Source organism: Bufo bufo, chromosome 6, assembly GCF_905171765.1.
Source record: "Bufo bufo chromosome 6, aBufBuf1.1, whole genome shotgun sequence".
Lineage (NCBI taxonomy): Eukaryota > Metazoa > Chordata > Amphibia > Anura > Bufonidae > Bufo > Bufo bufo.
Window position 1 is genome coordinate 421,749,657 of NC_053394.1, and position 72,089 is coordinate 421,821,745.

The 72,089-nt window shown below is 46.6% G+C and overlaps 1 protein-coding gene across 3 annotated transcripts; it reads right to left on the reverse strand.

The window, feature by feature from the left end:
- Positions 1-7,788: 7,788 nt before the first annotated feature.
- MAP2K6 (mitogen-activated protein kinase kinase 6) lies at positions 7,789-48,209 on the reverse strand. Of its 3 annotated transcripts, none has more exons than XM_040437054.1 (13): positions 47,834-48,209; positions 35,878-35,919; positions 30,715-30,775; positions 28,997-29,045; positions 25,097-25,210; positions 20,683-20,802; positions 17,826-17,942; positions 17,374-17,425; positions 12,900-13,027; positions 12,524-12,601; positions 10,825-10,964; positions 8,939-8,984; positions 7,789-8,114 (listed from the first exon to the last, which is right to left on the reverse strand). In XM_040437054.1, exons 1-13 carry the CDS (start codon positions 47,856-47,858, stop codon positions 8,037-8,039), a joined length of 1,050 nt encoding a protein of 349 aa, XP_040292988.1. In that variant the 5' UTR covers positions 47,859-48,209; the 3' UTR covers positions 7,789-8,036. The 3 variants fall into 3 exon arrangements, with proteins under 3 accessions (XP_040292988.1, XP_040292987.1, XP_040292989.1); XM_040437053.1 differs by having other exon boundaries at positions 35,878-35,943; XM_040437055.1 differs by lacking the exon at positions 35,878-35,919.
- Positions 48,210-72,089: the final 23,880 nt, after the last annotated feature.

Here is a 72,089-nt window from a genome sequence, read left to right on the forward strand (position 1 = left end):
CCCCACAGCAGCAGCTTCCTCTATAGCTACACCCCTGACTTAGACTACCAGTGTATTTCTATGATCGGACATGTGAAGTTGGCCTTAGAATACCGATGCCTTCTGATCATCTGACGTGCAAAGTTAGTCTTTCGCTACCATTGTCTTCCGATTATCCGACATGTAAAGTTAGGCTTAGACCACTGATGTCTTGTGATGATATAATGTGATGTTAGCCTCAGACTACTGATATCTTCCAAAGATGTGACAAGTGAACTTAGCCTTAGACTACTAGTACCTACTGACCGGACAGATGAAGTTGGCCTTAAACTACTACTGTTTTCCGATGATCTGACGTGATGTGAGCCTCATATCACCGATACCTTCCAATGATCTGACAAGTGAACTTAGCCTTAGACTACCAGTGCCTTCCGATGATCTGACATGAGGTTAGCCTTAGACTACCAGTGCCATCCGATGATCTGACATGAGGTTAGCCTTAGACTACCAGTGCCATTTGATGATCTGACATGAGGTTAGCCTTAGACTATGACATGTGAAGTTGGCCTTACACTACTACTGTCTTCAGATTATCCGACATGATGTTAGTCTCAGAATAACGATACCTTCCAATGATTTGCCATGTGTATCTACCGGTGTCTCCCGATGATCTGACATGAATATAGCCTTAGACTACAGCGGCCTAGTGAAATCAGCATAAAAGGACAAAATTGCAATTGAGGAAATGTAAGTGGGAAAATTTTTTAGTATTTTTGAAGAACCCCTTAAAACAATATAAGAATTAGGTATTTCAGGTAGATTTTCTTTTTAGTGAATTCTTGGTAACGACAACCTGCACGCTTTACAGAAGACAGGTTAGCAGCGGTTTATTTGGCAAACCAGGAACAAAGATATCAAAAGCCAAACCATTGCCAAAAGATCCTGATAAACTGCAGACGTCTGACCAGAAAACCGAAATCCAGACTAGAAAAATAAATATTTACTCATTTAAAGAAGTCTTTGTAGTCATCAGCGAGAAATGTGCAAACACGTGTTTATTTTCTCTGGACAGAGTGGTCGCTGACATTTCTGGTTGCTCACTCTTGTAAAAAGGTAACAAACACATTTTTGAACAGAGCGGAAACTCCGAAAAGTGCCAGAAAAGGGGGCGCTCCACTTACTCACAGACGAGTCAGAACGGCTTCTATAAATACACAGAATGATTGGATCCCATCGTAAGTTACGCGTCCAGATGTATTATCAGTTTTCCGATAAAATCACTGATAAAACAGTAAGATGTTCCGGATAGTCCGGAAATGTGCAATAATCAAAAAAAATTGAACTTTTAGAGAGGACTTACAAAAGGACAACACAGCCACCATGACTCGTGGCTACAATCAGCACAGCAACAAGTACCCAGTATTCAATGTATACTAACTAGGCAGGAGGCCTATAAGGAGTACCTTTATTAAAAACTAAGTTTTATATTAAAAGTATTTAAAATAAAAAACAGTCTTATCACATTGGTAACATAAGGAAGAGGGGCAGAAAGGTTACCAGGAGGGTGATTTCAGGCAGAGCTGGATCACTGTCCCTATTGTGCCTCTACTTGGCCTGGAATGATCTCCCCATCAAGTTAGTTGGAGTATCCACCCCGATAGGGGCAATCCCTCTGGACAAGGAATGACCAACCTGTGGCCCTCCAGCTGTTGCAAAACTACAACTCCCAGCATGCCCGGACAGTCTGCAGCTATCAGCCTACAGCAGGGTATGGTGGGAGTTGTAGTTTTTCAACAGCTGGAGGGCCGTAGGTTCCCTGCTCTGGACCATCCCAAACCGCTCACTAGGATACCCTACATACACCCTATTGCAGATGGTACCAGCTCAGCATCAAGTGGTAGTACGTACAAGAGGGTTTCTAAAAAGAACATTCCAGGGGTATCCTAATGAATGCTTTGGGACAGTCCAGGACGGGGATATCAGTCCAGGCCAAGGAGCGGTGCACCCCCCCCCCCCCCCCCCCCATGCCAATTTCTTAACCTAACTCCTTCCCTTCAGCTCATGGCCCTTCGGCTGCCCCCCCCCCCCCCCCCTCTTGCCCCTACCTGGTGGTGCCTGAGGCAATCGCCTTACCTGGCCTCATTGGTGGTGCGCCCCTGGGCACAATAGGGACCATGATCCAGCTCTGCCCAGACCCACTCTGATAACCCTTTCCTCCCCTCTTTCTCAAATTACCAAGAGAAATGTGGTAAGACCGTTCTTCAGTTTGTGCACTGTATTTGATCTGTGAAACTATACCGATTTATGCCATCTTCTCTTTATTAATGAGTATTTATTTTATATACTTTATATTAGAACTTACGAAAGAAAAAACTAATTGAAGTCAGTGGCCACCAGGGATTGGACTGGCCATGGACACCACAGGGAAACTTCCCGGTGGGCCGATGCCCATGGTGCCACCTGGAACTCCTCATGGCCGCCAGCTAAGGTAAATAATGATCTGACGCCCTCTTCCGGACTTAAACTTAACTGTATTGTCATCATAAGGCAACTGGAGCAGGAGGACAGAACGTGGAAGCTGTCCCTGGCCACCACAGAGGGTCGTTTTTTGGGGAGATATTTTGTGTTGCACTAAGGTATTAGACTCTTCTGGGGTGGTATAATGTGCTGCACTATGGCATTCCTGACCCTGCCTTCAGTCAATTTGGGTCCCACTACAAAATAGGGACACTTTTAGTTTTTTCCAGGGCCATTTTAAGTTCCCAGTCTGCCCCTGGTGGCCACCAATAAAACGCTTGCTTTCAGAAAATCATCGGGCTGCCTTTGGAAACATTACTTTGGGTTATACTCCATATAACATTCACCTACTAAGAACTGATCTCAGGGACCTTGCAGGGCCCATTTATTTTCAATATTGCTTGGCTTCCAGCTTGCCAGACCACACTCATGTGATTTTTCCGACTTGACGTTGTCTCCCTCAAAGGTGGTACAGCAGCAGCGTGGCCACCATGACACACGAGATCTAAATGAGGCTCTCACGTGGTACCGACTACCCAAACCATCAGTCCAGGTGAGTCCTGGATTCCAAACAGCAACTCTGTGATATTTACAGCTCGAATTGTCTTCTCTAGTGCCGATCTATGACAGAAATTGTCCAACGAAGACATGGCTGTTGGCTTGCTGCTCATCTGTATGGTCTTCTTGGAAGAGTAAGAGTAGAGTAAAAGCACTGAGGCTTGCACATTGCTTCGACTGTTGCATTTCATTTTCAAATGCTCTGGAATAGGCTATGTCAAGTTTAGAAAAACAATTCCCATGCACCCTAGTAGAAAAATTAATCATCTCTTGACCAGAGTGGAGAGCAGTTACAAAAAAAAGCATCTCGCGCTCTGCTGGACCTGTCCTGTCCTGCATCACACAGACAACCCATTGATGTGAATGGACATTGTGTAGTACTTCATTTCACCTTTGGTGGCACTGCAGGGAAAGAGAACACTCATTGGAAAGAGACTTTTCAGATACAGCAGGGATTATCCAATGCAGAGAAGACTTTTTAGCTACTTTACGAGCACGGCTAGGTGGCAGTCACAAAATAGGCAATTCTGTATGATGGGCACTATGGCCAATTCTGTGTTGATATTACTTTGATGCCACCAATATTTGGCTAGGAGTACAATAATGGCACCAATGTACAACTATTCGACTGTAGTGTTCACATCAGAGCCGTCCTTAGGCCTCTTTCACACAAGCGTGATGGATTAGGTCCAGATGCGTTCAGTGAAATTCACAAGCAAGTTTGGTCTGCAATTGCGTTCAGTTTTTTTCCACGCGAGTGCAATGCGTTTTGAAAACCGAAGGATGAACAACATCTCCTAACGCAGAACTGATGCGTGAAAAAAAAAATATATAAACTCTCATGTACACAGACCCATTGAAATGAACGGGGCAGGATTCGGTGCAGGTGCTATGTGTTCACATAACGCATTGAACCTGCGCGGAAAACTCGCTTGTGTGAAAGGGGCCTTAGGCTAGGTCTACACAACGACATTTGTCGCGCGACTTATACATAGGGCACAACTACACTGCAACAATTTTTATAATGATAGTCTATGGTGTTGCACTGCAACATGCTACGGCTGCGACGTAACAGTCGCAGAAAAATCCATATCGAAAGTCGCTCGACAAATGTCATCGTGTAGACCTAGCCTTCGTGTTGAGCGTTCTGGGTATTTAGGAGGAGAAAGAAGTTGGTCTGGATATTACTCTGGTTCTCAAGAGGGAGAGATCTGGCCACCCCTGCTCCATAGTTGTGAATATAAATGCTTTACACATTAAAAGGGAACCTGTCACACTGAACAAGCAGCATGGTCTGTGGGCAGAGCAGGAGGAGCTGAGCAGACTGATATATAGTTGTATCGGAAACAATTCACGGTAACTTGTTTTCTTATTCATTTCTATCCTGCTCAATTTAGGCGTCAGTGACAGTCTTCTCTTAATGAGGCCTCTTGCACACGACCGTATGTATTTTGCGGTCCGCAAAAAATACGGATGACATCCGCGTGCATTCTGTATTTTGCGGAACGGAACAGCCGACCCCTAATAGAACAGTCCTATCCTTGTCCGTAATGCAGACAATAATAGGACATGTTCTAGCTCTTTGCGGAACGGAAACGGAATGCACCTTCCAGGTTTTTTTTTTTTGCAGACCCATTGAAATGAATGGTTCCGTATACAATCCGCAAAAAAAGCAAAACGGAATGGAAATACATTTGTGTGCAAGAGTACAGAAATAGCTGTTAAAAGGCTTTTCAGAGGCTTTACTAGTTTGGATAGGTCATCAGTATTGGATCATAGGTGACCGACGTCCAGGACCACCGCCAATAAGCTGTTTGAGAAGGCACCAGCAGTAGCACGGCAGCCTTCTCTCTGCTCACCAAGCGCAGCGCCGTACATTGTATAGTGGCCGTGCTTGGTATCGCAGCTCCGCCCCATTCACTTCTATGGGGCTGAGAAGTGCCTAGGCCAGGCATCCTCAAACTGCGGCCCGCCAGCTGTTGTAAAACTACAACTCCCACAATGCCCTGCTGTAGGCTGTTCGGGCATGCTGGGAGATGTAGTTTTGCATACGGCTGGTGGGCCACAGTTTGAAAGCTGGCCTAGGGAAAGCTAAGAGTGCAGCTGCAATACCAAGCACAGCCACTATACTATGTACGGCGCCGTGCCTGGCGAGCAGAGAGAAGGCCGCGGTGATACTGAAAGCGTCGGTGGCTTATTAAAACAGCTAAACGGTGGGGGTCCCCCTCCGATCAGATACTGGTCGGTCATCAGTTAAAAAAAAAAAAAATAATCCCTTTAATGGGTTACACTTGGCTATTTTAAAAGCTCCACTCAGACAGCAGCCACGAGATGGGGGACCTCGTCCTGAAGATATAAGTGGGACCTGCACCTATCAGACACACCATCATTGTTCAGATGGGAACCTTTTAAAGATTTGACTTTGGCAGAATCAGTCACCCACCTAATGGACATCGACTCTCCCCCTAATGGCAGATGTTACGGTAAAAAAAAAAAAAGGATTGAGCATGTCGGAATTCAACATGCCCAGTCCTTTGATCCCGCAGTAGTTTATTCCGTTCTTCCCACTGGCATGCTCCAGCGAGTTCTGTATCCCAGGAATCCAGGCACAAAAAAAATAAAAATGTAATCCTACAAGATCACCAAAAAATAATAAAAATCCACATACAAATTAAAAACAAAAGGCGCAAACACTGACTCGGTTTGACATTAAAAAATATAATTGATATGCAAGACATTTCATTGGATTGGAAATAAACGGTCATTATTTCCTGTTGTGTATATTGTGGGGGGGGGGGTTCTGACATGACACAACCCTGCAGTATTCACCATTAGAAGCCCCCGTAGAACATGGCCCAAACGAAACAAGCCCTTCAGTAATAGAAAACATTACTAGATGTCATGGATACCATGACCCCCGATTACCCCTTGCAATGCATTGTACAGCGCTCGAATGGAGAATGTTGGGGGGGTAGCCCAAAAAAATGACAATAGACAGAATATTGGAAATGGGTAGAGCAGAGGAAAAAAATACAATAATTGTAACCTTAAAAGTGTTTGTCTCACTTCAGCACATGGCAGTTCTCCTGTAGAGAAAGACAGGACACCTACTAATGTACTGCAAGCCGTCGCCTCTCCCGACATGTCTGCCGACTCCCCATGTAATGAAAATTCTGGAGCATTTATTCTTAGGACTCTGTGATGGGCCACTCCTCTATTATTCCTTCTAGAAGTTATGAAAAAATTGCCAGCAGTTTGCAATGAAGGTCCAGATAGGGGGCTGTCCCCGAGCAGTACTGATTGGATGGCTTCAGACTATGGAGGAACGCACCTCCAACTAGTAACGCCCAGCAGGACCTTCACTGTTGGCAATTCTTTCCTAACTTCTAGTAGGAATAATCAAGCAATGGAACAAGAACAGAGGCTCCACAATCGTTATTACAGGTGCTACAACAGACACGTCAGGAAAGGGGACGGGTCCTACATGTCAGCAAAGGCGATGGGTCCACTTTAATAAAAATAGATTGTGCCCAACAAGGGCAAATAACAAAAATTAAAATAAAAAACACACGTTTATTCGCTTTTATTAAGAACCATAGAATTAAAAAAAAAAAAAAAAAAAAAATTTGTTTTTTTTTTCAAAAACGGGATTACTATATAGTCTCACACGGCAGAAATCGGGTAAGCAGATTGGGTTTTTACAAACCCCGTTCAGTGGTGGTGATTTTCCCGAACTCGCCCCCTTCATGGCGGACCCCAATGCATTGCAAGCCCCTCTGGTCGGCAGGAGGGCTCTTTCGGTGACACATGGGCCACTTCTATCGATCCTGAGGAGTACGTTGTACACAGAGGGCACACTTGCCAACATTTGAATTGGGACGTTTAAGTCCTGCCCCCCCCTTGCCCTGAACCGGGACCACCCATTTTTGGCCAGGATTTACACAAAACTCTTCCCTATCCGTCGTCCGCATTCCTGGGATTGCCCCCAGCGAAATCGGAAACCGTTAGCATGTAGGAGAGGGTAATTGGTTAGGTCTTTAGTACCAGTCATATGCCCATACAAAAAAATAAACCTGCCCCAATACGATTCCACGGGACAGATTTTCCTCTGAAGTAGTATATATATATATTTATAGGCAAAAATTCATCTTTAAATTATATCCCAAGACTGTCCTCCATTAACTAGGTTTCTGATGACCTCAGACGGCCTTATTCTAGTGTATTTTTTAGTACCCGGCCCTTATGGAGACCACGTAGTCTTAGTCAGCAGTGACTCCTCTCGCCGCGGCTCGGCTGGCATAAAATCATCATCATGTCAATCTAACTACTTGGCTTTAAAACGAAACACATTAGATAAAAAAAAAAAAAAAAAAGTTATAATATATATAGGAGGAGGACGCTATTCACACAGTCACTCCAGAATCATCGCTTAAAAAATAAATGTGGGGGCGAAAAAAAAAAAATTAAATATTAAAACTTAAACAAAAAAAATGGAAAAAAAATAATAATATTTCACCCCTTCACCAGCAAAACCCTATAAATATTTGCCACCGTACTTTACCCAGATCACGCACTCTTCCTCTCAAAACACAGACTGAAATCAGAATATAGAACATAAATATTTTTCAAAAACTAAAAAAAAAAAAAAAAATCTAGTAGCACCTAAAACCAAAAACCTCGATTTCTATAAACCCATACGGCAGCAAATGGGCAAAAGAAAAAAAAATTTTTTTATATCCCACTCCGGTAAGACGCATCGGTGAAACTCCCGCACTACCAGTAGGGGGCAGTGGCAGCGCGGGGGTTAGACGTTTGCATGTAAAGGCCAACAGAAACAATATGGAGTCCAGTAATCCCAGTCCCGTGATGCGTTTCTATGGGTTATTTAAGCAGCCGCATTCAGCTGCCCCATGTCCTGTAGGAAGAGAAGTCCGTGCGTAGGATGAGAGGGGGGGGGGGAGAAGGGGGTCGCTCGCGTCCGATTAGTCTCCCAGAACCATTTTCACGAAGGACGCCACATCAGTGTTCATGGATGCGTGCAGAGTAAAGAACGGGTGTTGCTGCGGGGGGAAAAAAAAGGAAAATATTAAATACGTGTGGCAAGAAAAAAAACATATAATATAGTACATAAAACATCTATAAATCTGTGTTGTGCTGTTCCTCTGTTATCCCTCCTGGAGAAGTAAAGTATAAACTGACCATTTTCCTATAGCACTTTCCAATCAGTGCAGACATAAAGAGATCAATGGAACCTACTGATTTGTGTGAACAGGTCCCATGCAGATTTAGGCGTCTCCCTGGTAACAGACTACAGAATCGGCCTGAAATAGGGGACAGGTTGGAGGGACCGTCCTCTAACTATGAAGACACACTGTTCTGAATAGGAGCTGTAGACACATAATGCCCCCGACGTTTAGGTAGAGCATTAAGCGCCTGCGCAGCGTCCTTTCCATTCACTGCTATAGGACTTCTGAAGACACTGTGCATGTGCGACCTCCCCAACAATCACCATTAGGGGACTACCAAAAATAGGTGAGCCAATAGTGGGTTATTTTCAGAAGCCCCATAGCAGTGAATGGAGAAAGCTGCGCATGCGCTGCTTGCTCTCCATTCAAGGCAGGGCCCGATTCTTGAGATACGAGTGGATCCCAGGGGTGTGGCCCGTGCCTAGTAGACATTTATGGCATATCCTATTGGTGTGCCATACATTTTCACATGGGACAACGCCTTTAAGTGCAACGAGAACCCACAAGGGCAACAACTCCCATTCAGTTCAAACGGCACGACCATGCATCATCAGTCCTTTCAAGGAAAACAAGGAGCCCCATGTTCTTAAGACCAGGATCTGAAGGGAGTGGGCTAATGAGTTGACATCCACATTTACCATAAGCTCTGCGTAGGGTGGACGCTCTTCCGAATTCTTCTTCAAGCTGCAAACAGAACAAAATTTATATAAGGACTGGCATAGGAAAAAAAAAATAATCCTCCTCTCACATCTACAAACAGGGTTTTGTAATCTTTAAAATGTGCTCGGAAACAAGTGCAAAAGTCTTCACCCCCCCCCCCATGACAGGAGACATCAGCAGCTGGACAGCAACAGGGGTCAGCGTCAGAGCCACATCCGTCACAGCGCAGCCTCGTTACCCATCCTTCGTCAGGAGGTTTCCTGCGATTGCTTCCGGCCCAGTGATCTTAGGGAAACGTTCCAGACAGACAATAGCCAAGACAGGTTGCAACTGGTGAAACGGGAGCGCTCCCACTAATAAAAGCAAGGCCTATAGAATTCCTGAAATCTAAAGGGAAGCTGCCGGATACACTTTTCCTGCTCTTGCCCGGTGGTAAACACATCGCTCACATTTACGGTACCGCACTAGTAATATTACTATGTTTAGATAACTGGTCCCCTAGTCATGCCGACACCATGGCCAATGCTGCACCCACATCTCAGCCCCTCACCTATTAAGAGGTCTGCCATCTATATATTATTTAATTTATTTATTTTTATATATATTAAAAAAAAAAAAACGTAATAAAGCTCGGAAAGCCTTCCCCAGAGCTCCCCCTCTGCTATCAGGTTGGGATGTCAAACAACAAGTCCCTATCCCTCCGTCTCTGACTGGAGGATCTGGCAGAAGAAAGCAATCCATGGGTACAAGGCACTAGACATCACTGATGCTTTATTCATCAGCCGTAGATGGAGGAGCTCCGTTTTTTGCGTTCCGTATACGGTCTGTATGCGGAACTATTCATTTCAATGGTTCAAAACGGAATGTACTCCGTATGCATTCCGTTTCCGTATTTCCGTTGAAAGATAGAACGTGTCCTATTATTGCCCGCAAATCACGTTCCACGGCTCCATTCAAGTCAATGGGTCAGCAAAAAAAAAAAAAACAGAACACATACGGAAATGCATCCGTATGTCTTCCGTATCCGTTCCGTTTTTGCGGAACCATCTATTGAAAAGGTTATGCCCAGACCAATTTTTTCTATTTAATTACTGAATACTGTATATGCTATACAGAAAAACGGAACGGAAAAACGGAAACACAACGGAAACAAAAAAAACGGAACAGATCCGTGAAAAACGGACCGCAAAACACTGAAATAGCCAAACGGTAGTGTGAAAGAGGCCTCAATGGAAGTGCAAGCTCTGTCGTCAAGAGGACGCTAGCTTGCTGGGGCCCCCCCCCCCCCCAGACAGCAGCTCTGAAGCCACATTCAGTTTGGAACCACCATCTCTGTGGCGCAGCGATAGCAACCCCCGACCATATGACTGACAGCATACAGCCTGGGGGTCTCACTAGGATCCATCATGGTAGCTCAATGACCCATTTCGTGGCCCAGGCTGCGAGGGACATCCTCTATGAATATGACTCCTGAACATTTTAAAGGGGTCATGCACGATTAGAAAACATGGCTGCTTTCTTCCACAAACAGCACCACCATGGGCTGCGCGTGTGGCATCACAGCTCCACTAAAGGGAACAAGGCTGAGCTGCAATACCTAACACAACCTGTAAACAGGAGGGGCGCCGTTTCTGCGTTTTCTAATCTTGGACAACCCATATATCATCGAGATTGTCTAAAATGCTGCACATGACCACTAGAGGGCAACGCTACAAGCATAATTTATTTTGAAAGCATTTAGACCTCCTTTTTAAAGGGCAACCCCTGGCTTTGTGGAGGGCACCTATAATCGCCCCAGCTTCTACATCTTGGATCTACTCTACCTTCTTATAAGAAAAGAGCAACGACTCCTATCATCACTCACCACTTTGAGGTAAAGTCGACAAAATCCGCAGAAAACTTGCCCGCGGGCAACTGTGGAGATGGTTCCTCCACCACCTGTTTGAGCTGCTGGAAAGGAGTCCCCCAGGAGTCGTACGGAAACCGCAGGATGGCGAGCTCAATCTAAAGAAGAGACAGGAGGGTGACGTCGTGGGTAGCAGAAGTGCTGATAGAACAGAGCGCCACCGGCAGCTGTTGCCTTATGAAAACTATATAAACCATACAATAAACCTAGAGGTAAAATGATCACACTCCACAACATAGACTGCGGTGGTGATATAGCAGTGCTGAACGCGGCCGGAAAACAGACAACCGCGTGACTCTGCTGCCACCGTGTGGCGAGAAGCTGTACTCCATGAAATGCATGTGCAATGGTTTCCAAATCCTCCAGCACCAAAGAAGGAGGGAAATATTTTTTGTACATTAAAGCAAAAATACTAAATGCTAACAGAGAATAAATCTAAGGTAATTATTACTCTTACTCCGCATCACGTGCAACCAGAAAAACAGATTAATAACAATGGTGTGTTTAGATCATGGGTCCCCTAGTTGGGGCCAACACTGTCCCCACATCTCAGCCCCTCACCTATTAAAGAGGTCCACTATCGATATTTTTAATAGAAAATCTGATTACTAATGCTTGGAGTGGTTGGTCTGCCCCGCCATGGGCAGGGAAGGGACAAGGAGCTCTGGATATCACTGCTGCCTCATTAATCAGGTTTTCTTAATCCCTGTAAAATGGAGCAGCGGCTATGGGGTCCCAATTCTGGTTGTTTGCATATTGCTAGCATATGCCGACTACGGGGCGCGTCGTCGGGGAAAACGGACTGCCAAATATTTAACCCCTAGAAAACTTGCACTAGGTTTCAGGCTACAATCTTAAAAGGGTTTATCTGGCCATTTAAATGAATGACCTATCCCCTGGTTAGGTCATCAATATCAGATTGGCGGGGGAAGGGGTCTGACATCCGGAACCCTCGCTGACCAGCTGTTAGAATAGGCTGGTCTTCCGTGAGCGCCATGGCCACGTGATGTCACCGTACATTGGTTACATGGCCTAGTTGCTGCTCAGCCCAATAGAAGTGAATGGGGCTGGGTTGCAATACCAATCATAGCCACTATGCAATGTACAGCGCAGTGCTCGGAAAGCTGCGGGAGCCAGCTGTACTCGCCAGAACTCCAGTCGGAGCGCGGTTCCCTCTGTGTCGGGACTCAGACCCCAGCTGATGTGATAATGATGACCTATCCTCAGGATAGGTCATCATTAGCAATACTTGGATAACCCCTTTAAATCTTAATATTCAGTTTACAACCTGCTCCTAGTATCAGGCATTTTTCCTGTGGACGTGTCCCTCCCAGTAAATACATGCTGGACCTGTGTGTCCCGGATGCTGCTGGCTTCACCATCTCTCATCAGCACTGCTTCATTCCTTGTGAAAATAGAAACTAATAAGGATGAGTGTGCGATTTCCCCTGCGCCGAGTGCTCTTCCTTCTCTCTATACTTCTGCAAATCAACTGAATCTTCCCCCCTGCAAACTGTCTTGTCTGCGTTTTCCTCACTATCGACAGCCTGTGTGATCTACCTTTCTTAGATGCTTTCCCCCCCTCTCCACAATACGATCTACCATGTACAACCTCCTGCTGACATATTCTGATGTTTCAAGTAAATAGCAATCTTACCATAGTAATCCCCAGGCTCCAAATGTCAGACTTGACACTGTATCCTTTCTGATTCAGCTCCGGGTTTATTCTTTCAGGCTGCACACAGGGAGAGAACAGGTATTTATGAGACGAGGCCATGCAAATAATCAGCATAATCAGTCCCTCTTCTATCAAGGTGAGAAAACCTGAGCGGGGCTGATCTGCTTTTGGGAATGTTGGGTGACAATACGGTTATCACTACAGCTACCAGAGAGCCAGACGTCCCTTGTAGAAATACCCTTAGGCAGACCAAAAGAACAACATGAGACAGCGCTGCCATGTCAGTGTGGCTGTGCCTGGTACTGCAGCTCAGCCCTACTGAAAGCAGTACTGAGTCTGTGAGGGCAGCACTTACAGCCATGTACGGTTTGCATCCGGCATCCATGGTTTTGGCTACAGAGTCGACTAAGTATCCGCTGATCCCGAAATCACACATCTTCACCTGACCCTGCTTGTTGATGAGGACATTGGAGGGCTTCACGTCTGCAAAAGGGAAGAACAATTCAGTAACGTGAGAGAAGAGCAGAGTTATACACCGCCTCTCTCATGACAACCCTTCCTGGCAGAGCTCCGGCTTGTGAATCCAAACCACTATCGGTCCTCAAGTTCTGTCTGGAGTAGCATAGGATATATGGAAGTATTCACATTAGTGTGGATCCACAAGGCTGAACAGGGCCAAGAAGTGTTGTCATGGGGGCATAGGAGAATGGCACAGACGGGTTTCAGGGCTGTTATTTCAAGCATTAACAACACTACTTGTGCTGCACATAGATGCACAATTTTCTAACATACTTTGCCTTTCTTTCTTGCTGTACTTGCTGTCAGTGAATAGAAAAATGCAAGTTTGCATCCAGAATAAATTTTAAAAAAAATGCATTTCTGAGAAAATATCTAAAACAGTTGCTCAGAATAAATCCTTAGTTACACCAGGTGATAGTAGGCCAGATCATTGCTAACAAAGTCTTCATAGGAGTGCTCATTAGGGATGATCTGGCAGTGTAATACTGATTACCCGCTCGTTTATTGGGCAATCGCAATTTTTAAGCACGCTCAAAAATCATTTGCCGGCGGCAAATTGTACTGTCTAACCACGGACTGCTGCCGGCAAATAATGATTCAGTATGGGGACGAGCGATATCTCCTCTTCAAAAAAAATTTTGTTGTTCAAGGGGAGGTTTAAATAACACGTTATCTCTATTATACAGGTTGTGGCTGAGTGATATTATATGCGTACATGGGTGTGTGTTTTAAGCACTTTTAGAAATAAAACCACAAAAGTTGTATTTTTTTTTTACTTAACTTTATTAACTTTCATTATTTTTTTAAATCTCACTGGGGATAAAGCAGTGATAAACCGTGTATATAAACGCATTACAGCCTATCCCTGTAACAGGCAGTCTATTAGGTTGTGACTGTGGCACGGTCTAATAGACATACAGTCATGGCAGTCCTGGGGGGGGGGGGGGGGGGCCTTTTAGACGCCCGGCTGCCGTGGGCGATGCTGGCAGAGGGAGCCTTCTCCGGCTGTCTAGATGCTGCGGTCGCCATTGACTGCGGCATGTAGGGAGTTAAGCGTCGGGCATCAGTGGATTCTCCGCTGCCAGCAGTTACAGCAGGAGCCTGGCTTCAGTCAGTGCCAGGTTTCCGCTGTAATCTGGAGCGCTATATCGGTTCAAGATTAATGATATGGGCAGCACAAACTAGACGCGGAACGCCGATACGGCGCTCCGGACCAAATAAAGTCTCATGTTTGGGCACAATACACCCCGGAATTAGACCGAACCCGACTTCCCCATGTCTCACTTTTTAATTCTGTACATATTGACATGCCATCATCAAAGGGGCATTCCGGTTGTTAAAAGTTGTTCCCTATCCACAGGATAGGAGATAACTATTGGATCGGTGGGGGTCCTACCACTGAGGCCCTCATCGGTCATGAGAATGGGAGCCAGCCTTCCTGAAAAGAACGGAGCGGTCGGTCGCACATGCGTGCCCCTGTTTCATTCATTTCTATAGGTGTTCCAGAGAGAGCAGAGTACATTGCTCACCTATCTCCAGAATTCCTATAGAAACGAATGGAGCGGCTACACACCTGTGCGACTGGCCGCTCTGTCCTTTTCAGGGGGGCTGCAGAGGCTACGGGGACCCAGTACTCGTGATCGGAGGAGGGACAACCCCGCCCCCCGATCTAATACCGGAATACCTCTTTAACGTCCACACAGAAGACCTGGCGTAAGATTCATCAAAAGACACAGTTAAAGGGGTTGTCCACTTTCTGGTCCCTTCTGCCCATTGTGTAACACAACTCTATGGTACTTACTAATATAGCCTTTGTTAATATTCTATGCCGTTTGTTCATGAGCCATGCCCCCTCGTTGGGCAAATCTGTGTTGTCCACATAGAGATCCAGTCCACGGCCGTTGATTAAGGGTCATGTGACCAGACATCACTCAGTGCACTTGCCCTGGACTTCAAAAAGTGCAAGTGCAATTGGCAAATACAGTGTATTTGAATGGAGGAGGCGAAGTGATCAGCAGCCATTTTACGGACGGGACCTCCGTGTGGACGGCACAAAAGACTTAGCCAACAAGGAGCATACTCCATAAAATATAGAAAATGGTGCAGATCAACAAAGACTATATTACTAGAGTAATATACACATTCATCAACGGTAGCCAGAAAGTGTCCAACCCCTTAAAGTCCCACAGACCTTTTACAAGTTACACTTCAAGGCAACCCAGCTTTCCATGATGGGCCCCCCACCCGCATCCTTTATACCTGGTTCATCACCAAGAACCCGCGCCCACTCCCTAATGAGTGGGGACTCAGCGTTTCACCGGGTTCTTAGCCTTCTCCAAGATATAAGGGGCAAGTCGCATACACTGTACGATAAATTATCGCACCTGCTCCACTGGATCGGTGGCATGGCTCCGTGTCTTTCCTGGGTTGGACATCTTCTGGATCTCTCAAACTCCCTCAAAACATTTCCAGCAGATATATGGAAATGGATCTACAAGCTTCCCACAAAACATACATTTCAGAGATGGCCATCTACCCCTCAGGCTCTTGTCTCCGATGTGGTTCTCCACGAGTGGATTCTGCTCATTGTCTTTGGTCTCGTGAAGTCATTCTGCCTTTCTGGTCAAGGGTCCACAACTTTAGGCCTCTAGCACACGAACGTTGTGCATCCGTTCTGTGCGGCGGCCGGGACGGATCGAGACCCATTTAACTTGAATGGGTCCACACCACAAAAAAAAAAAAATAGATCAAGTTCCATTTTTTTGCGGTGCGGAGGCACGGACAGAAACACCTCTGTAGAGCTTCCGTTCCGCATCTCCATGATTGCGGACCCATTCAAGTGAACGGGTCCGCATCCGTGATGCGGAGTGCACACGGGCCGATGCCCGTGTATTGTGGACCCGCCTTACCCAAAAACACTTAAACAACTTTGTACCTTTCACCTGTGCCCTTAGGAGTTTGTTTGGCTGGGTGTAGGGAGGCCCTGTCCCCCTTCTATCACCCACCCCAGGGAGCATCTTAAATCATTTGTGAGACCCAAAAAGTTTTTTCAAATATGGAAAAGTTTCAGAACATTCAGAATAAAGTCAAAATATATCACTTCAAGTACACTACCTGGTACCAGGCACCAGCTACCTGGACTCATGGGCTCTCCCCCCTTTTCCCTGATGTTTTTGATCGCTGTTCCCGAGTGTTGTCCCGCACCATCTTCTTCTTCTCAAGACCTTGTACCGTCACATTGACATCGCTTTCATCCACATCCTAATTTTTACCTCCTTCAACATCTGTCTTTCCCAAGAAAGATCACTTCATATCGGCTAATGGATCCCCAGACGAAGGCGGCAGCTGAAACGCGTGTCCATTCCCTTGGACAACTCGTGTATTATGGGTCAGTATATTACTTCATTATGAAGACGGCTTATTTTTATTTATTTTTTATGATTTCGCTTCCGTTTTGGGGATTTATTCTACTTTGGCATTTTGCACTTTAAGGCCTTGTTCACGCGTCCGTTATTTGAGCAGAACTGTTGCAGATCTTTTCATTACACCTCATCTCGGATTAGCCTCCACTCCTGGTTTTGGCTCACAAAAACTGATGGAAATAACTGATCAAATAACTTAAGCGTGAACAAGGCCTAACCCTTTTGGCATTCGTTTTTTATTTTATTTTTTGCATTTTTTACCTATATGTCTATTTATGTATTGATATTAGATACACTATTTGTGATATGCATGTATTGGTCTGCATTTTTCAGGGGGAATGTTGTCCTATCTTTCACAGTGAGACTTTTTACTTATGGTTTTTAATGATATCATCTCAATATATATTTTTTTATGCTTCAGACGTATGCACTTTCCCTTAGTAGGGTTTTTGTCGTTGTCCCGGTTTCCACTCGTCTACTTTATTGATATTTATTGAAAGGCCGCTGTTTTCGTGGATAATCAATTATGGCTAATGGGTTGGAGTCTGGGACTGGTAACCTACTTTTTTTTTTTTTTTTATGTTCTTGTTTGGAACCAATTTTTAGAAAACTTGAATAAGAAATACGCACGAGACTTTTTAAAGGAGTAATGTCGCCTGCACAGACATCAATGACACTTGTACATGCATTATTGCGCCCTCTGGTGGTCACATGTGACATCATGGGGCGCTTCGGGGACATCCAATTGAGCATCTAAGGGGTTAACTGGCGTTGATCAGAGTTCCACTTTATTGACGTCTTCTCTTAGATGAAACTTTGACATGAAATCTGCGGATTATGGACACGACATACTTGGACACCACACGTACAAGCGCCAGGGTCACTTACCTCTATGGATCACGGAGAGTTTACTATGTAGATGTTCTAAGGCTCTAACAATCTGTCAGAACAAAGCAGAAGAGAAGCAAATAAATCAGGGCAGTCCCCTTTAAATGAGGGCACACATAGTAAGCGCCCCCAGGTGGGCATCATAGGCGACATGTAACACCTCTCACTCCTGGTCATTCAGAAGCACCAAGATGGCTCATGTTTGTGGGGAAGCTATAGGATCAGGGGTTGTCACCTCCAAGGTTCCTATAGGTTCCTCTGCTAGGTAACAGGAGAGTAATATCAAAGGGCAATGAAAAAAATGACATGGCATCACACACAGTGCCAGGGGTGGTAGATTCTCAGGAGAAGATGGCAGATCTAGGCCAAGGACTGTTCCAAAACCAAAGCTCTTGTATAAAGGAGGTAAGCTACAAGGCCCATGCCTGTGGACATAGCATCTAGCCACTTACAGAAACGGCTATCTTGCCAAGGATATCCTCCGGGATTGTCAGGCCTTTGTCGATCACATACTTGTAGAATTTGTCCAGTGATGTGTCCATGAGCTCCATGCAGATCCAAACGTCTCCCTGTACGTAAAGGAAAAGGCATGGAAAAGCTGAAGAAGTCCAACAGGACAGGTACAAGGAGAGATGCTGTACGCACGGTCTACTCTGCTGTGGAAGAAGGTGGTGCTATATTAACAGATCAGTCATGTCAGGAAGAACACCGAGCTGAAGGCATCTCCACCTTGGACAGTCCCTGAAGGCCTCTTGCACACGACCGTATGTATTTTGCAGTCCGCAAAAAATACAGATCACATCCGTGTGCATTCCGTATTTTGCGGAACGGAACAGCTGGCCCCTAATAGAACAGTCCTATACTTGTTCGTAATGTGGACAATAATAGGACATGTTCTATTTTTTTTACGGAACGGAAATACGGAGACAGAATGCACACGGGGTAACTTCCGTTTTTTGAAATTAATAGATCTGTATACGGTCTGCGAAAAAAAACAGAACGGACACGGAAAGAAAATAAGTTTGTGTGCATGAGGCTTAAAGGGCTTCTGTCACCCCACAAATTTTTTGGGTTACTTATATCCCTATACTGTGATTTATGCATACATACTGTAATTAATCATTTTGGTTCAGCAGATGTTAAAAACGTACTTTTAAAATATGTAAATTACCTTGCTACCAGCAAGTAGGGCAGATACTTGCTGGTAGCAGCCGCATCCTCCGATCCTAAAGACGCCCCCTCCGCATGCTGATTGACAGGGCCAGGGAACGGGATCTCTCTGCTGGCCCTGTTTGCATTCAAAATCTGGCGCCTGCGCCGTACCTGTTATCAGTCGGGGCAGGCGCACTGAGAGGCGGACACTAGCTCGGCCGATCCATCCTCAATGCACCTGCGCCGATGACGTCACATCTACACCCGGCGCATTGAGAAGGGCGATGCTCGCTCGGCGCTCCTTCCTTAATGCGCCTGCGCCGGGTGTAGATGTGACGTCATCGGTGCAGGCGCATTGAGGATGGAGCGGCCGAGCTAGCGTCCGCCTCTCAGTGCGCCTGTGCCGACTGAAGACAGGTACGGCGCTGGCGCCAGATTTTGAATGCAAACAGGGCCAGCAGAGAAAGATCCCGTCCGCTGGCCCTGTCAATCAGCATGCGGAGGGGGCGTCTTTAGGATAGGAGGATGCGGCTGCTACCAGCAAGTAGCCACCCTACTTGCTGGTAGCAAGGTAATTTACATATTTTAAAAGTACGTTTTTAACATAATCTGCTGAACCAAAATGATTAATTACAGTATGTATGCATAAATCACAGTATAGGGATATAAGTAACCAAAAAATAAATAAAAAAAAAAAACAGTTTAGTGGGGTGACAGAAGCCCTTTAACAATGAGATGATCACAGGACCTGCAGCGATCACCTGTGATCGGTGGACATACCTGGCAGTGAGTGATCAGTTTCCCTGCAGCGCCACCACAGGGAAAATGAAGCATTACACAGTGTCCATTCATATCAATAGAGTGTCTGTGTAATGCAGGATAGGACAGGTCCTCCACAGTGAGAAACACTCTTTGCATCCTCCAGATCATGAGACTCTCCAAGGATCACAAACAAAGTGCCCCCTCCTCAGTTGGGCTAGGATCCCATAACAGGGGGAATAAAGGCAGTATTATAGTAGTTATATTCTTGTACATAGGAGCAGTATTATAGTAGTTATATTCTTGTACATAGGAGCAGTATTATAGTAGTTATATTCTTGTACACAGGAGCAGTATTATAGTAGTTATATTCTTGTACATAGGAGCAGTATTATAGTAGTTATATTCTTGTACATAGGAGGCAGTATTATAGTAGTTATATTCTTGTACATAGGAGCAGTATTATAGTAGTTATATTCTTGTACATAGGAGCAGTATTATAGTAGTTATATTCTTGTACATAGGAGCAGTATTATAGTAGTTATATTCTTGTACATACGAGCAGTATTATAGTAGTTATATTCTTGTACATAGGAGACAGTATTATAGTAGTTATATTCTTGTACACAGGAGCAGTATTATAGTAGTTATATTCTTGTACATAGGAGCAGTATTATAGTAGGTATATTCTTGTACATAGAAGGCAGTATTATAGTAGTTATATTCTTGTACATAGAAGGCAGTATTATAGTAGTTATATTCTTGTACATAGGAGCAGTATTATAGTAGTTATATACTTGTACATAGGAGCAGTATTATAGTAGTTATATTCTTGTACATAGAAGGCAGTATTATAGTAGTTATATTCTTGTACATAGGGGCAGTATTATAGTAGTTATATTCTTGTACATAGGAGCAGTGTTATAGTAGCTATATTCTTGTACATAGGAGCAGTATTATAGTAGTTATATTCTTGTACATAGGAGCAGTATTATAGTAGTTATATTCTTGTACATAGGAGGCAGTATTATAGTAGTTATATTCTTGTACATAGGAGGCAGTATTATAGTAGTTATATTCTTGTACATAGGAGGCAGTATTATAGTAGTTATATTCTTGTACATAGGAGGCAGTATTATAGTAGTTATATTCTTGTACATAGGAGGCAGTATTATAGTAGTTATATTCTTGTACATAGGAGGCAGTATTATAGTAGTTATATTCTTGTACATAGGAGGCAGTATTATAGTAGTTATATTCTTGTACATAGGAGCAGTATTATAGTAGTTATATTCTTGTACATAGGAGCAGTATTATAGTAGTTATACAACTCAACAACAACCACTAGTTCATTTATTTCCCACTCACAGTGAGAGCTAATTAAATTCAAAGAAATACCTCTCTAAATAATGCTCCATAAAATGTGACGGTGAAATCGCAGTCCACAGTGCGCATAGATATATCAAGGTCCATCAGAAGTCTTTTTTGTTCCTGGCTGTTCACAGTCGCCCTGATGCGCTGCAGAGGATAGAAAAAAGTTTGATCAGAAAAGTCTAACAGTCATATCACCTGATGTACAGGGACAGTGAATGTGTAATATAATATACCTTGAAGGGAACCTGTCACCGGGATTTTGTGTATAGAGCTGAGGACATGGGTTGCTAGATCGGCGCTAGCACATCCGCAATACCCAGTCCCCATAGCTCTGTGTGCTTTTTTTGTGTAAAAAAAAACTATTTGATACATATGCAAATTAACCTGAGACGAGTCTAGCGTGAAGGAGCCCACACCCTCAGAATCTCCTCCTTGCTCCCCGACGTCAGAAAGCTAGAGTACCGCAATCTCGCGATGTACGAGCTAGCACATGCGCAGTTCATTCCCTGAGGCTGATGCCAGCACAGGGAAGGAATTCTATGACGACACTGCGCATGCGCCAGCTCGCGCATTGCGAGATTACCGCTCTCTAGCTTTCTGACGTCGGGGAGCAAGGAGGAGATTCTGAGGATGCGGGGCAGTGCTGGGCTCCTTCACGCTGGACTCATCTCATGGACAGGACTCATCTCAGGTTAATTTGAATATGTATCAAATTGCTTTTTTTTACACAATAAAAGCACACAGAGCTATGGGGACTGGGTATTGCGGATGTGCTAGCGGCCATCTAGCAACCCATGTCCTCAGCTCTATACACAAAATCCCAGTGACAGGTTCCCTTTAATATAGTTTACATATAAACTCTATCCCCTCCTAGCCGCAGCGCCCCTTCATGTGCAATTTGATACCAAAACTCTGAGTTTGCCGTGTCCCTATATATCTGACCTGCTTACTGCAGCACCCCCTCTATTGTCCCAGGGCTAACCAGGGACACACTGGGAACACTGGAGGGCCTCGGTGGTAATGTGTCCCCAGGTGGCACCTGACACCCGAGACCAATGAATGGCTGCAACAGCACACGTGACGACAAAGAGAACATCACACTTCCAGTCCACAGAGGACATCACACTTCCAAGCACTGGAACGAAACACGAGTGAACAAGTGTCCACTGGTGTTTAATGTGCACATCAACCTTCTGATGTGGTCGCACATGCTCAGTTCCAACTTCTACCGTTAGAAGCTGTGGACACACAGCACAGTTATTTCAAGTGAGAGCTTACCTTTTGCGGGAAAAATCTTAATTCATGCTACATTTTGATGACTTTATTCAATTTTTTGGGAGACATTTTTGGCATTTTATTTTTTTAGGTTTTTGCTTCGATGGCATTTACCATCAGAATAAATAAGACATTATTTCCATAGGATGGACTAAAGTTTCTCACGGGCACCTGTTAGCTGGATCAACCATATTACACCAGGCATGCTGCCTAGTAGGGTTGATCCTGCTGAGTAAAACGGATACCTGTCTTATGAAACTATGGCGTGCCGTTCTTTGCATATTCTTTATACAAATACAGGCTTACAGGGCACAAAGCAGAGTGGCCCTAACCAAAAAGCTGAGGAGCCCTCTTCATTGGCATTAGAATAAAAGTATTTTTTCCTCTGGAATGCCTTAATTGATTTTCACAAGATCGGTATCATTTTAGTAAGCAGGATCAACCCTATCAGGCAGCATATCTGGTTTGATAGGGTAGATCCTTCTGTCCAGTGCCTTTTAAAGCAACCCATGTATTCTGTCCCGCAGCTCTTGCTACTAAATTAACCAACCCACAATATTCTGGAATTGCTACTTAACTCTTCAGGACCCTGCTATTTTTCACCTTAGGCCTCTTTCACACGGGCGTCATATTTTTGGGCCGGAGAAAATGCGGGTGCGTCGCGGGAAAATGCACGATTTTTCCGCGCGAGTGCAAAACATTTTAATGCGTTTTGCACGCGCATGAGAAAAAAAATCGGCATGTTTGGTACCCAAACCCGAACTTCTTCACAGAAGTTCGGGTTTGGGTTAGGTGTTGTGTAGATTGTATTATTTCCCCTTATAACATGGTTATAAGGGAAAATAATAGCATTCTGAATACAGAATGCATAGTACAATAGCGCTGGAGGGGTTAAAAAATAAATAAAATTATTTAACTCACCTTAATCCACTTGTTCATGCAGCCTGGCTTCTCTTCTTTCTTCAGGACCTGGGTAAAGGACCTTTGATGACATCACTGCGCTCATCACATGATCCATCACCATGGTGTTGGATCATGTGATGAGCACAGTGACATCACCACAGGTTTTTTTCCTCCTGCACAGCAAAGATGAAGACAGAAGAGATGCCGGCTGCGCGAACAAGTGGATTAAGGTGAGTTAAATTATTTTTAATTTATTTTTTTAACCCCTCCAGCCCTATTGTACTTTGCATTCTGTATTCAGAATGCTATTATTTTCCCTTATAACCATGTTATAAGGGAAAATAATAATGATCGGGTCTCCATCCCGATCGTCTCCTAGCAACCGTGCGTGAAAATCGCTCCACATCCGCAGTTGCTTGCGATTTTCACGCAACCCCATTCATTTCTATGGGGCCTGCGTTACGTGAAAAACGCACAAAAAGGAGCATGCTGCGATTTTCACGCAACGCACAAGTGATGCGTGAAAATCACCGCTCGTGTGCACAGCCCCATAGAAATGAATGGGTCCGGATTCAGTGCGGGTGCAATGCGTTCACCTCACACATCACTTCCGCGCGGAAATCTCGCCCGTGTGAAAGGGGCCTAAGGACCAGGCGGTTTATGTAGTAATAACTTTGGAACGCTTTTACTTATCCAAGTCATTCTGAGACTGTTTTCTCGTGACACATTGTATTTCATGATAAGTCATAAATTTCTTTCAATATTTAAATTTTTTTTTTAAATACCAAAATTTACAAAAAATAAATAAAAAATTTCGCAGCTTTCCAAATTTCAATTTCTCTGCTTTTGAAACCGATAGTGATACCTCATATAATGGTTATTACTTTACATTCCCCATAAGTCTACTCCATGTTTGGATCATTTTGAGAATGATATTTTATTTTTTTGGGGACGTTCGAAGACTTAGAAGCAAATCTTGAAATTTTTTCAGAAAATTTTAAAAACCTAATTTTTTAGGACCAGTTCAGGTCTGAAGTCACTTTGTGAGGCTTACATAATAGAAACCACCCAAAAATGACCCCATTTTAGAAACTACACCCCTCAAGGTATTCAAAACTGATTTCACAAACCTTGTTAACCCTTTAGGTGTTCCACAAGAATTAAAGGAAAATGGAGATGAAATTTCACTTTTTTGGCAGATTTTCCATTTTAATAAAAAATATTCCGGTAACAAAGCAAGGGTTAACAGCCAAACAAAACTCAATATTTATTACCCTGATTCTGTCGTTTACAGAAACACCCCATATGTGGTCGTAAACTGCTGTACGGGCACACGGCATGTGGTTTTCGGAGGGCAGATTTCACTGGGATAATTTTAAGTTGCCATGTCACAATTTAAGCCCCCCTGATGCACCCCTAGAGAAGAAACTCCAAAAAAAGTGACCCCCATTTTGGAAACTATGGGATAGGGTGGCAGGTTTGTTGGTACTATTTTAGGGTACATATGATTTTTGGTTGCTCTATATTACACTTTTTGTGAGGCAAGGTAACAAAAAAAATAAAAAATTGCTGTTTTGGCACAGTTTTTATTTTTTGTTATTTACAGTGTTCACCTGACAGGTTAGATAATGTGGTATTTTTATAGAGCAGGTTGTCACGGACGCGACAATACCAAATAGGACTACTTTTTTGGGCTATTTGTTTCAATTTTACATAATAAAGCATTTTTGAAAAAACAAATTATTTTTAGTGTCTCCATATTCTGAAAGCCATAGTATTTAATAGTTTTTGGGCGGCTGTCTTATGTAGGGGCTCAATTTTTGCGGGATGAGATGACGGTTTGATTGGTACTATTTTCAGGGTGCATATGACTTAAGGTCTGGATCTCACAGGCTACCGTAGAAGGCGAGCTCCAATGCGTATTAAAGGCATCGGGGCTGCCTTCTCTGCCATCGGGTCCCCGCCACTGCAGCGCGGGGACCCGATTGGGAAGCGGAGGGAAATCGTACCCTCCGCATGCCGCGGTCAGCTTTGACTGCAGCATACAAGGGGTTACTACGCCGACATCTGTGTATTCACTGATGCCGGCGTGTGCAGCAGGGGCCCAGCTGTCAGTGACTCCCGGGTCCGTGCCGCTGATCGACCGGGCGCCCAATCAGCCCGTTGAACATGCATGGCGCTGGTAATCCACGGGTTAAGTAATCATTTCAAGGAAAATGAAAAAAATAAAATAAATATGAAATCCTAAAATGCCTCTTACCTTTACTGCCATGATCAGATCACTAGGTACATGGCGCATCTTCTCCACCACTCCGTAGGCTCCCCGGCCCAGCTCTTCGATGGGTAATAAGTCATCCGCTTTCACCTCGTAGTTCTAGGGACAAGACGAGAGGGCGTTATAATCACCGTCTGCCCGTTATACAATGCCATGACTACAGACACAGCGCCGCAGTCACCGTGCCGGCCAAGCAGCAGGCCCTGGTGTGATTATATAGCCTGGACGGATGCCAAAGGGGTCATTCCCATTCGGGTGGCACCTCCTTCCCTTGCAGGCCAGCTGAGAATGTGCTGCGTAATTAGAAATTACAAAGCTCTTGGCACGCGGCGTCATCGCATGCAGCTCCTGGAATGGCCTTCATTAACTGCTTAGAGCAGAGCCAGGAGAAAGCGGCGGGCTCGTGCGGTGCCAGGGCAAACGCTTCCTCAGATACCAGTCGCGCTGAAAGTGTAACGCGGGTCAGGCTTCATATGGCACCATGCAGACGGAGTGTGTGGGTGGAAGGGGCGCTGAGGATTGGCAGCTCCAGGGATAAAGGCTCTACCGGGAACACAATGTACCATTCTTACGTCCAGGGCATATCTGAAGTGACAGGTACCCGGAATCAGACTTAAAATAAAGAACAGCTCATTCACCACCAACTTTGAGAAGTTTCCAACGGGCACGGCCACCTGCACACTCAGCAGGATTCCTTCAGTCGACAGGATTAGGAGCGAGCAGGTTTTTACCGGTTACAGGCCCCTTATGTGGAGAAGGTCTGCTCTGAAGCTAGCTTAAAGGGCATCTGTACCTATGACACCGGCACATGTGCGCTTGGGCAGCTGAAGGCATCTGTGTTGGTCCCATGTTCCCCCATTACTGAGAAAAATTAAGAAGTTTTAATATATGCAAATGAGCCTCTAGGAGCAACGGGGGCGTTGCCGTTACACCTAGAGGCTCCGCTCTCTCTGCATGTGCCGTGCACTCTCCACCTTCATTGACAGGTCCAGGTGTGATCACGTTTTCACTTCCTGGTGGAGAGGATGCAGCAGTTGCAGAGAGAGCAGAGCCTCTAGGTGCAACGGTAACGCCCCCATTGCTCCTAGAGGTTCATTTGCATATAATAAAAACACCATTTTTCTCAGCAATGCGGGCACATATAAACATGGGACCAACACAGATGTCTTCAGCTGCCCAAGCGCACATGGAACAGGTCAGCCAGCGTCATAGGTACAAAACTGCTGACAGATAGCGAGTGACCAAGCACATTTTTTCCAAGACCTATAACTTCTTCGTTTTTTCATCAATGTACTTGTATGAGGTCTTATTTTTTCCAGGACAAGTTATAGTTTTTAATGCACCATTTTGGGAACATGTAAGGATTGAATCAAGCCATCAGTAAAAAGGCGTATTAGTGGTTAAAGGGGTTGGTCCATCCGTGACATTGATGGCGTATCACCAGGATATGCCATCAAACCTAGATAGGAGTGGGACCCACACCTCTCCGGAGAGCCGTTGAAGTGAAGGAGAGCACACTGCGCACACACGGTGCGCTCTCCATTCACAGCAGTGCGAGCCCCCTCAGCTATTTTCGGAAGTCCCATAGTTGTGAATGGAGAGCGCACAGCGCAAGCGCGACCACCTCTCCACTACAGGACTGCCAGAAACAGCCGAGCCAGCACCCATAGGGGAGAACGGATGGGTCAGCCGCCATACGTGGCTGCTCCCTGTTCTGGAAAGAGAAGAGTGTCCCAGATGTGGGACCATATGACAGTGATCCTCACCACAAGCTATCACTTCCTAAAGCCCTTACACACGCACTCACTATTCTGTCATTTACGGTCCACAAAAAACGGATCCGCAAATAGAACACTACTATCCTTGTCCGTAATGCGGACAATAATGGGACATGTTCTATTCTTTTGTGGAACGGACTTACGGACCCATTGAAATGAACAGTTCCGCACACAGTCCGCAAAAAAAAAATGGAACGGACACGGAAAGAACATACGTTTGTGTGCATGAGCCCTAAGACATTAACAACCTTTTACTCACTGCTCTGCACATGAAATACTCTGCTTTCTTTCTGCAAGATCTCTACTTGCTGTCAAGGAAGGGGCAGACCTGGGTTAACACTCAAAAGGTTAAAGGGGTTGTCCAGCCTTTTTTTAAAAAGGGTATTCCCATTTGGGACACTGATGGCATGTCACAAGGATAAGCCATCAATGTCATATAGGAATGGGACCTGCACCTATCTCCAGAATGGGCCCCCAAAGTGAACGGACTCCGCACAGACAAGAGGAAGGCCTGCGCCTCGTCATACATAAGTTACATCCTCCTGCGGCGCAGAAGACTTCAAACATCGGCGTTTTCATCTACCCCTATGTGTATACACCTATCAATATATATAGTGCTCCAAACACACCGCCCCCTTACTGAAGACATGCTACTGAGGAGGACTAGTGATCTCAGCATACGCATCCATCAGCAAGAACCATTATACAGTTTATACACAGAAATAGCACATAAGCTTGTTAATACATTACTTATTCTGAGTTACATCCTGTATTATACTCCAGAGCTGCACTCACTATTCTGCTGGTGCAGTCACTGTGTACATACATTACATTACTTATCCTGTTCTGATCCTGAGTTACATCCTGTATTATACTCCAGAGCTGCACTCACTATTCTGCTGGTGGAGTCACTGTTTACATACATTACATTACTTATCCTGTACTGATCCTGAGTTACATCCTGTATTATACTCCAGAGCTGCACTCACTATTCTGCTGGTGGAGTCACTGTGTACATACATTACATTACTTATCCTGTACTGATCCTGAGTTACATCCTGTATTATACTCCAGAGCTGCACTCACTATTCTGCTGGTGGAGTCACTGTGTACATACATTACTTATCCTGTACTGATCCTGAGTTACATCCTGTATTATACTCCAGAGCTGCACTCACTATTCTGCTGGTGCAGTCACTGTGTACATACATTACTTATCCTGTACTGATCCTGAGTCACATCCTGTATTATACTCCAGAGCTGTACTCACTATTCTGCTGGTGGAGTCACTGTGTACATACATTACATTACTTATCCTGTACTGATCCTGAGTTACATCCTGTATTATACTCCAGAGCTGCACTCACTATTCTGCTGGTGCAGTCACCGTGTACATACATTACATTACTTATCCTGTACTGATCCTGAGTTACATCCTGTATTATACTCCAGAGCTGCACTCACTATTCTGCTGGTGCAGTCACTGTGTACATACATTACTTATCCTGTACTGATCCTGAGTCACATCCTGTATTATACTCCAGAGCTGCACTCACTATTCTGCTGGTGCAGTCACTGTGTACATACATTACATTACTTATCCTGTACTGATCCTGAGTTACATCCTGTATTATACTCCAGAGCTGCACTCACTGTTCTGCTGGTGGAGACACTGTGTACATACATTACATTACTTATCCTGTACTGATCCTGAGTTACATCCTGTATTATACTCCAGAGCTGCACTCACTATTCTGCTGGTGGAGTCACTGTGTGCATACATTACATTACTTATCCTGTACTGATCCTGAGTTACATCCTGTATTATACTCCAGAGCTGCACTCACTATTCTGCTGGTGCAGTCACTGTGTACATACATTACATTACTTATCCTGTACTGATCCTGAGTTACATCCTGTATTATACTCCAGAGCTGCACTCACTATTCTGCTGGTGGAGTCACTGCGTACATACATTACTTATCCTGTACTGATCTTGAGTTACATCCTGTATTATACTCCAGAGCTGCACTCACTATTCTGCTGTGTACATACATTACTTTTCAGGTCTGTACAATCTGTCTGCAGCAGATAACTCTCATCATACCTTATCGTCAATCAGGATGTACGCTTTCGAATCCAAATCACGAGGAGGTCTGAGAATGAAGGAAGAGAGGAGAGCGTTATATACTGGTACATGGAGGCGCTGGTCCAATACAATCCCCCCCCCCCCCCCCATACTATCCATACAGGTCAGTGATTGGCAACCTGTGGCTATTTAGCCGCTGTGAGACTACAACTCCTATCATCTCCTAACAGCCTGTGGCTGAATGCAGCTACATTTCCTTGATTTTAATGGAGCAGGACTCCCAATCTTTTATAAAGGGACCGGGCTGAGGGGGCGTCGAGCAGCAAGACCTTGGGAACCGTCCCCTATTTGGACAATGGGGGCCCCTGAAGCGACCCCTATGATCCCCACTGATCACAAGAATGAGGATCCCCCCAATCTACCGGCACCAGTTCCATAGACAGTGCTCCATCTGCCGCTGCTTTCATACTGAGGCGTGAGACCCCCCCATTCTAGTGATCGGTGGGAGGTCCCGGGTGTCGGCCCCCCACCAATCAGATGCGTATCCCCCTATATTAGCACAAGCCCTTTAAGCAATTTGCTCTACTGGGCAATGTATGAATCTGTCCAGGAAGGGACAGCAAGCAAGCAGTGGAGGAACGTGCAAAACAGTAGCCTGAACTGGCAAGCGTGTGCCAGCAGGGGGCAGCAGCGAGGCACGGACAATACAACAGGGCGGCCGCTCAGCTCCATTCAGTGTGCAGATGGAATGTCAGGAATGTAACAGCTGGGGATTCTTCCTGCAGCCAGTCAAGTGTGATGTCAGCTCTGAGGCACCTCCGATATCCCTAGGAAGTCCCTGTGGTCATCTCACGTGGTAGATAACAGGGGGCACAGCCCACCCTCACACACAGCAGAGACTCCGCCATGGCACTGCTATGGTTTAGACCCCCCCCCCCCTCCAGCCTCTCTTCCCAGGTAAACGCTTTATTCTTTGAAAAAATTAAATCTTCTTCAAGGTGTCCAAGATCTCTGCTTGCCGTCAGTGAATGGGTCCATTCAAGATTACATCCCATGGTTGAAAACTCGTACGGACCCGATACGTCTCACGGCCAAGCCTTGACCTAGAACTGTGTGCAGTCTCGGATGCGCCGTCCTCACTCCCACAATAATTCGGGCCAATGACCTCAGCTGGAAAAACCACTGGAGCCTTGACCGATGCTCCTCAAAGTCAATTTTGCATTCTTATGGCCCATTCCTCTGTTATGCCTACTGGAAATGCACTAATACACTGGGACAAGCCGCCTTCAATAAAGGGTACCCTGGTAATCCCAAATCATCCCCTATCAGGATCAGTGGGGGTCCGAGTACTGGGACCCCTACCCATCCGAACAAGAGGGGTCCAGGGTCAACCATTTGCATGGAGCCCCCATGGAATACCCCCATCAATGGTTACACCTTATCATATACTACCAGGTGGAATAACAGAGGAACATCGCAATGCATTCTAAGGAAAGAGTCTTCAGCGTTATTATTTTCCAGGGAACCCAGGTACTTGCTAAAACGGATAACTGGAGTGAGTGAGGACAGCCGACAGGTCCGTTTTAAAGGGGTTTTCCAACCACAGACATGATGAGTTCCATGGTGGGTTAAGTTCGGGACCTTCATCTATTACACTAAGCGAGAAACATCACCCCTTGGCCCGGAGAACCCGTCTCGTCAATGCATTACATGAAACATCCAATAGAAAGCCTTACGTGGGTGGAGTGGGGTGCGGATCCACGGGCATTGGGATTTTGGGCAACTTTTTCTTCTTCCCTAAATGTGAAGAAAAAAACCAAAAAAAAACACATAGTGGGTTAACAAGGCATACAAAATCATAAGACGGACGTGTGTACAGAGCGGGCAAATAAAAGAGGCACAGCACATGGGACAACGGAGGACAGCGGACAGGACCGGCACGGCCTTGCGTCATCATCCCACATTGCTGGATGCTTGCTCATGTGTGGGAGAGGTCTGACTACGAAACATGACGAGAGGAGCAGCGAGGACGTTGCGACACCATTACTCATCGCTCCTGACGTGACCTGGCCTCATTCCACAGATACGGAGCACGGCGAGGGCGGCACAGCCTGTGCACGAGGCCTCGCTTCGCAAGTTAAAGGGCTGCACAGGACTAAAACATGGCCGCTGTCCGCTAAAAACAGCGCCATACCTGTCCCCAGGCTCTGCCTTGCTGAAGTGAATGCAAACGAAGTGCAATACCACAACCAACCTGTGGACATGTGTGGCGCTGTATCGGGGGGGAAGTTGAAGAAAGCAGCCATATTTTCGTGACAATAACCCCTCCTCTGCTACATGTGAGGGTCTCCACTTATGTAGCATTTTATTTTATATATGGTATATATATACACACATGTACAGTACAGACCAAAAGTTTGGACACACCTTCTCATTCAAAGAGTTTTCTTTATTTTCATGACTATGAAGGCATCAAAACTATGAATTAACACATGTGGAATTATATACATAACAAACAAGTGTGAAACAACTGAAAATATGTCATATTCAAGGTTCTTCAAAGTAGCCACCTTTTGCTTTGATTACTGCTTTGCACACTCTTGGCATTCTCTTGATGAGCTTCAAGAGGTAGTCCCCTGAAATAGTCTTCCAACAGTCTTGAAGGAGTTCCCAGAGATGCTTAGCACTTGTTGGCCCTTTTGCCTTCACTCTGCGGTCCAGCTCACCCCAAACCATCTCGATTGGGTTCAGGTCCGGTGACTGTGGAGGCCAGGTCATCTGGCGCAGCACCCCATCACTCTCCTTCATGGTCAAATAGCCCTTACTTTCAAAGTTTTCCCAATTTTTCAGCTGACTGACTGACCTTCATTTCTTAAAGTAATGATGGCCACTCGTTTTTCTTTACTTAGGGCTCTTTCACACTTGCGTTCTTGTCTTCCGGCATAGAGTTCCGTCGTCGGGGCTCTATGCCGGAAGAATCCTGATCAGGATTATCCTAATGCATTCTGAATGGAGAGAAATCCGTTCAGGATGCATCAGGATGTCTTCAGTTCCGGAACGGAACGTTTTTTGGCCGGAGAAAATACCGCTTTTTGCTCCGGTCAAAAATCCGGAACACTTGCCGCAAGGCCGGATCCGGAATTAATGCCCATTGAAAGGCATTGATCCGGATCCGGCCTTAAGCTAAACGTCGTTTCGGCGCATTGCCGGAGCCGACATTTAGCTTTTTCAGAGTGGTTACCATGGCTGCCGGGACGCTAAAGTCCTGGCAGCCATGGTAAAGTGTAGTGGGGAGCGGGGAGCAGTGTACTTACCGTCCGTGCGGCTCCCCGGGCGCTCCAGAGTGACGTCAGGGCGCCCCAAGCGCATGGATCATGTGATCACATGGATCACGTCATCCATGCGCATGGGGCGCTCTGACGTCATTCTGGAGCGCCCCGGGAGCCGCACGGACTGTAAGTATACCGCTCCCCCGCTCCCCGCTCCTACTATGGCAACCAGGACTTTAATAGCGTCCTGGGTGCCATAGTAACACTGAACGCATTTGGAAGACGGTTCCGTCTTCAAATGCTTTCAGTACACTTGCGTTTTTCCGGATCCGGCGTGTAATTCCGGCAAGTGGAGTACACGCCGGATCCGGACAACGCAAGTGTGAAAGAGGCCTTAGCTGCTTTTTTCTTGCCATAATACAAATTCTAACAGTCTATTCAGTAGGACTATCAGCTGTGTATCCACCTGACTTCTCCTCAACGCAACTGATGGTCCCAACCCCATTTATAAGGCAAGAAATCCCACTTATTAAACCTGACAGGGCACACCTGTGAAGTGAAGACCATTTCAGGGGACTACCTCTTGAAGCTCATCAAGAGAATGCCAAGAGTGTGCAAAGCAGTAATCAAAGCAAAAGGTGGCTACTTTGAAGAACCTAGAATATGACATTTTCAGTTGTTTCACACTTGTTTGCTATGTATATAATTCCACATGTGTTAATTCATAGTTTTGATGCCTTCATAGTCATGAAAATAAAGAAAACTCTTTGAATGAGAAGGTGTGTCCAAACTTTTGGTCTGTACTGTATATATATTTTATTTTTTTTACAGTGCAGTGAATATCACAGGGAAACAGTCAACAAGCTGCTGTTTATGGATCCAACAGCCTATGTAGGTTTCTCTATTTAGTGCAGTTCTGCGAAGGATGGGTTCACACTTTTTTTTATAGGTGTCTTTTGCACTTGCAGTTTTTGCCGCTTTTTTTTGCAAAAAAAAAAAGAAAAAAAAAGCTCCAGATTAAGCACAAAAATACCATAAACGTGTGCAGATTTTAGGACTTTTTTTCCATGTTACGGAGGACAGTATAGCAAATTTAAAAATTTCAAAAAATTACTAAAAAAGCGCAACGTGGGCTCAATATTCTATAAATACAAGAAGCAATACTCACCGACCCCCTGCCGTATCCATCTGGACACTTCTCGGGTCCCTGCCGTCCCTCCAGACACACAGGACCCGAAGACCGACCAGAAAGGAAAGACAGGCTGAGGAGCGGAGGGGGTTAATCAGTGGTTATTGCTTCTTTTTTTTCCCAATCTGAGCGTTTTGTAAATAAAAATAAAATAAATAAAATTATACAAACTGGACCCCGCCTGAACTGATTATGGAGAGTTTTCCAAACGAAAAGGGTCCGGTTGGTGGAACAACCCTTACACCACAGAGACCAGGGGTTTCTGCTGAGAGGCGGCCATGTACGAGGCAGTAGTGGGCATGCTCCGCTAGTGGGCATGCACATGCCCACCTCTCCACAGACGAGGTAAACAAGCGCCACTGTTGTCAAGATCAGATATTTACGGCATTAGGATAGGATTTCCAAGAATTTCAGGATAGGTTTTCCAAGAATTTCTTCTTAATGGCCGACCCTCTGGATAGGTTATTAATATCAGATCGGTGGGGATCAGCCGTTTGAAGACGTTGTGGTGCTCCGGTCTCTTCCTAGGCCAGTGATGTCACATTCATCGGTCACATCATGGCCTAAGCGCCAATCGGTCCCATTCAAGTGAATGGGCCTGGGCTGCAATACCAATCACAGCCACTATACAATAGACGGCGCTGTGCACGGAAAGCTGCAAGGAGGCCGCAGCGCGACACACGGGTCCTCCTGCGCTCCGATATTAATGACCTGTATCCTGAAGATAGGTGATCAATATCAGAATTTCAGAAAACCCCTTTAATCCATAGATCTAAATATAAAAATAAAACTTCTCTCGCAGAAGCCCCTGTCGACTGGTGGCAAATACATTGCGGATTTTAGTGCCAGACTGTAGAGAGAATTTTTTTTTTTACAAAATAAAATAAAAAATCAGCAGAAGAAATCGATCGGCGGTGTAAGGTGGAAATCAACGGCAAAATAAGCGACAAATCCAAATTTGCTCTGCGTAATCTGAAAATCCACAGTAGAATGTACATTATATAGGGGGGAGGACGACGAAGAGCACCAATCACGGGGTAGAGGCAGCAGCTGTCACCCCGAAGGTATCCAAAATACAGGCGGTACCAACAAACTCTGGCGCTGCCAGTGACCATATATGAAAGGTGCACCTTCCCCAGGCAGCAAATATGACCAGGCAGGATGGCGGTACCTGCAACACAACCTCCACCAGCGGGTCAGCTCGCCTGCACTTGGAGCTCCCCTGATGCAGCCCAATACCGGCCAAGACCCTGCAGTGGGGTAAAGAAACGGGCGGCCCGCGGGTTCCCATTCATTCAAATAGCCAGCAGGATGTAACACAGGATCAGTACAGGATAAGTAATGTAATGTATGTACACAGTGACTCCACCAGCAGAATAGTGAGTGCAGCTCTGGAGTATAATACAGGATGTAACTCAGGATCAGTACAGGATAAGTAATGTAATGTATGTACACAGTGACGCCACCAGCAGAATAGTGAGTGCAGCTCTGGAGTATAATACAGGATGTAACTCAGGATCAGTACAGGATAAGTAATGTAATGTATGTACACAGTGACTGCACCAGCAGAATAGTGAGTGCAGCTCTGGGGTATAATACAGGATGTAACTCAGGATCAGTACAGGATAAGTAATGTAATGTATGTACACAGTGACTGCACCAGCAGAATAGTGAGTGCAGCTCTGGAGTATAATACAGGATGTGACTCAGGATAATAATGTAATGTATGTACACAGTGACTGCACCAGCAGAATAGTGAGTGCAGCTCTGGAGTATAATGCAGGATGTAACACAGGATAAGTAATGTAATGTATGTACACAGTGACTGCACCAGCAGAATAGTGAGTGCAGCTCTGGAGTATAATAGAGGATAAGTAATTTTATGTATTTACAAAGTTACTAAACTTTCATTAATTCTGTACGTAAACTATGAAATGATGTTCAACATAGTGGACATTCACTTTAAAGATGACCAGTCCCCTCTCTTGACAAGTCTGTTTTAGGAACTACTTGCACCCCCATGCAATAACAATTCTGGAGCATTTATTCTTTGGACTCTTTAAATCATGACGTTCCTCTATTATTCCACTAGCAGTCTGCAATGTAGGTCCAGCTGGGTCGTTGGATGCATGTCCCTGCACAGTATGACACTGGCAATACCGATTGGCAATCTGTGCAGGGACACCCCCCCAGGTGGACCCTCAATGCAAACGGCTTGTAATTCATTCAACTTCTAGCAGGAATAACAGAGGAACGGAACAACATAGAATCACAAGAATAGATGCTCCAGAATTGTTAGTACATGGGGAATGCATGAGGTTGAGAGGACGGGTCCTCTTTAAGAAGGATGATGATGATGGACATGGAGGAAGCAGCTCTAGTCTGCCGTACGACAAGCGTGCTCATGCACACGACACAGACAATTCACCAGACGGACTCACCAATGCCTTTGCTTGTGGGGGGCTTCTTCACGTACCCAGGAGCTGTGTGACAAATCAAAGGAACACCTACAAATGAAAAGGGTTCAACTCTATTTCAAAAAATGCTGTAACCAAACCAGCAAACCAGACAACTATGTAACACAATGAAGTACTTCGCCAACGTCTTTACCGTAAGAAGCTTCCTTTACCCCGAACGCGTCAGCCTCACCTTTTCCTTCCATGCAGTACCACTTACTACCAGACTCAAAAACGCATAAGCACTAATGCAATAGCGCCCCCACTATGTAATTTAGCATAGATTTCAATTGAGATGCCTTCACGTATATGTGCCACAGCCCTGGAAATTACCGTAGATTGCGAGCTCCAGAGCAGACGACATGTAGGGGCGCAAATGAGCTCTCTATACCGCGCTACGGTATATGCCAATGCTAGGTCATTAATAAACTAAGCTATAAAGACTTTTTTTGGGAAGAGGAAACTTTGACAACCTTTAAAAGGGGTTGTCCAGGATTAGAAAAACACTGCTGCTTTTTCTCAAAAGCAGCCATGTTTTTCTAATCCTGGACAACCCCTTTAAGATCAATCCTACAGCTAGACGTGCCTCCGGATCAAGCTACTAGGCAAAACTAAAAGTGCATGTCCACCATTACACCTTATATAAATCGATATAATCTATCTGAAGAGTTGAGTCAGTTCGTAAATACACCGCATTACTTTTCTTGTACTGATCCCAAACTACACTTCAGAGCTGAATTCACAATTCTGCCGGTTGCTTTTGGAAATCGTAATGCAGCGGGAGAGTTCATTTTTACGGTACGGTGCCTAGTGTACAATGAAGTTTCCCAGTTTTCAAATTACCAGCGTAAGGCTACTTTCACACTAGCGTTCGGGGCTCCGCTTGTGAGCTCCGTTTGAAGGGTCTCACAAGCGGCCCCGAACGCATCCGTCCAGCCCTAATGCATTCTGAGTGGAGGCGGATCCGCTCAGAATGCATCAGTCTGGCGGCGTTCAGCCTCCGCTCCGCAGGCGGACACCTGAACGCTGCTTGCAGCGTTCGGGTGTCCGCCTGGCCGTGCGGAGGCGAGCGGATCCGTCCAGACTTACAATGTAAGTCAATGGGGACGGATCCGTTTGAAGAGGACACCATATGGCTCAATCTTCAAACGGTTCCGTCCCCGATTGACTTTCAATGTAAAGTCTGGACGGATCCGTTCAGGCTACTTTCACACTTAGAAATTTTTCTAAGTTATAATGCAGACGCATCCGTTCTGAACGGATACAAACGTCTGCATTATAGGAGCGGATCCGTCTGATGAAACATCAGACGGACCCGCTCTGAACGCTAGTGTGAAAGTAGCCTAAGCTTTGTGCAAGGGAAGATTTCAGCTCTGAAGCCAGCAGAATATGCTCTGCTGGAATATAATACAGACTGTGTCAGTAGGAGATGTCATTTAAAAGGCGTTTTCCGAGCATCGGGATGGGACATCAGTATCAGATCGATGGAGGTCAGACTCCTGGTACCCACGACCATCAGTGGTTTGAAGGGGCCGAGGCTTCTTCCTAGACCAGTCACATGGCCTAGGTGCAGCTCAGTCCTGTTCAAGTGAATGGGCCTGGCCTGCAATACCAAGCACAGCCACCATCCAATAAATTCACTTGAATGGGACTTCGCTGCGCCTAGGCCATCCGTCTTGGGTATGTTAAAGATAATACAACTGGATCCGTTCATAACGGATGCGTTTTTGCTGAACCCTGCCGGCTCCAGCAAAAACGCTAGTGTGAAAGTAGCCTCAGCCAAGACCAAGGTCACATGTCTGACAACAGGCGGGGCTAAACTGCTGTCTGTTTCCAAGGACAACCAACAGAATTCTGATGTTTGCGAAAGGAAACAATTTATACATACAAAGAAAGGACAAGTGTTAGGGGGCGTTGCCCGTAAAATAAAAGGCTACATCCTGTAGCCACGCTAATCTGGGACGGCGCAAAGTCGAGTGACAACCATCACGGGCACGGTACCGGCAGCAGTGACTGGCGGCCACAAGGACACTGAGAAGCCAGAAGTGTCTGAAAAGACATAATCCTAAGAATATCTGCGCGGCCGACCCCCGAAATATAAGTGGGCAGAAATCCATCTGTTAACCGCCTCACTGCCATGGACATAACATATTAAGACAGGAAATCAATGAAAGGTAATAGAAATCAGGTTTTGATTTCCTGGTGATTGAGAACATCCCCTGCTTGGTCACAACGACACCAGTGACACAGGGAATCCTAGTGAAAAACTTACCGGTATTCCTCTGGTATAAAGACCTGTTCAGATAAAAAGATTAGATTTTTTTTTACTATATTAGAGTGGAAAGCACCTCTGTCAGGTCTTCGATGGCAAGGGTCCTGTTACAGGGGGTTACTACAGCCCCCAAACGAGTGCCGATCGACAAGTTGATCGGCGCTCGTTTAGATTGCCTGTTCACACGGCCCAATGCAAAGTAAACGGGGAATGAATGATCGTTAGGATCATTCATCTATCATTCGCCATTCATTGTTTGAACATGGCCATTACACCTCCAGGACCCCCGACACTGAACCACAGTGCATACTCAGCAACTTGGCAATTGGAAAACCCGGGACAAGATAGGCCACGTCCAGGGAATGTCCCCAAAACGGTGCGGGACCATCCATTTATGGGTGGGGCTTACGCAAACCCCAGCAGCCTGAATTTGCAGGGACAGTCCCTACAAATTTTGGACTGTTGACAACTATGACCGTTGCTCGTCCGTACACAAGGCTGTAGGCATCACAGTCACTTCTGGAGGTTGTGCCCCCACTGATGGGCTATCCCAAATGTCCACTAAAAAATTAAAATAAAAAAAAAGCCAGACACAAATCTAACCTGAGATCTGCGAGAACAAAGAAAAGACGTGCGACAAACTGGACGCCTTCTGAGATTCCTTTAGATTTTTTTTTTACAAATATTGTCCCTTGCGGTGCCTCCATGAATGGGTCGTCTCTATTAAAATGCATGGACCAAACATAGAAGGTTAGGGGGCGTACAAAAAACGTAAGCATCCCCCAAGACATGGGTGACCTAGCTCTAATCAGTGCCTGAAAAGCCTTTAAAGGGACAGGAACAAAGAAAAGAAATAAACTTGTGAACCCCGTATAGACTGCACACAGTAGCGTGCACCGGCAGCGTGTTATCAGGAGCACTGTGTGGGAGGGCTAATCAATGTCTTATCACACACTTCCTGCCATAAGTCAGTGGACTACTCCGCGCCCTGACTAATATATATACAAGGGGAACATTAAAATTATTAAAAAATATATACACATCAGTAATCGACTCCGATTTGTAAATATATATATATATATATATATATATATATATATAATAAAATTCTGCTTGTTGTCAGTGAATAGAGACGCTAATGTTTTTAAAACCCTCTACAATCACAACTGCATGGTTCAGTACAGTGGGAGTGCTCCGGGCTTTTAATATTGCTGCTGCTATGTCTATGGCAAAGCAGCAGCGAGCAGGAAGAGATACGGGAGACGGCTCGTGCACACACCGCACGCAGCCACCCTTCATATAGCTGATCGGTGGGGGTGTCGGACCTTCGCCGATCTGATATCGATGACCTGTTCTCAGGACAGGTCGTCAATATTAAAAGCCCGGAGAAGCCCTTTGATCAGAACTGGCGCTAAGGAAACTGGTTCAATTAGCCATAGCAACCAATCAGATTGGAGAATAAAAGAAGCAAAGGACCTCTGAAAAATGAAAGCTGGAATCTGATTGGTTGCTATGGGCAACTGAACCAGTCTCCTTAGCACCAGTTCTGATTATAGGGGTTCTCCGGGCTTTTAATACTGATGACCTATCCTCAGGATAGGTAACCAATATCAGATGGGTGGGGGCTCGACTCCCGGCACCTCCGTCGATCAGCTGTTTGAAGAGAAGGCCACGCTCCTTAAGAGCTGTATTGGCAGGGGCCTGGCATCTTGCACATCGTCGCCAATCAGGTGTTTCGTTGTAGCTTTGGCGCCGGAACGACCGCTTGGTGGACGGAGTTGGTAACTGCAGCGATGCTTCCATGGACAGAGCTGTGTAGTCACCAGTGCTGCAGTTACCAGCTCCGTCCACCACACAATGGATGGAGCTGTGTTGTTCCAGTGCCAAATCTATAACGAAACACCCGATTGGCGGGGAGGTTCAGGGTGTCAGACCCCGCTCCCCAATCTGATATCGGTGGCCTATACTGAAGCTAGGCTCTTAATCTCAAAATATCCTGGATATAAACAAGAATATTTCCACTACGTGACAGCAAGCAGAGATCTTTTGAAATATATTAGAAAGGTGCAAAAGTTTTCACTACAAACTACAGAGGAGTTTGCAATATACCTGCCCTTTAGAGAATGCAGTGGGAAATTGGGGTGTTGAAGCCTGAGCCATGAGCCTAGGGGGCTATGGCCGAACCCCCCCCCCCCCCATTTTCCGCAGGACTAGCCGACCATATAATATGTGCGGGGGTGTCCCATTTCTTCCCCAGAAGCAGATGTCGAAATAACGCAGGACAGGGCAGTTTAATTTCAGCATGCCTGATCCTTTTATTCTTAGGGAAGATAAGCCGCCACCAGTTATCTGGCAGCAGCTTAGGCTACTATCACACTCGCGTTTGGTGCGGATCCATCTTGTATCTGCACAGACGGATCCACACCAATAATGCAAACGCTTGTATCCGTTCATAACGGATCCGTTTGCATTATTTATTTAAAAAAAAAGTCTAAGTCAAAACGGATCCGTCTTTACTTACATTGAAAGTCAATGGGGGACGGATCCGTTTTGAACTGCACCATACTGTGTCAGTGAAAACGGATCAGTCCCCATTGACTTACATTGTAAGTCAGGACGGATCCGTTTGGCTCCGCATAGTCAGACGGTCACCAAAAAGCTGCAAGCTGCGTTTTAGTGACTGTCTAAAACGAAGCCAAATTGATGCATTCTGAACGGATCCTTATCCATTCAGAATGCATTGGGGCTGAACTGATCCGTTTTGGACCGCTTGTGAGAGCCCTGAAACGGATCTCACAAGCGGACCCAGAAACGCCAGTGTGAAAGTAGCCTAACCCACTTCTCCCTAAGGGCTTTTTCACACTTGCGTTGTCCGGATCCGTCATGCACTCCATTTGTCGGAGGTGCCCGCCGGATCCGTAACAACGCAAGTGAACTGAAAGCATTTGAAGACGGATCCGTCTTCAAAATGCGTTCAGTGTTACTATGGCAGCCAGGACGCTATTAAAGTCCTGGCTGCCATAGTAGTAGTGGGGAGCGGGGGAGCAGTATACTTACCGTCCGTGCGGCTCCCGGGGCGCTCCAGAATGACGTCAGAGCGCCCCATGCGCATGAATGACGTGATCCATGTGATCACGTCACCCATGCGCGTGGGGAGCCCTGACGTCACTCTGAAGCGCCCTGGGAGCCGCACGGACGGTAAGTATACTGCTCCCCCGCTCCCCACTACACTTTACCATGGCAAACAGGACTTTAGCGTCCTGGCAGCCATGGTAACCAGAAAAGGCTAAACGTCGGATCCGGTAATGCGCCGAAACGACGTTTAGCTTAAGGCCGGATCCGGATCAATGCCTTTCAATGGGCATTAATTCCGGATCCGGCCTTGCGGCAAGTGTTCAGGATTTTTGACCGGAGCAAAAAGCGCAGCATGCTGCGGTATTTTCTCCGGCCAAAAAACGTTCTGGTCCTGAACTGAAGACATCCTGATGCATCCTGAACGGATTTCTCTCCATTCAGAATGCATTGGGATAATCCTGATCAGGATTTTTCCGGCATAGAGCCCCGACGACGGAACTCTATGCCGGAACAGAACAACGCAAGTGTGAAAGAGCCCTAATACGCACACATGCGTGCTAGGCCTACATTTGAATTTCTCAAGAAGTAGCACAGAAAAAAAAAAAACGGTCACATTGCAATATATTGGCAGCAGCTGCAACGGACCTCAAATCAGAGGTTACTCTTCTCATCATGTCTGCGTTTTCAGTTTCAGTTTTTACACTACATTGCCCGACGGTGGGGAACTTCCACAGACCCCCCAAATCAGTCTGGAATCTACTTTCTAGTAAAGAGGATCTTAACGTTAAAACTTGGGCTTGGGGGAAGGGGGGGGGGGGTTCTCCCTACTTGTTAGAAGGGTCCGTCGACAATAACACTGATCACCAAGTGTCCTCTTGCGAAGACCCCCAGCGATCAGCTGTAATCTGTTGCCCCTGTAATGCAGGACCGGTCATAACAATAAAATCACTTACCAAAACACCCAACAACCGTTGGGTGTTTTGCAGTCCGCAAATTGCGGATCCGCAAAAACACGGATACCGGCTGTGTGTATTCCGTATTTTGCGGAACAACGGCTGGCCCCTAATAGAACAGTCCTATGCTTGCCTGTAATGCAGACAATAATAGGACGTGTTCTACTTTTTTGTGGAACGGACACGGAATGCATTACCATTTTTTTGTGGCCCCACATAAATTAATTTGCGTGCATGAGCCCCATTACTGTGTAGACCACCCTCACTTTTACCAAAACTGCTCTGACCCAAGGCATGGACTCCACAAGATCCGGCACAAAGATGTGCCACATGGAGCATCCACTAAACAGATGGCTCGTCTTCTTCCCCTAGTGCCACCCGGTGCCATCTCTTCACTGGGTAAGTGACACAGACCCATGCGGCTGTCCATATGATGTAGAAGAAAACCTGATCCATCAGACCAGGCTTCCTTCTTCCTGTTAGGACAGCTGCCCATGGCCACGGCTGCCCTGCTCTCCCCTGTGGTCAAGTCTAGAGCCTCAGCGATGCCACTGCGTTTATCCTGCGTGTGTTCCTGTCCGTGCTCCAGCCCTCCACCCGCCCTGCCTGTCTGCTCCTATACTTCCAGCTTAAGTTCTGTTGGTGTTTAAGTTTAACCCTGTCCGTCTGCCTTGTTGGTGTTCCTGTCATGTACTCAGCCTGCCCAAGTCTTCTCTACTGCTCCGTCTCCACTCCACCAGTGTGCAGTCCGGATCTAGTAACCTAAATTTAAGCCTTAGTTCAGACTGCTCTGCTCTGGCAGTTTTGCTGCGTTTTCTGTATCCTGAGATCCTGGTTCCTGAAGCAGAGTTCTTGACCTCAGCAGGTCAGCTGCCCCAACTACACTTGCACTATCCCAAAAAGTACCGAAACGGTTGCTTCCCTGCAGCGAAGGGCAGGTCCCTGTGCAGGGTTTTAAGGAGGAATACCATCCTTAGGGTTAGTTTGCACAGTGGGTCCACACTCACTGATCCATAACTCTATGGTCCAGTTCTGCTGCTCACATGTCCACTGTAAGCCATTTAGTGGTGGACAGAGATTCCGTGGATCCACAGCCGCAAACATAGCAAGATGTCCTGACACCTTAGTATCATGGACAGCAGGGACTTTTTCAGCAGTTTGCTCTACAGTAGCTATTCTGTAAGATTGGACCAGGCTGGGTAGCCTTCACTCCCTACGCCCATAAATAAACCTTGGGTGTCCATGATCCCATTAAGGGTTCACAAGTTGTCCTTCCTTGGACCCAATTGGTAGGTACTAACTACTACATACCAGAAACACTGGTACGCATTGTATCCTCTGGCCGGGTCCTTCTTCTGCTTTGCAGGAACGGTCTGTGGTCCCTTCTGCTGGGACAGACTGACTTTTTGGCTGGAAACGAATATTTGCTGAAGCCAATCTTCTACTCGTGCCGGTTTGGCAAATTTTACGCAGTATGGGATTCCTACTTTGAAGGGGTTGTCCCAAAATGTAAACACATTTCATATTCGCAGGACAGGGGATAAGTCTCTGATCAGTGGGGGTCTGACCACTGGGACCTGTACCGGTCACGAGAACGTAGAGGTGATTGAACATTCATCTGTATGGAGCTGGCAGAATACAGCATTTCTGTGATCGGTGGGGGTCCCAGATGACGGACCTCCAACAATCAGACACTTATCCGCTATCTTGCGGTGAAAAGGTAAAGGCGTTGTCCAAGAAATTTGTTCGAGAGGAAGGATATTTACTGCTCCTTAAAGGGATCGTCCAGGAACTTACTACTGAGGGCCTATCCTCAGGACAGGTCATCTGATCGGTGGGAATCCGATACCCAATACCAGGGATGATCAGTTGTTCTGCAGTAGCTCCGATGCCAGAAGGATAGGCCATCACTAGTAAAAGGAGTGGACAGCCCCTTCAAGACAAAAATATCAAGAGTATTTTGCCTAAGGAACCCCTGGCACAAAGCAGAGCCTGACCATGCACCACCGTATCCGTTCTGCAAATTGCGGATATGCAAAATACATATTTCTTTATTTTTGCAGATCCATGGACCTCATTTTGCGGACAAGTATAGGACACGCTCTTTTTGCGGAATGCACACCGAAAACTGGTGTGCTTTCTGCACCCGTCGGTCTGCACTATGTGCTCTCCGCATCCGCACTTCTGGAGCGCGGCCCCAAACTTCCGGGCCGCAGCTCCGCAAAAAAAAAAAAATAGAACATGTCTTATTTTTGTCCACAATTGCGGACAAGAATAGGCAGTTCTATGGGGGGTGCCGACCGGGTGTATTGCGTATCCTCAATACTCCACGGACGTGTGAATGGACCCTAAGTGAGCACTTCTCCTTTGCCGAGATAATCCATCCCACCTCACAGGTGTGGCAGATCAAGGGGCTGATTAGACAGCATGAATATTGGACAGGTGTGCCTTAGACTGCCCACAATAAAAGGCCACTCTGAAATGTGCACAGTTTTGCCTTACTGGGGAGGGGCAGAAAACCAGTCAGTATCTGGTGTGGCCACCATTTGCCTCACGCAGTGCAACACATCTCCGTGGCATAGAGTTGATCAGGTTGTTGATTGTGGCCTGTGGAATGGTGGTCCACTCCTCTTCAATAGCTGTGCCAAGTTCCAGATTATTGGCAGGAACTGGAACACGCTGTCGTATACGCCGATCCAGAGCATCCCAAACATGCTCAATGGGTGACATGTCTGGTGAGTATGCTGGCCATGCAAGAACTGGGATGTTTTCAGCTTCCAGGAATGGGGCCGTGCATCATCATGCTGCAACATGAGGTGATGGTCGTGGATGAATGGCACAACAATAGGCCTCAGGATATTGTCACGGTATCTCTGTGCATTCAAAATGCCATCAATAAAATGCACCTGTGTTCATTGTCCATAACATACGCCTGCCCATACCTCAAACCCACCGCTACCATGGGCCACTCGATCCACAACGTTGACGTCAGACAGCGTGAGTGGCGTTGTGTGGGTGAGCGGTTTTCTCACCCACATGACGCCACACACGCTGTCTGCCATCTACCCTGAACAGTGAAAACTGGGACTCATCCGTAAACAGAACGCCTCTCCAACGTGCCAGACGCCATTGAATGTGAGCATTTGCCCACTCATGTCGGTTACGACGACGAACTGCAGTCAGGTCCAGACCCCGATGAGGACGACGAGCGTGCAAATGAGCTTCCCTGAGATTGTTGCTGCAGCTGTCCGGGTGGCTGGTCTCAGACGATCATGGAGGTGAACATGCTGGATGTGGAAGTCCTGGGCTGGTGTGGTTACGAGACCGGTTGGATGTACTGCTAAATTCTCTGAAACGCCTTTGGAGACGGCTTATGGTAGAGAAATGAACATTCATTGCACGGGCAACAGCTCTGGTAGACATTCCTACAGTCAGCATGCCAATTGCACGCTCCCTCAAACGTTGCGACATCTGTGGCATTGTGCTGTGTGATCAAACTGCACATTTCAGAGTGGCCTTTTATTGTGGGCAGTCTAAGGCACACCTGTGCAATATTCATGCTGTCTAATCAGCACCTTGATATTCCACACCTGTGAGGTGGGATGGATTATCTCGGCAAAGGAGAAGCGCTCACTGACACAGATTCAGACAGATTTGTGAACAATATTTGAGAGTAATGGGTCTTTTGTGTCTGTAGAAAATGGTTCAGATCTTTGAGTTCAGCTCATGCAAAAAGGGAGCAAAACCGAAAGTGTTGCTTTATATTGTTCAGTGTATTTTGCTGTCCACAAAAAAAAAAAAGGGATGACATCCGTGTTACATCCGTTTTTTTAGGGGATCCATTGTAACTATGCCTGGCCTTGTCCGCAAAACGGACAAGAATAAGGCTACGTCTACACGACGACATTTGTCGCGCGACAGATAGGGCACAACTACACTGCAACATTTGTAGCACTAATGTCGCGCGACAATTTTTATAATGGCAGTCTATGGTGTCGCACTGCAACATGCTGCGACGCAACAGTCGCAGAAAAATCCATCTCGAATGGATTTTCTGCAACTGTTGCATCGCAGCATGTTGCAGTGCGACACCATAGACTGCCATTATAAAAATTGTCGCGCGACAAATTTCGTTGTGTAGACGTAGCCTAAGACATGTACTATTTTTTTTTTTTGCATAACAGACTTGCGGACTTACGTATACAGAATGCACACAGAGTTATTTACGTTTTTTGCGGCCCCATTAAAATATTTTGCATGGGGGCCGCAAAAAAAAAAAAAAAAAACACGTCTGTATGCGTTTTGCAGATCCGCGAAACACGGACACTGGCAATGTGCGTTCCGCATTTTGCAGACCGCACATCGCCAGCACTCATACAAAATGCCTATTGCGGAGAAGAATAGGACACGTTCTACTTTTTTGCGGAACGAAGTGCGGATCTGCGAATGCGGACAGCACATTCCGGCCCCAATGAATATGAATGGATCCGCACCTGTTCCGTAAAATTGCGGACCCATTTTGCGGACGTGTGAATGGACCCTAAAAGACAGGAAAATACAGACCACGTACCCACTGAAGTCAATAGGTCTGCAAAAAAAAAATAATAATAAATGCGGACGGCACAAGAACCACATCCGTATTTTGCCGATTCTCGGTTTGTGGAGCGCTAAATGGCTACGGGGTCTTATAGTCAGTACAATACTCAGATGGATCATTTAGATTTACTACAGCTATTAAAAAAAAATTTGATATAAAATTTCCACAGGAACAAAAAAAATAAAAAAATAAAAAGGTAAATGTTGAGTTAACTATCTCCTTCCCGACTCCTTTCGAGAGAAGTTAATATCCCGTATTTCTATTCCCCCCTCAACCATTCATCCAAAAATAACCCTAGAAAACCACTTGACGGATCCCATCAGCAGCCGTCCAAGACTCCTAAAGAATCCGCAAACAGATTTTACATCTAATCCCCCCCAGTAAGCCCCCCCCCTCCCAGATTTTTTTTTTATTTTTTTTTTCCAATGTGTCATCTCATTGGCCTCCGCCGCTGAGGCCCGAGGGGCCGGGCTGCTAAAATAGCCTTTCATAAAAGAGGGTTTTTAAATAGCTGGGTGCATAGGAGCAGCGCAGCGCCAATCAATACCCCGGGCTGACTGTGCAAAAGAAAAAAAGGAGGGCGACGAGCCAGGGACTGTATAGGGGGCGGCGTCGCCAAAGTGCTCCAAGTCGCCAAACAAATGCAGCAAAGCAAAAGTCATTGCAATAAAAGTGAAAAAAAATTCTAATATATATGCAAAAAAAAAAAATGCTACTTTTTTATGATTAATGCAATGGTAAAAAAAATTAAAAAGGTGCAAAATAATGAAAAGCAACTGTGCAAAAAACTCTTTTTTTTTGTTGTAAGTGCATGCAGCTTTTAACCCCTTGCACGGTGGGAAGGTGCAGCCCTGCACTAGGAGTGGTGATCTCCAGACATGCTGCAGAGAGGGCAGCCAGCAAACAGGAAATGCAACTGCACCGGGGGAGGCTCCGACTCGCCCGTGCACTGGCCCCCCGCACCCTGGCCGCCCGCACCCCCATATGCACGCGGGGGGGCTTGCATTGGCGTCGTGCACAAGTCCCCACGGCTCGGCCACTTACCTCCTCCTTTCCCCGGCTGAGACATTCTCCCCTTCGCTGTGGATGGGAGGGAAGAAGGGGGGGGTGGGGTGCACAAAAGACTTCGCCTCTCCTCTCCGCTCTCTAGTTTTACAACAAAGATGCAAACTGCGGGCTCCAGGTCTCCCTGCAGGGGCTGCCGGGCTGCAGGAGGCGGCTGCACGGGCTGTTCCTGGATACTCCCCCCCTCCTCCTCCTCCTCTTTATTTGGCTAAGTGCACACTGCACGTCCGTCCTCTTCGCTGCTGCGGAGGGGGAAAAAAAGCAGCAGCAGGTTTCCAGCTCTTGCAGTTGCAGCCGAGATCCCGGGCTCTGCACCTACATGATGGGCCGAGGGCTGCCAGCTGAAAAGCTCCAAACTTGGAATCGGGAGAGGGGGGGGGGGAGGCAGAGCGCATGCGCGGTTTCTGGCTGCGCTCGCGGGGCATGACGGGACGTGTAGTTTCAGGGTGAGGCGCGCGGGGGACGCCCTCTCGCGCTTCAGACGCGGATTCCTGAGAACTCGGTGACTTTTAAGGGCTGCGGGGTTTTTACGGGAATGGACGCGGAACGGGCGAATTTTCTCCTCAGAGCGCGGGAAAGTTTTAGCCCCGGCCGTCAAAATCCTTTCAGAAGCGATAGCAAGATTGCGAAGACCACCAGTTGTACATCATGTCTACACACTTTACTGTCCCTCTAAGATCCTGACCTATCTGTTGCTGGGAAAGTTGGGTGATTGACAGCAGATTATGGTGACGGCTGCTCCTGAGTTGTCACCCAGCTTTCCTAGTGTCCAGAACAGAATAGTCCCCCCACCTCAGCAGCCCCCTCCTTTATACAGACAGCAGCCCCCTCCTTTATACAGACAGCAGCCCCCTCCTTTATACAGACCCCCCCCCCCCTTTATACAGACAGCCCCCCCCCTTTATACAGTCAGCCCCCCTCCTTTATACAGACTCCCCCCTTTATACAGTCAGCCCCCCCCCCTCCTTTATACAGACAGCAGCCCCCTCCTTTATACAGACAGCAGCCCCCTCCTTTATACAGACAGCAGCCCCTCCGTTATACAGACCCCGCCCCTTTATACAGACAGCAGCCCCCTCCTTTATACAGACAGCAGCCCCCTCCTTTATACAGACTCCCCCCTTTATACAGACAGCAGCCCCCTCCTTTATACAGACCCCCCCTTTATACAGACAGCAGCCCCCTCCTTTATACAGACCCCCCCTTTATACAGACAGCAGCCCCCCCCCTTTATACAGACAGCAGCCCCCTCCTTTATACAGACAGCAGCCCCCTCCTTTATACAGACCCCCCCTTTATACAGTCCCCCCCCCCCCCTTTATACAGTCAGCAGCCCCCTCCTTTATACAGACAGCAGCCCCCTCCTTTATACAGACCCCCCCTTTATACAGTCCCCCCCCCCCCCTTTATACAGTCAGCAGCCCCCTCCTTTATACAGACAGCAGCCCCCTCCTTTATACAGACAGCAGCCCCTCCGTTATACAGACTCCCCCCTTTATACAGACAGCAGCCCCCTCCTTTATACAGTCAGCCCCCCCCCTTTATACAGTCAGCAGCCCCCTCCTTTATACAGACAGCAGCCCCCTCCTTTATACAGACAGCAGCCCCTCCGTTATACAGACTCCCCCCTTTATACAGACAGCAGCCCCCTCCTTTATACAGACAGCAGCCCCTCCGTTATACAGACTCCCCCCTTTATACAGACAGCAGCCCCCTCCTTTATACAGACCCCCCCCCTTTATACAGACAGCAGCCCCCTCCTTTATACAGACCCCCCCCTTTATACAGACAGCAGCCCCCCCCTTTATACAGACAGCAGCCCCCCCTTTATACAGACAGCACCCCCCCCCCCCTTTATACAGACAGCAGCCCCCCCTTTATACAGTCAGCCCCCCTCCTTTATACAGACTCCCCCTTTATACAGTCAGCCCCCCCTCCTTTATACAGACCCCTCCTTTATACAGACAGCAGCCCCCTCCTTTATACAGACCCCCCTTTATATAGTCAGCCCCCCCTTTATACAGACAGCAGCCCCCTCCTTTATACAGACTCCCCCCCCTTTATACAGACAGAAGCCCCCTCCTTTATACAGACCCCCCCTTTATACAGACAGCAGCCCCCTCCTTTATACAGACCCCCCCTTTATACAGACAGCAGCCCCCTCCTTTATACAGACTCCCCCCCTTTATACAGACAGCAGCCCCCCTCCTTTATACAGACTCCCCCCCCCTTTATACAGACAGCAGCCCCCTCCTTTATACAGTCAGCAGCCCCCTCCTTTATACAGACTCCCCCCCTTTATACAGACAGCAGCCCCCTCCTTTATACAGACTCCCCCCCTTTATACAGACAGCAGCCCCCCTCCTTTATACAGACCCCCCCCCCCTTTATACAGACAGCAGCCCCCTCCTTTATACAGACACCCCCCCTTTATACAGTCAGCAGCCCCCTCCTTTATACAGACTCCCCCCCTTTATACAGACAGCAGCCCCCTCCTTTATACAGACCCCCCCCCCCTTTATACAGTCAGCAGCCCCCTCCTTTATACAGACCCCCCCCTTTATACAGACAGCAGCCCCCTCCTTTATACAGACCCCCCTTTATACAGTCAGCAGCCCCCTCCTTTATACAGACAGCAGCCCCCTCCTTTATACAGACCCCCCTTTATACAGTCAGCAGCCCCCTCCTTTATACAGACCCCCCTTTATACAGTCAGCAGCCCCCTCCTTTATACAGACTCTCCCCCCCTTTATACAGACAGCAGCCCCCTCCTTTATACAGACCCCCCTTTATACAGTCAGCAGCCCCCTCCTTTATACAGACTCCCCCCCTTTATACAGACAGCAGCCCCCTCCTTTATACAGACTCCCCCCCCCTTTATACAGACAGCAGCCCCCTCCTTTATACAGACTCCCCCCCCCCTTATACAGACAGCAGCCCCCTCCTTTATACAGACTCCCCCCCCTTTATACAGACAGCAGCCCCCTCCTTTATACAGACCCCCCCTTTATACAGTCAGCAGCCCCCTCCTTTATACAGACCCCCTCTTTATACAGACAGCAGCCCCCTCCTTTATACAGACAGCAGCCCCCTCCTTTATACAAACCCCCCCCCTTTATACAGACAGCAGCCCCCTCCTTTATACAGACTCCCCCCCCCCTTTATACAGACAGCAGCCCCCTCCTTTATACAGACCCCCCCTTTATACAGACAGCAGCCCCCTCCTTTATACAGACTCCCCCCCTTTATACAGACAGCAGCCCCCTCCTTTATACAGACCCCCCCTTTATACAGACAGCAGCCCCCTCCTTTATACAGACAGCAGCCCCCTCCTTTATACAGACCCCCCCCCCCTTTATACAGTCAGCAGGCCCCTCCTTTATACAGACCCCCCTTTATACAGACAGCAGCCCCCTCCTTTATACAGACCCCCCCCCCTTTATACAGACAGCAGCCCCCTCCTTTATACAGACTCCCCCCCCCCCTTATACAGACAGCAGCCCCCTCCTTTATACAGATGGCAGGTCAGCAGCCCCCTCCTTTATACAGACTCCCCCCCCCCCCCCCTTTATACAGATGGCAGATCAGCAGCCCCCTCCTTTATACAGACTCCCCCCCCCCCCTTTATACAGACAGCAGCCCCCTCCTTTATACAGATTCCCCCCCCCCCTTATACAGACAGCAGCCCCCTCCTTTATACAGAAGGCAGGTCAGCAGCCCCCTCTTTTATACAGACTCCCCCCCCCCTTTATACAGACAGCAGCCCCCTCCTTTATACAGACTCCCCCCCCCCTTTATACAGACAGCAGCCCCCTTCTTTATACAGACCCCCCCTTTATACAGACAGCAGCCCCCTCCTTTATACAGACTCCCCCCCCCCCCCCTTATACAGACAGCAGCCCCCTCCTTTATACAGATGGCAGGTCAGCAGCCCCCTCCTTTATACAGCCTCCCCCCCCCCCCCGCCTTTATACAGATGGCAGATCAGCAGCCCCCTCCTTTATACAGACTCCCCCCCCTTTATACAGACAGCAGCCCCCTCCTTTATACAGATCCCCCCCCCCCCCCTTATACAGACAGCAGCCCCCTCCTTTATACAGAAGGCAGGTCAGCAGCCCCCTCTTTTATACAGACTCCCTCCCCCCTTTATACAGACAGCAGCCCCCTCCTTTATACAGACTCCCCCCCCTTTATACAGACAGCAGCCCCCTCCTTTATACAGACCCCCCCTTTATACAGTCAGCAGCCCCCTCCTTTATACAGACCCCCTCTTTATACAGACAGCAGCCCCCTCCTTTATACAGACAGCAGCCCCCTCCTTTATACAAACCCCCCCCCCTTTATACAGACAGCAGCCCCCTCCTTTATACAGACCCCCCCCCCCCTTTATACAGACAGCAGCCCCCTCCTTTATACAGACCCCCCCTTTATACAGACAGCAGCCCCCTCCTTTATACAGACTCCCCCCCTTTATACAGACAGCAGCCCCCTCCTTTATACAGACCCCCCCCCTTTATACAGACAGCAGCCCCCTCCTTTATACAGACAGCAGCCCCCTCCTTTATACAGACCCCCCCCCTTTATACAGTCAGCAGGCCCCTCCTTTATACAGACCCCCCTTTATACAGACAGCAGCCCCCTCCTTTATACAGACCCCCCCCCCTTTATACAGACAGCAGCCCCCTCCTTTATACAGACTTCCCCCCCCCCTTATACAGACAGCAGCCCCCTCCTTTATACAGATGGCAGGTCAGCAGCCCCCTCCTTTATACAGACTCCCCCCCCCCCCCTTTATACAGATGGCAGATCAGCAGCCCCCTCCTTTATACAGACTCCCCCCCCCCTTTATACAGACAGCAGCCCCCTCCTTTATACAGATTCCCCCCCCCTTATACAGACAGCAGCCCCCTCCTTTATACAGAAGGCAGGTCAGCAGCCCCCTCTTTTATACAGACTTCCCCCCCCCCCTTTATACAGACAGCAGCCCCCTCCTTTATACAGACCCCCCCCCCCCTTTATACAGACAGCAGCCCCCTTCTTTATACAGACCCCCCCTTTATACAGACAGCAGCCCCCTCCTTTATACAGACTTCCCCCCCCCCCCCTTATACAGACAGCAGCCCCCTCCTTTATACAGATGGCAGGTCAGCAGCCCCCTCCTTTATACAGACCCCCCCCCCCCTTTATACAGATGGCAGATCAGCAGCCCCCTCCTTTATACAGACTCCCCCCCCCCTTTATACAGACAGCAGCCCCCTCCTTTATACAGATCCCCCCCCCCCTTATACAGACAGCAGCCCCCTCCTTTATACAGAAGGCAGGTCAGCAGCCCCCTCTTTTATACAGACTCCCTCCCCCCTTTATACAGACAGCAGCCCCCTCCTTTATACAGATCCCCCCCCCCCCTTATACAGACAGCAGCCCCTCCGTTATACAGACGGCAGGTCAGCAGCCCCCTCTTTTATACAGACTCCCTCCCCCCTTTATACAGACAGCAGCCCCCTCCTTTATACAGACTCTCCCCCCCCCCCTTTATACAGACAGCAGCCCCCTCCTTTATACAGACAGCAGCCCCCTCCTTTATACAGACCCCCCCCCCCTTTATACAGTCAGCAGGCCCCTCCTTTATACAGACCCCCCTTTATACAGACAGCAGCCCCCTCCTTTATACAGACTCCCCCCCCCCTTTATACAGACAGCAGCCCCCTTCTTTATACAGACCCCCCCTTTATACAGACAGCAGCCCCCTCCTTTATACAGATGGCAGGTCAGCAGCCCCCTCCTTTATACAGACTCCCCCCCCTTTATACAGACAGCAGCCCCCTCCTTTATACAGATTCCCCCCCCCCCCCCCCCTTATACAGACAGCAGCCCCCTCCTTTATACAGAAGGCAGGTCAGCAGCCCCCTCTTTTATACAGACTCCCTCCCCCCTTTATACAGACAGCAGCCCCCTCCTTTATACAGACTCCCCCCCCCTTTATACAGACAGCAGCCCCCTCCTTTATACAGACTCCCCCCCCCCTTTATACAGACAGCAGCCCCCTCCTTTATACAGACCCCCCCTTTATACAGACAGCAGCCCCTCCGTTATACAGACGGCAGGTCAGCAGCCCCCTCCTTTATACAGACTCCCCCCCCCTTTATACAGACAGCAGCCCCCTCCTTTATACAGACCCCCCCCCCCCTTTATACAGACAGCAGCCCCCTCCTTTATACAGACCCCCCCTTTATACAGACAGCAGCCCCTCCGTTATACAGACGGCAGGTCAGCAGCCCCCTCCTTTATACAGACTCCCCCCCCCTTTATACAGACAGCAGCCCCCTCCTTTATACAGACCCCCCCTTTATACAGACAGCAGCCCCTCCGTTATACAGACGGCAGGTCAGCAGCCCCCTCCTTTATACAGACTTCCCCCCCCCTTTATACAGACAGCAGCCCCCTCCTTTATACAGACTTCCCCCCCCCCCTTTATACAGACAGCAGCCCCCTCCTTTATACAGACCCCCCCTTTATACAGACAGCAGCCCCTCCGTTATACAGACGGCAGGTCAGCAGCCCCCTCCTTTATACAGACTCCCCCCCCCCCTTTATACAGACAGCAGCCCCCTCCTTTATACAGACCCCCCCTTTATACAGACAGCAGCCCCTCCGTTATACAGACGGCAGTCAGCAGCCCCCTCCTTTATACAGACTCCCCCCCCCCTTTATACAGACAGCAGCCCCCTCCTTTATACAGACCCCCCCTTTATACAGACAGCAGCCCCTCCGTTATACAGACGGCAGGTCAGCAGCCCCCTCCTTTATACAGCCCCCCCCCCCCTTTATACAGACAGCAGCCCCCTCCTTTATACAGACTCCCCCCCCCCCTTTATACAGACAGCAGCCCCCTCCTTTATACAGACCCCCCCTTTATACAGACAGCAGCCCCTCCGTTATACAGACGGCAGGTCAGCAGCCCCCTCCTTTATACAGACTCCCCCCCCCCTTTATACAGACAGCAGCCCCCTCCTTTATACAGACCCCCCCTTTATACAGACAGCAGCCCCTCCGTTATACAGACGGCAGGTCAGCAGCCCCCTCCTTTATACAGACTCCCCCCCCCCCTTTATACAGACAGCAGCCCCCTCCTTTATACAGACCCCCCCTTTATACAGACAGCAGCCCCTCCGTTATACAGACGGCAGGTCAGCAGCCCCCTCCTTTATACAGACTCCCCCCCCCCCTTTATACAGACTCCCCCCCCCCCCTCCTTTATACAGACCCTCACTTTATACAGTCCACAAAACGTCCCCAGATGAGACTTCTCCTTCATATAGCCCACCCTTTATGCAGACCCTAGATCAGTGATGGCGAACCTATGGCACGGGTGCCAGAGGCGGCACTCAGAGCCCGCTCTGTGGGCACCCACACCCTAGAAAAAGTCTATGGTGTATCAATATGCCTAAGGCTACTTTCACACTAGCGTTCGGAGCGGATCCGTCTGATGTTTCATCAGACGGATCCGCTCCGATAATGCAGACGTTCGCATCCGTTCAGAACGGATCCGTCGGCATTATAACTTAGAAAATTTTCTAAGTCTGAAAGTAGCCTGAGCGGATCCGTTCAGACTTTACATTGAAAGTCAATGGGGAACGGATCCGCTTGAAGATTGAGCCATATTGTGTCATCTTCAAGCGGATCCGTCCCCATTGACTTCCATTGTAAGTCTGGATGGATCCGCTTGCCTCCGCACGGCCAGGCGGACACCCGAACGCTGCAAGCAGCGTTCAGGTGTCCGCTCACTGAGCGCTGGCAGGCGGATGCATTCTGAGCGGATCCGCCTCCACTGAGAATGCATTGGGGCCAGACGGATGCGTTCGGGGCCGCTCGTGAGCCCCTTCAAACGGTGCGCACGAGCGGACACCCGAACGCAGGTGTGAAAGTAGCCTTAGAATTTTCCTGCCATTCAGCAGCGCAGGGCGCTCTATGAACGGCACAGGCAGCGCACTGAATGTAGGCAGGATATTGTAAATAAATGATAAAGTACATGGAAGATATTCTGTATTGGACTGTAGTATTCAAGGTAAATTGCTGTGTTGGCACTTTGCGATAAATAAGTGGGTTTATGTTGCAGTTTGGGCACTCGGTCTGTAAAAGGTTCGCCATCACTGCCCTAGATCAAACTGCCCACAATATATATAGACCCCAGACTAGGACAGAGTTCTCCTTTATACAGACGGCAGATCAGCAGGCCCCTCCTTTATACAGACCCCCCCTTATACAGACGGCAGGTCAGCAGCCCCCTCCTTGATACAGACCCCCCCCTTTATACAGACTACCCCCCTCCCCCTTTATACAGATGGCAGATCAGCAGCCCCCTCCTTTATACAGACCCCCCCCTTATACAGACGGCAGGTCAGCAGCCCCCTCCTTTATACAGCCCCCCCCCCCTTTTATACAGATGGCAGGTCAGCAGCCCCCTCCTTTATACATATCCCCCCCTTTATACAGACTACCCCCCTCCCCCTTTATACAGACGGCAGGTCAGCAGCCCCCTCCTTTATACATATCCCCCCCTTTATACAGACTACCCCCCTCCCCCTTTATACAGATGGCAGATCAGCAGCCCCCTCCTTTATACAGACCCCCCCCCCCCCTTATACAGACGGCAGGTCAGCAGCCCCCTCCTTTATACAGCCCCCCCCCCCCCCTTTTATACAGATGGCAGGTCAGCAGACCCCCCTTTATACAGACCCCCCTTATACAGATCAGCAGCCCAGCCCTTTATACAGACTCCAGACCAGACTCCCTACATAAGACCCTCACTTTATACAGACGGCAGGTCAGCAGACCCCTCCTTATACAGATCAGCAGCCCAGTCCTTTATACAGATGGCAGGTCAGCAGCCCCCTCCTTTATACAGACCCCCCCCCCCTTATACAGACGGCAGGTCAGCAGCCCCCTCCTTTATACAGCCCCCCCCCCCCCCTTTTATACAGATGGCAGGTCAGCAGCCCCCTCCTTTATACAGCCCCCCCTTTTATACAGATGGCAGGTCAGCAGCCCCCTCCTTTATACACCCCCCCCCCCCCTTTTATACAGATGGCAGGTCAGCAGACCCCCCTTTATACAGACCCCCCCTTATACAGATCAGCAGCCCAGCCCTTTATACAGACTCCAGACCAGACTCCCTACATAAGACCCTCACTTTATACAGTCCACAAAACGTCCCCAGATGAGACTTCTCCTTCATATAGCCCACCCTTTATGCAGACCCTAGATCAAACTGCCCACAATATATTATAGACCCCAGACTAGGACAGAGTTCTCCTTTATACAGACCATTCAGACTCACTAAAAATACAGACCCCCCCCCAATCTAATGAAAGCCCCACACCAAACCCCCTAAATCTAGATAGACCACCCAAAAAAAATAGACTTCAGACCAGATCCCCCTTAATAAAGACCCCAGACCAGCACCCCCACTATCTTCTATACAGACTCCAGACCAGGCTCCTTCTGCTCTATACAGACCCCATACTGACCACCCTATATGCGGACCCCAGATCAGACTGCCCCCTATATAGAGTAGATAGACCCCAGACACTCACCTCTCCCCTCTCAGACAGGCTCCATGAGATTTGGCCGCTCTTCTCGGATTCCAGGAGAACTTCACTTTTACCAGAACTTGCCGGTGTAGCTGGCAGACGTCACCATCTGAATGAGGCCTAAGAAATGAGTAATGACGTGCAAGGGGGAGTCAGCTGGCCGCCATAAGTATTGATGGTCAGGGCCGTTTGAAGGAATTTGGGGGCCCCAAGCAAAATAGACATGGACATGGATCTTATGTGCGTTCACCCGCACCTGTGTGCAGGTAACCTTAAAGGGGTTTTGCCACGTCAGCAAATAGCATTTATTATGCAGGGAAAGTTTCCATGGTTACGACCACCCTGCAGTCCAGCAGCGGTGGACGTGCTTGCACACTACAGAAAAAAGCACCAGCTTACGCGTGCTCCCACGGTCCCGGCCACCAGATAGGCTGGCATTTTTTCTTCTAGTGTGCAAGCACGACCACCACTGATGGATTACAGGGTGGTCGTAACCCCTGGTTACGAGCAGTGAATAATGTGATGGAGTCAATATGGACAATCGCAATACATTAGTAAGTGCCTTGTATTCACTTTCTCTACACGGTAAATGGATGCGGACAGCCCACATGTAACATTTGTGTGCGGCCCCATAGAAATGAATGGGTCCGCATTTTATCCGTAAAAAATGTAAACCGAAAATACGTTTGTGTGCATGAGGCGTAAGTGTGTATACATATGTACATAGCTCTCAGTCACTGATAGTTGACCAGGGGCGGTCTTAAAGGGGTTGTCTCACTTCAAAAAGTGGCATTTGTCACGTAGAGAAAGTTACTACGAGGCACTTACTAATGTATTGTGATTGTCCATATTGCTTCCTTCGCTGGCTGGATTCATTTTTATATCACGTTATACACTGCTCGTTTCCATGGTTGCGACCACCCTGTAATCCATCAGTGGTGGTCGTGCTTGCACACTATAAGAAAAAATGCCAGCCCCTTTGGTGGCCGGGACCGTGGGAGCTCACGTAAGCTGGTACTTTTTTTCTATACAGTAGTGTACAAGCACGTCCACCGCTGCTGGACTGCAGGGTGGTCGTAACCATGGAAACTTCCTCTGCATAATAAATGCTATTTGCTGAAGTGACAAAACCCCTTTAAGTTGCCCTTGCCACCAGCTGCTCTGTATTTAGCTGGTTCCGACACTCTGCACTGGGACTACGTGGCAGTGATGTCACCTGTTGTGGCTCTGGTTCTTTGCTCGGCTCTCCAGGATCTTGTTCTGGGCTACACACCAGGTCTTTGCACGCAAGTGCACACACTGGAGCAGTATTTCCTGTCTTGTCCATCTTGGACATATTTCTCATAGTCCTCCAAACTATAGGGTAACCTGCAAAAATTAAGCGGTTGTGATTGCTGTACCTGAGAATGGTTGTCCTCCTCTCCTTCTCCAGTGTGGAACACTTCTACCATCAGCTCTCAAAGCATAAGGGTCTCGTCAAGCTTGGTGACCTTCTCAGAAATCTCTGTCCATCCCGGGTTCTTGGCCAAAGCTATTCCTTCTGTTTGTTACACTGGTTCTGTCAGAAAGATGGCTCCTCTCGGTCATCGACTGTTACCGACTGGCAAAGCGGGCAACACTTCATGGCCAGCCAGGACAGCTAGTGGTCTTAAGGAGAGGTACTCTTACGTAACCTGCTCTGCTCATTAATTCTAGAAATACCTTATGCATCTGGCACTGCTTTAGGGTTCTCTACCTGTTGGACTTTCTGATCCTGGACATGCCTCCAGTACTTGGGTCCCAACTCATGAGTTGTAAGCCCATCTAATTCTCACATTACAATCATCTCAAGTACTACTGAAACGTTAGAGTCCATCACACTCTCCACCAGATTGAACTGTCCAGTTGCCACAATGGGTGACGCTAGGGAGGCCCATCCCCGCCTGCCATTGGCTGTTCCCCCCGACACCGGATGTTTTCACCCGTGCATGGGGAGAAAAAGCAGCAGCGGTGCGTGGACCCAGCTAAGTATATGCCCTGTGAGGGGCCTAACATATAGGAGGGGGGCAGTTTACAGCCTTGGATAACCCCTTTAAATCTTTCTTTACTGAAGAGGATGCTCAAAGGGTTATTCCCATCCTAGCGATATGACCCCAATGTCTGATAGGTCTGGGACCTGCACCTTTCTCTAGGACGAAGTCTACATAGTGCCGAAGGGCACACTGCGCACGCACATCCACCCTCGATTCATTCCTATTGGAGCGCCGAAAATAGCCTGGCGGTGCGCTCAGCTTTTTTCGGAACTCCCATTTAAATTAATGGGAAGCGCGACCACCGCTCCATTCACTACTATGGGGCTTACAGAAATAGCTGAGGCACTCCCATGTGAATGAATGGAGGGTGCGGCGCGCAGCACTTTGCCGGTTCCCAGAGGTGGGACCCGCACCTATCAGACATGGAGGCATATCCTAGCGATATGCCCCCATTGTCCAAGATGGGAATACTCCTTTAAAAAGGTGACTTGCTTGTACTGTATATGTAGCCCAGTCATTGTGTGGCTCACAGCGGCAATCAGGATAATATAATGGTTGAGCACCCTCCGCTCTCAGCTGTCACTCTTGTCTCTGCGCGCACCACTTGTCTGTTCCCAGGGTGGGACTTACCTGTGTTCTCTGTGTACACTCCTGGTCAGCTGTTCCAGTATCCGACTCCGTCTGCCGATACTCAGCGTCGGGTCCGCTAAGCCATAACGTCTGTGCTCGTGGCTCCAGGTCTCCATTCTGGCTGCTCTGGCTCTGACTGAGCTCCACACCGAGTCTCTGCACACAAGTGGACGTCACCAATTTTGATTCCAACTCTCCCCCATTTGATTATTTCAACCTATAAGGGAAAATAGGGGCTTCCATGCCCGTTCCTCAGAAGATAGAATGTGTCCTATCTTTTGCCATATGTTGCGGATTCAAGTCAATGTGTCTGCACCACAATGCGGAGTTCACACGGCCAGCACCGTGTTTTGCAGACCAGCTATTTGTGGTCCGCAGCATAGGCACGGCAGCCATAAGGCCATGTGTATGGTGCCTAACAAAGCTAGAGCCAGCCCTGTACCTCACATGGAACCAGAAGTCTCCCTCCCATTCATAGATTCTCTTCAGGCTGGCACCTCAGGGGTGTGTCCATTCTTCTGCACCTCAGGGGTGTGTCCTTTCTGCTGCACATCAGGGGCGTGTCCTTTCTGCTGCACCTCATGGGCGTGTCCTTTCTGCTACAGCTCCCTCCATTTGGCTTTCGCAGCTTCTAACAATAGATACGACTGGTGGCAGTTGAAAGATGGGAATGAGCATCGGAGTTCACCTCAGTAGGTGAACATGCACATTACTGGAGTCTCCTGATATGGACGGGACATTTCCTATAATAATGCAGGAGAATAGAGTTGTAGTCATCATAGCCGGTACTCCTGGAAGGAAAAATCAAGTGTTTCCAGATCCAGTATCCACTGTGCTTTACTCCATAGCCATAGATACTAAGGACATCGGTCACCACAAGGATGTCTACCAACGTCAATTACTACTTTGTGGGCAAGCAGCCATTATACGGGTTAGCACCACTTTGGCGTCCTTCTTGCAAGCCCCTTGGGGTACGTGAGTAAGAATCCGTGTGCAGTCAGTGCATTATATATTCAATTACTCACCGAGGATTCCTGAGGAACATTCACACTATGCTAAAACATTTATGGTCTGCTCAGGACCTCCATCTATTACAGTGCAGCAGCAAAATGCATCCCTCGCTCTTAGGGCTCCTGCACACAAACGTATTTTCTTTCCGTGTCCATTCTGGGTTTTTTTGCGGACCGTATGTGGAACCATTCATTTCAATGGGTCTGCAAAAAAAAAAAACGGAAGTTACTCCGTGTGCATTCCGTTTCCGTATGGCCGTAATTTCTGTTCCGCATAAAAATAGAACATGTCCTATTATTGTCCGCATTACGGACAAGAATAGTACTGTTCTATGAAGGGCCAGCTGTTCCGTTCCGGAAAATACGGAATGCACACGGATATCATCCGTATTTATTGCGAATCGTTTTTTTTGCGGACAGCAAAATACATACGGACGTGTGCATGAGGTATATGGAAGGATTGCGCTGCAGGAGAGAAATCTTATTTGTGTGAATAAAATTTCCTTATATGTAGATCTTCAATCAATGTGACCACAGACCAACCTCACAATCCGACACTGGTGTGCATGAGGCCTTAGGAGGACTCAGCACTTGCATTGAAGCATGGGAAGCAGACATAGCTAAGGATCTCCACTCATAAGGTGTAGGTAGTGATGAATAGATTATGGAAGGTTTATGAATGTTACCCCCTACTAATTTTTACTATGGAGCCCTATAATTATCTCTGTTGTTTCCATCACTGTACTGTGACATCACTGTGTACATTATCCTGTACTGTGACATCACTGTGTACACTATCCCTGTACTGTGACATCACTGTGTACATTATCCTGTACTGTGACATCACTGTGTACATTATCCTGTACTGTGACATCACTGTGTACATTATCCTGTACTGTGACATCACTGTGTACATTATCCTGTACTGTGACATCACTGTGTACATTATCCTGTACTGTGACATCACTGTGTACATTATCCCTGTACTGTGACATCACTGTGTACATTATCCTGTACTGTGACATCACTGTGTACATTATCCCTGTACTGTGACATCACTGTGTACATTATCCCTGTACTGTGACATCACTGTGTACATTATCCCTGTACTGTGACATCACTGTGTACATTATTCCTGTGCTGTGACATCACTGTGTACATTATCATGTACTGTGACATCACTGTGTACATTATCCCTGTACTGTGACATCACTGTGTACATAATCCTGTACTGTGACATCACTGTGTACATTATCCTGTACTGTGACATCACTGTGTACATTATCCTGTACTGTGACATCACTGTGTACATTATCCTGTACTGTGACATCACTGTGTACATTATCCTGTACTGTGACATCACTGTGTACATTATCCTGTACTGTGACATCACTGTGTACATTATCCTGTGCTGTGACATCACTGTGTACATTATCCTGTACTGTGACATCACTGTGTACATTATCCTGTACTGTGACATCACTGTGTACATTATCCCTGTACTGTGACATCACTGTGTACATTATCCCTGTACTGTGACATCACTGTGTACATTATCCTGTACTGTGACATCACTGTGTACATTATCCTGTACTGTGACATCACTGTGTACATTATCCTGTACTGTGACATCACTGTGTACATTATCCTGTACTGTGACATCACTGTGTACATTATCCTGTACTGTGACATCACTGTGTACATTATCCTGTACTGTGACATCACTGTGTTCATTATCCTGTACTGTGACATCACTGTGTACATTATATTGTACCGTGACATCACTGTGTACATTATCCTGTACTGTGACATCACTGTGTACATTATCCCTGTACTGTGACATCACTGTGTACATTATCCCTGTACTGTGACATCACTGTGTACATTATCCTGTACTGTGACATCACTGTGTACATTATCCTGTACTGTGACATCACTGTGTACATTATCCTGTACTGTGACATCACTGTGTACATTATCCTGTACTGTGACATCACTGTGTACATTATCCTGTACTGTGACATCACTGTGTACATTATCCTGTACTGTGACATCACTGTGTACATTATCCTGTACTGTGACATCACTGTGTACATTATCCTGTACTGTGACATCACTGTGTACATTATCCTGTACTGTGACATCACTGTGTACATTATCCTGTACTGTGACATCACTGTGTACATTATCCCGTACTGTGACATCACTGTGTACATTATCCTGTACTGTGACATCACTGTGTACATTATCCCTGTACTGTGACATCACTGTGTACATTATCCTGTACTGTGACATCACTGTGTACATTATCCTGTACTGTGACATCACTGTGTACATTATCCTGTACTGTGACATCACTGTGTTCATTATCCTGTACTGTGACATCACTATGTACATTATCCTGTACTGTGACATCACTGTGTACATTATCCCTGTACTGTGACATCACTGTGTACATTATCCTGTACTGTGACATCACTGTGTACATTATCCTGTACTGTGACATCACTGTGTACATTATCCTGTACTGTGACATCACTGTGTACACTATCCCTGTACTGTGACATCACTGTGTACATTATCCTGTACTGTGACATCACTGTGTACATTATCCCTGTACTGTGACATCACTGTGTACATTATCCTGTACTGTGACATCACTGTGTACATTATCCTGTACTGTGACATCACTGTGTACATTATCCTGTACTGTGACATCACTGTGTACACTATCCCTGTACTGTGACATCACTGTGTACATTATCCCTGTACTGTGACATCACTGTGTACATTATCCTGTACTGTGACATCACTGTGTACACTATCCCTGTACTGTGACATCACTGTGTACATTATCCTGTACTGTGACATCACTGTGTATATTATCCTGTACTGTGACATCACTGTGTACACTATCCCTGTACTGTGACATCACTGTGTACATTATCCTGTACTGTGACATCACTGTGTACATTATCCTGTACTGTGACATCACTGTGTACATTATCCCTGTACTGTGACATCACTGAGTTCATTATCCTGTACTGTGATATCACTGTGTACATTATCCCTGTACTGTGACATCACTGTGTACATTATCCTGTACTGTGGCATCACTGTGTACATTATCCTGTACTGTGACATCACTGTGTTTATTATCCTGTACTGTGACATCACTGTGTACATTATCCTGTACTGTGACATCACTGTGTACATTATCCTGTACTGTGACATCACTGTGTACATTATCCCGTACTGTGACATCACTGTGTACATTATCCTGTACTGTGACATCACTGTGTACCATAATAGTCAAGATTTTTATGTTCTGAGTCGGCTGCTCAATATGGTTATCGTTAAGTCGGCCCCATGGCCATACTTGTTATGAACCCGCAATCCGGCAAATGGAGCTGTCTCCAATTCTTGGCACAGCCTGTAGCTACAGCAACTCTGTGCAAGGAAAACATAGAAGGGCAGCATTCCACTACTATGGTGGTTGTACACTGCTAAATGGTTAAAAATGTGCTTCTATGGGGTATATGCATTTTTTTTTTTACTGCCTGAAGGGAGTTATTAGGGGCATAACAACCAATTGCCAGATGGGGCTACCCTGCCCATAGGGAAGAGCTTAAATTGCCCCACAGAAGACTGCATACGCATTCCAAACATACCTGTGTGCAATTTATGTATTAATTCTTTGTCCAGGAAAAGCATGGGCGGGCTTTGCTTTGGGCACTTGGAACAGCAAAGCCCATCCAGCCGGGCATTTGGGTGCTGTTTTTCAGCAGAATAAGGCCTCATGCACTCCGAAGGGTAGAAAGGGGCACCCTTCGCATCACTGAACAGTCCAGGGGAGCATCAGAGTGAGTAGCAACTACAACCACCATTCTTGCTACTATCTCCCTCCTCTCCTGGGTTTGCTGTAGATGCAGCTCTAAAGCAGGGTTGTGGCCCATTCATTCTCAGGTCAGTGGGATCCCAGAGATGAGACCCCCCCCTCCACTGATCTAATGCCATAGTCTATAGATACACCAATGCTAATATATGAATGTGACCTTTAGTGTGTATATAAAAAAGTTATTCACTGACAGCAAGCAGAAAACTTGAAATTGTGCAGCATTGAAACACAAATTATATTTATATTTAAAGGGAACCCGTCATCAACGTTATGCTGACCTCACTGAGGGCAGTATGAAGTAGTGACAGGCGCACTGATGTCAGCGGTGTGTCACTCATGAGCTAAAAGTAAGGCCCCTTTCACACGAGCGAGTATTCCGCGCGGATGCGATGCGGGAGGTGAACGCATTGCACCCGCACTGAATACTGACCCATTCATTTCTATGGGGCTGTGCACACGAGCGGTGATTTTCACGCATCACTTTTGCGTTGCGTGAAAATCGCAGCATGCTCCTCTTTGTGCCTTTTTCACGTAACGCAGGCCCCATAGAAATGAATGGGGTTGCGTGAAAATCGCAAGCATCCGCAAGCAAGTGCGGATGCGGTGCGATTTTCACGCACGGTTGCTAGGAGACGATCGGGATGGAGACCCGAACCTTATTATTTTCCCTTATAACATGGTTATAAGGGAAAATAATAGCATTCTGAATACAGAATGCTAAGTAAAACAGGGCTGGAGGGGGTTAAAAAAAATAAAAAATCATTTAACTCACCTTAATCCACTTGCTCGCGATGCCGGGCATCTCCGTCTGACTCTTTTACTGTATAGGACCTGTGGAGAGAATTAACTATAGTTTAAGGACCTGGGATGACGTCACTCCGGTCATCACATGGTACGTCACATGATCTTTTACCACGGGCGTTGCGGAAAAATGTGCGGGTGCGTTGCGGGAACACCCGCGATTTTTCTGCGCGAGTGCAAAAAATTATAAGCTCATCAAGAGAATGCCAAGAGTGTGCAAAGCAGTAATCAAAGCAAAAGGTGGCTACTTTGAAGAACCTAGAATATGACATATTTTCAGTTGTTTCACACTTGTTTGTTATGTATATAATTCCACATGTGTTAATTCATAGTTTTGATGCCTTCAGTGTGAATCTACAATTTTCATAGTCATGAAAATAAAGAAAACTCTTTGAATGAGAAGGTGTGTCCAAACTTTTGGTCTGTACTGTGTATAATCTCCTGCTCTCTCGCCCATCTGCTGATGGTTGGCAGTTCTCTGCTAGAGAGAAAGAGAGGAAACTAGGTAGAAGACTGTCAGTCATCAGCAGGTGGGGAGGAGAGCAGGAATTCATGAATAACCAGGACTCTTCTCAGGTGGCTGGGACTCTTTTCCAGGCCCAGTCTGCAATGATTGTGATGTTGGTTCTCGGCAACCACTTACTTATAAATGACAGACCGATGAAATCAACTCACCTGTCTCTACTTTATTCTGCCGCTAGTATGGACAGCATAAAGTTGATGACAGGTTCCCTTTAATAATGCACTGATTTATATAAAATCACCAGTGACTTGGTCTGAGCTTGCAGTACATTTCCTGACCACTGCACACTGTAAGCAGTGGTCCTATCAGCATATTTGCAGGGTGCAGCGTGTCAGACCCCCTCCGATCTGATATTGGTGACCTATCCTTAGGTCATCAATATCTACGTCTCGGAAAACCTTTTAACAAGCAGCAATTTTCGGAAAAAGGTATCCAAATGAGCTTTTAGCGAACTTAATGCACTCATGCCAGAGGTGGCACTCAGAGCCCTCTCTGTGGGCTCGCGGCTCTGTGTGGGCCGTGCGTAGAGTTGCCACCTGTGCACTATTACTAATGAGCGCTTCCATTGTGGAGCGCTCATTAGTACAGCCTTTGCCTGCCTCTTCTCCTTGTGTTAAATAAATCAATAAAACTCACCTCATCCGTTTTAACACTCGCTGCTCGCTGGATGTGCTTTAGTGGCCCCTAGTTTTTATAATACCCCCATTAGTACCCCCCTAGTATTATTTTTCCTCGATTAGCGGCTCCCAGTATTAATATTGCCCCCCCTTCTATACTCTTCTATTTGATAGAAGACTCGCTGCTCACTGGATGCGCAGAACAGTACCTGCGCTCCAGCGTGATGACATTTCGCAGCATTGACAACAGGACCTGCGAAATGTCATCTGCATCCAGTGAGCAGCGAGTGTTCACTGCGGCACAATCAAATGGAGGAGGTAAGTTTTATTTTATTTTTTGCACAAGAAGAGTGTGGAAGGGCCTCTAGCGGGGGCATTATTAATACTGGAAGCCACTAATGGAGAAAATCCCCCCTCCCCTCCATTCTCAGCACGTCAGATAGCATCATTTGATACTAGTCAGGTCACTTGGATTTTTGTATATGTGTGTTGATTTTATACTTTATATTGTAAAGTTTATATTTGTTATAATTTGTATTGTATTTTTCTATATTTTATATATTACGTGTTGTCTTATATTGGTCTTGTCTCTTATCTGGGTAGTAGTTATTTAGTTAGTTATCCCCAGAGACCCGAACAGAATCCCTTTGCGATACCATGTGGTGTCACAGAACGGTGACACAATGGCTTGTATTTCATCATTTAAGAGAAAAGCTTCAATAAAACCTTGCCATTTATTGGAAAATGATGTGGACATCTTTGTTTTTCTCTGTTCCACTTCTACCATTTCCAATAGCAAGCAATGTTTCGTCTGCTGGACTACTTCAATCATTGTTGGACATTTTGGGTTTAGCCAGTTCGCCAGCAAACATCTCAAGTATTAATAGTTTGGAGGGCACTCAAATATCTGATGTTGCAAGGGACCGTCTTAGCTTACAGATAATTGTATGCACTATTTATTAATTGTAATATATACATAAAATACACAAACAAATCAAAAAAGGGTTAAAAATATGGGATAGAAGTATACCAATAATCCTATAGATGAGCAAATAAAATGATATAAAATTAAATTAAAAACTAGAATACAGTATATAGTCGCAATTAATGATGGTATCAACTAGATAATTGATTTTATATATATTTGGATACAGAAACATGATTGTAGCATCAGTTCATATATACTATATATATACAGTACAGACCAAAAGTTTGGACACACCTTCTCATTCAAAGAGTTTTCTTTATTTTCATGACTATGAAGGCATCAAAACTATGAATTAACACATGTGGAATTATATACATAACAAACAAGTGTGAAACAACTGAAAATATGTCATATTCTAGGTTCTTCAAAGTAGCCACCTTTTGCTTTGATTACTGCTTTGCACACTCTTGGCATTCTCTTGATGAGCTTCAAGAGGTAGTCCCCTGAAATGGTCTTCCAACAGTCTTGAAGGAGTTCCCAGAGATGCTTAGCACTTGTTGGCCCTTTTGCCTTCACTCTGTGGTCCAGCTCACCCCAAACCTTCTCGATTGGGTTCAGGTCCGGTGACTGTGGAGGCCAGGTCATCTGGCGCAGCACCCCATCACTCTCCTTCATGGTCAAATAGCCCTTACTTTCAAAGTTTTCCCAATTTTTCGGCTGACTGACTGACCTTCATTTCTTAAAGTAATGATGGCCACTCGTTTTTCTTTACTTAGCTGCTTTTTTCTTGCCATAATACAAATTCTAACAGTCTATTCAGTAGGACTATCAGCTGTGTATCCACCTGACTTCTCCTCAACGCCACTGATGGTCCCAACCCCATTTATAAGGCAAGAAATCCCACTTATTAAACCTGACAGGGCACACCTGTGAAGTGAAAACCAGTCATGAAAATAAAGAAAACTCTTTGAATGAGAAGGTGTGTCCAAACTTTTGGTCTGTACTGTATATATATATATATATATATTGAATGTTAGATTTATATATTATACATATTTGATACCTTAACATGATTGTTCACACAAATATATCTATGATCAACTCCATTATGAATTAAAATCAAATAGATATATACAATATTACAAACACAAACCACTGATGGATGTCCTTAGGTTTAGTCAATTAATATTGGGATATAATATATATCTTTAGACTCCAAATTATCTTATCACAATTACTTCAATGTAGTTCTCAATTCTACTGACATTAATACATTTATATTGAATTGAATATCTTTAGTTTCCGTTTTATGGAACCAGTTTTTAGTTTTTTTTGTAATTTTTAGTAAGCTGTTCAATGGTTATCCTTTGCTGAAAACATGGATAAATGTTTGTAGTTAATATGCCAAGCCTACTATTCCATTATTAATATATTATTTGCTACAAGGATACTCAGTGTCCTAATTGAAGCTATAATGTATTGAAATGTAACAAGTTTGTTTGTACGTTACCATTCCCTTAGAATGGTGATACGGCCGTCTGGGTTGTGCAGACTGAGCTCCTTTCGGCGTCCCACGTGGCTATAGTAGTGCGGGCGCTGAGCTGTGTTGGCTCGCTGCTTTTGGCGTCCCACGTGGATGTGGTGATGTGGGTGCTAAGCTATGCCGGCTCGCTGCTTTCTGCGTCCCACGTGTTTAGAATGCTATTGATTTGACCGGCCACTAATCACCTGCAGATAGGTGGATGACAGGGATCACGCCTCATACCACTAACGGTTCACTGTTGAATGGATCCAATTTTTAAAGGCAAAAAAGTTCTGCTTCCTTAATGTCAAAGCTGTCCATGGATTGTGGTCACTCTGATGTTCACTAATAATGTGATTAGTCCCAGATGCGTTTCGGAGTCTCGTGTTCCTTCCTCAGTGGGTAGGGGTAAGTCCAGACCATAATATTAACAAGTGCAGTACCTTTGGCAGTGGTTCATGTCCAGGCACGGTTTGGAACACCACCAAGCGTGGATCATTCGCTACCGTAATATTAAGGTTGTGCTTTATATTTTGCCTGATTGTCACAGCGTGGTGTGGGTGGTAAACTCCACACCGAACACAGGAGGGAAGGGAAAAGGTACTAGGCCTGGAAACTAGGGAAAGGAGAAAGGTCACCACCTAGTGAATCCCTAAACTGAGCCCTGACTACTATATGAACTGACCTCGATGGTAGGAATTTTCATACGCCGGAACCTAGAGCCCTATCTGATCCTAAAGGGCCCTGGAAATAGTGTCAGGGCAAAAGATGACCTGCTCCTTTCCAGCTGAAGGAACAGGAAACTCCCTTAGGCCTAATACCAAAAGATAGAGGAATACAACAAACTAGAAACAGGGAAAAGATACTTAACTCCGAAGTACGTGGACGAGCAGGAACTCAGAGGAAAACCAAACACCAGCACTTCCACAACCAGAAAGGAGCTATCAACCGTATAGCATGATGGGTGAGACTAAATAGAGGAGTTGGAATGACCACTTAAGCTACACCTGAGACAAGAGGTGTGGTCATGACCAGCAACAACACAGAAACAAGTGAAACCAAAGAGGCTGTCAGATCACATCACGTGCAGCCAGTCTCTTAGATCTTCTGACCCCTGTCACGGGAGAGATTGTGACACTTATGTTTTCCCAGAATAGTTGCGATTTCGGGCATGACCATAGGCCATGGTATAAGTTTGTATTTTCCTTTTTACATTTAGGACAGGCAGTTATTTTATCGGACTGACCTTGTCTTGTAAAGAACCCATCTATTGCTCTATGCATTATGCGATATTGTGTTTCTCTCCATACCTTATTTACAGTGGACATGCACACCAACTCCCAGCCTTTTAGTATATCTACTGATGTATCTATCTCCGGGATGTCCTTCTTCCACTGTTTAAAGATGTTACGCGCCTGTTTTTTAGATATATAGTGGCGTATATCTTTATAAATAGTGGATAGCGTTATTTTTTCCCTTGGTTGTCCTTTTAAAGGGGTTCTCCAGGAATTAAAAAAAATTGAAATACTTAAATATTTTATAATAAATATATTCACAAATACCTTTTATTACTTAGAATGGCTTGTTAGGGAGCAATCAGGAGAAATAAAATGTCTGCCGTCCTATCAGTACACACAAAACCCGTCCTAATCACACAGGAGGACAAGTTACTTCACCAGAATGAGCCATAGTGCTGCCTCATCCTCCTCTTTGCTCTGCTTGTCAGGAATCATGATCCTGAATATAGGTGACTCTCTGTGGGAATGGAGATGATGAGGAGACATGAGAGCAGGGTGAGGTGTGGATAATGAGCAGCAGCACTTGTATGCAGTCTTCATTGCCACAGCAACACATCACCACAGTCTGTCCTGTCCTTCCTCTCTGTACTTCATGTCTCCTCATGAACTAAATTCCCCAGAGATTCAGCTAAAGTTCTTATCATTTGTATTTAGGATCACTGTCACAGACGTTCACGCGACAGGTTGAAGGAGATCGGTGAGACTGGCAACACGTGGTTTGATCTGACATGTTTTCCGTTTGGATCAAATGACGTCTGTGTTGTTTCTGGTGCTTGCCACACCTTCTTTCCCCAGGTGTGGCTATTATGGTCATTTTACCTTCTCTATTTATAGTTGCTTCTCTCACAATGCTGTGTGGTTTATAGCTTCTGTTTGAACCTTTGGATAGATTGTGGTTGGATCTCGGCTGAAGTTAAGTCTTTCCTTTCCCTTTTGTATTTTGTTTGGGTTCTGTGTGTTGCATTTCCCTAAAGTGTCTGTATGGTTTCTACCTGTATATTAGACCATAACTTCATTATTTTGTGCAATTTCTACCTTAAAATATCTATAATACGATGATTTATCTGCTTATATTTAAATAGATATTGAAACGCAAGAAGAAAATAGTCCCAGGGGCTCCACATGCTGTAAAAAAAATAAAGAAACTTATACTCAGCTAACTGATCCCCATCTACCGCAGTTGTGACGGGGGACAATAATTATGCTTTGGGCGGAGTTAGAGGCGTGGCCTAGCATGAAAAAAATTGCCTTGATGTATACTGGCATATATTGTCCCTTCTTTGTGATGTTCAAAAGTTGGGAGGTATGGTGTTGTAAAGTAACTTGTCCTCATGTGTGATCTGGACAGGTTTTGTGTGAACTAATGGGACAGCGGCCATTTTTTTTCCCTCTGATGATTTCTCCCC

Excerpts from the sequence above, each read along its gene's own strand:
- MAP2K6 (XM_040437053.1), bottom strand. The coding sequence starts at position 47,858 with ATGTCTCAGCCGGGGAAAGGAGGAG. Across the intron at positions 12,602-12,899 it reads GATGCAAACCGTACATGGCT|CCTGAAAGAATAAACCCGGA; the intron begins GTAAGTGCTGCC and ends CCCTGTGTGCAG. Across the intron at positions 8,115-8,938 it reads CACCCTACGCAGAGCTTATG|CAACACCCGTTCTTTACTCT; the intron begins GTAAATGTGGAT and ends TTCCCCCCGCAG.